We start from the raw sequence: 72089 nt of genomic DNA, 5'->3' as shown, positions 1-72089 counted from the left end.
AGTGGGGTGATTTGCAACCATGTAACGGGGCTTTTGTCTAGGTCTATTTCTCTATGCCTTGAGGGTTTCTGTGTTCCTTCTCTGCAGGATCTCAGTGTTTCGCCCCTCCATTACAAAGGCCCAGGGCTTGAGCCCCTCCTCCAGCTGTTCACCCCCAATCTTGCCCATGCTGAGGCTTACTTACAGCAGACTGAAGAGTTTCAGTGGGGTGCAGGGCACTGCAATTTAGGATTTCTGCAGTAAGGGGTGAATTTTCAAGAGTGCATCAGAGAGGGAAGCCAGACTTAAAAATAGCCTTTACTCATCCTATTAACCATGTCATTGCTGAACCAGTGTTAAAGGCAGGCCAGCAGATTTTTTTCTGTAGCAAACTCTAAAGTTGCTACAGTTACTTCTGACAGAATTTGTAAGGCAACACTTCATTTTGGCTTAGCTAGCTGAATACATGTTATGATTCCCTACTGGAAAGAACTTTTAAAAAATAACTGTGTTCTTTTGTAAATGGAGTAAAGGTAGGAAAGAAGGGAAGGAATGAGAGGCCGAGGAAGAGAAAGGAAAAGGGAAAAAAAAAAATCTTTGTGAATAAAGGAGTGAAGAAGCCTCTTGTTTTGGTTTGTATTGATCTTATCTAAGCATGGGGAGAACTGATGAGTTTGTGATTACTTTAATGACCATGAAACCTATGCATTCAAAGCCATAATTGAAGCTATGTAATCACCTTCTAAGTAATATCAAAGAACCCTAAAAAGAACTAGGAGGAAGGGCATTATTGCATAATAGTATTTACATGAAACAGGGCCCCACAGGCAAAAGTAAACCCGGAGTTGAAGTATTTCCAGAGAGACAAGTACCTAAAATTCAATATATGCACATGACCCATCTAAGGTAAGGAACTGTAAGACATTGGAGCAATAAATGTTCCTATTTTGGGAAGGGAAATGCGATGTTCAAGGTTTTTGAATAGTTTATAGAGCAACTAAAACTTTGGAAGTGCAACGCAGAGGTTACATATCACGAGAAAATAAAGGCAGAGCTTATATACCAAGTGAGGGTTATTGTAAGAATATGCTTTAATTTTTAACTAATAATGAAAACATACTTAATATAACCAAACTATTCTGATTATCTTAAAATAATGTGGCACTACTTTAACATAACATTATAAAATGATGTGATTGCTTGTTGAAAGGGATATACTAAGAATTATGTCACTACCACTGTCCTGGAGACTAGCAAGGAAGAGAGGACACACACAAAAAGATAACTAACAACATGATATTGTTTAATAGGATTTTTAATAATTTGGATGCAATTTTTTTTTCAGGAGGTATCAGGGATTGAACCCAGGACCTCGTACATGGAGAACATGGGAAGCAGTTGCTCAACCACTTAAGTTACATCTGCACCCCAGTGAATGCAAACATTTTGATTTTAATGAACTTTCACACTTCTCAGTCCAGTGCAGCTTAGAGGAAAGAGCCCCAACTCTGGATTCTGACAGATCTGGTTTTCAATCCTAGTTTTCCTACTTATTAGTTATATGACTCAGGAAAAATTGATTAATGCTCCAAACCTCAGTTTTCTCATCTGTAAAATGAGGATAATGTCATCTGTCTTCTTGAGTTGCTGTGAAAATCAAATAAGATAATAAATGGAAAGCACCTGGTTATATCTGGGCAGATGCTCAGTGATAATAGCTATCATCATTAATCCCATTACTCTAAAGTATGTGACAGCACTTCTTAATGAAATCCCCAGGAAAATAAAACCTAGTAAAAAGTGTAAGCCCTTCAAACCACAAGACTTCTATTCTTGATTTTGGTATTAATCAAATTCCACTACAGATAGGGTTGCTAGATAAAATTAAAAATGTCCAGTTAAATTTGAATTTCAGATGAATGAATACATTTTTAGTATAAGCATGTACCATGCTATATTATACTAAAAAATTATTCCTTGTTCATCTGAGATTCAAAATTAACCAAAGCTGTGTTTATTTGCTAAATCTCGCAACCTAACTACAAACAACAAAGGATATGAGTATATTCAATTCCTACTTCCTTTAGTTCAAGTCCCTACTGAAATAACAAGAAAATAATTCCTTTTTCCCCCAACAGTTTTTAAAAAAATGAAATTAATGTTACTAAAAATTTCTCAAATACTCAGAGCATAACTCATTAATATGAGAGAAAAACAACTGCCATTTTTCCTTTTACTGTTAAATGAGTGGCTTTTGGTTTTTAATCTCTCGCTCAAACCATGGCAATTTGCTCTTTTTAGGTTCATTTGGCTACGTCTAAACATGACTGTTACCATGCCTGATATGAGTTTTGTTCCGATTTGCCTTTCCGCTTTTTCTGTTGCAGGGTCGCACAGAAACCTGATTATGCAGATAGATCAGTGGCGCTGACAGTGTACTGAGGAGGAAGAGGCCCAAATTGAACTGCTTCCTCAAAAGCAATGATGCTTCCTAGTAAGGTGATATTATGTAGGTAACAGAAGATGCCCAGGAAATGTTTAGTACAATGGAATAAATATTAAGTGGCATCTTGAACATATTTACAACACTTTCGAATTTGCTTAACCTTTTTTCTTCCCTTTATTTTATCTCTACCAAATAGGATTATAGGGTGAAACCCTATCAGGAGTCTATTAGGAGTAGACAACATACATAAACTAACATCAACAACAATAGAGCTAATAGCTGAAGCATCAACTTTGTCTCTCAATTACAGAGACACAGACTACAGAGGAATAGGAATGAATAAGGATTTCTGATTTAACTTCAAGTCAACAGAAGGCACTATACTAAAGTTTGCTTTCCCACATATTTACTTGGCTTTGTGGTAACAAGGTTGATAATGTGCGTGCTTATATATAAACTCATGTACATTATTCTCTGATATGAAAGAGGGAAAAAGGTTTCAAAATTAACTGAAAACAGGAATTTTATTTTAGCGTATATAGATGTTTAAAAAAACTTAAAATCACAGCATTCACTTCTACTATCCCTTATTCATCACTGATACAAGTACACTTTATTTTTTAAAATTCTGATATACCAGTATCTATTTAAATTCCACAATCTCTTTAGCTAATTCTACGTAAGTTTTAAGGACTGGTTGGTTTTGAAACTCTTTTTAGATGTTAGTAACTGTCGGCATCGTTATTCTGTCTTAGAGTTTAAAACAATATAGCCAAAAATAATCGTGAAAGCAAACAAAAAGCCAGAAGAACATTAGAACGGCCCATTTTCTTTTGAAGGACAGAGGAAAAGCATGGGTAATTCAGGCCAGTTGATTTCTGGAGAACTCCAGCTATCAGAATGACTTTGTTGGGAACAGCCGCCCAACCGTCCTGACCATTACATGTCAACTTGTCAAGCCAACAAACAAAAACACCACAGGCTTTAGCACAAATGGCACATGACAAATGCAGATGTGCCTCTGAAAAGAATATTTGCTTTTTAAACACCTGCAAGAATTCCAAAACAACTGGCATGCGTTCCACTCTGCCATAGTCACTCTTCTGACCCTGAGTTCCAAGTGGCAAAGAAAAAAATGCCTAGAATGTACAGTATTCCATCCCCATTTGGAAGGACAGTGGGGGGCTGATGAAAAACAAGTACAGTGTTGACATCACAATGCCATGCACCTGCTTTGGATGTAAAAAGAAAGAGTTTATTACAAAAACTGCAGAACTGTTTCCACTTCTCATTAAGTAGTCATGAGCAAATTCAAGTGTGTCCTTTTTATTAGGTTAACCAATCCTGAATTAAAAGGGCCTATTTAAAAAAAACAAAAAACTATTTATTGTGCAATAACAGGATAGTTGCAAAAAAAATACAAAACCCATACAAAGAACTCTTAACATAACCCTCTGCCCCCAGATACCCAGACCTACCACCTTCTAACATTTTGCCACATTTACCTTATTATTCTATCCATCTATCTGTCTATTTATCTATTTTAGTATAGGCTGTATACCTCATGCTCCTTGAACACATAATACTTCCTTGTACATTTCATAAGAACAAGGATATTTACTTATATAACTACCTTAAGTAGAGTCATCAAGTTCAAGAAATTTAGCATTGATAGAAAGTTTACAGTCTATATTTCAATTTTTTCTGTGTCCTAATAATGTCCTTTTGGGCTTTTTCTCTCCATTATTAGATCTAGTCCAAGATGGTGTAATGCATTTAATTGTCACTGTCTCTTTTTTTTAAATCATAGAAACATATATTTTAATCATGTCCCATCTCAACCACTCCCAAGCAAACGATTCAGTAGTATTCATCACATTTATAATGTTGTACTACCCTCATCACCACCCGTTACCAGAACTTCCCCATCACTCCCAACAGAAGCCCTATATTCATTATGCATCAATTGGTCATTCCTCTTCCCCGACTCTGGTAGCCTGTACTCTATGTTCTTTTTTGTTTGTTTGTTTTCATTTCTTCTTTGTTGTTTTTTGTTCGTTTGTTTTTTGTAGTCTACATTCATCTCTATGTTGATCAATTGATTTTTGACAAAGTATCAATGCAATTCAATGGGCAAAGAAAAGCCTTTTTGGGGAAGTGGATGTGGCTCAAGCAATTGGGCTCCGGTCTACCATATAGGAGGTCCAGAGTTCGATACTCAAGGCCTCCTAGTGGAGGTGAGCTGGCCCATGTGGAGTGCTCACCTACGCAGAGTGCTGGCCTGCGAAGAGTGCTGCCCCGTGCAGGAGTGCTGGCCCACGTGGAGAGCTGGCGCAGCAGGATGACGCAACACAGAGAGACACAGAGGAGAGATAATAAGAGACACAGCAGACCAGGGAGCTTAGGTGGCACAAGAGAATGATCACCTCTCTCCAGCTCTGAAAAGTCCCAGGATCGGTTCCTGGAGCCACCTAATGAGAATACAACAGACACAGGAGAACACAGAGTGAATGGACACAGAGAGCAGACAATGGAGGGGAACAGGGGAATAAATAAATAAATAATCTTCAGAAAAGAAAAAGAAAAAGAAAAAAGCCTTTTCAATAAACGGTGCTATCCACACTGGGAAAAAATATGACTCTTGACTCATACTTCACACTAGACACAAAAATAAACTTAGGATGGATTGCCGACCTAAACATGAAAGTTACTATAAAGCTTCTAAGAGAAAAGATAGGAAAATCCCTCTGGTATCTTCAAAAAGTGCCATCCTTATGAAACCAGCACTATGAAACAATGGCTAACCAGTTTTTTAAGGTTGTCCATAAAGAAAACTGTTCCTTTAGCCTCACATTGTTGAATGCCAGTCAATTGTTTGATATTTTTCATCTCTTACTTAATAAAAATCTTATATATATGTATAGCTTTATAGATACACGTGTGTGTGTGTGTGTGTATATATATATATATATATATATATAGTGTGTGTGTATGTGTTTATAGATAAACACACAGTTACAAAATAGAATGTCTTGGGCTAGCAGTCAAACTATAAAAATAGATATGGCTCTACTATGTTATCAGAAAGAATGTCAGAGAGAGCAGGCTGCCCAGTAGCACATTATAAAGTTTTGGCTCCCAAGAATGAGTTGCGTTGTTTGTTCTTGCACACTGCAGCTGCCTCCCCTTCTCCCCGCCCCCTGCCTTTTTTGGTGGTTTATTACACACAAACTACTAATGAATGGAAGCCGCTGTTTTACAGTACACCACACTTACAGGGCTTATCTCTAGGCCTACCACAGATTTGACTGATCAACAGCAGGGCACCGCCATCATAATTCTTCCTAGAAACAGGAGTATAAAAAGGGGTTTGTTGGAGGTTGGCTGGATCTGCAGAGACTCCTGCCCGCAGGGCTAGCCGATGCCATCACTAGCTGTTATGGTCTTTGGCCTAATAAGGTACAGAAACAAAGATTGTTCACTTACTCAAGAAGACTAAAGCACCAGAATGATGGAAAGTAGAGGCAATAGGGCAAATATCCAAGTGGGATTAAGGCCACAAATGCAACTTTATAGAGCTGTCTGGGTGGCAAAATAAGTATCTGCAACTGAAAATCCAGTTCAAGCATAATTTATTATTTGTCATTCATAGTTAGAGGTAGCTGTCAATAGGAGTTACATTTTTGCACCCTGTCCAACTGATTTTGATAAGTATTTTTGTAAGCTTCTTATGTGTTATCATAACTCAGAAGCAGAAGGTAAACAATAGATTGATAAATAAACAGTGCTATTCTAAGAAATATCTCTTGAAAAAGAGCTATAGTGCTTCATTGCTTCTGCTGTCTTCTTTAAAGTTACAGGAGGTCCTTCGCATTTTAAAATTTTACCATATCTCTCATTGCAGCAAAATACCGCAATTTGCATCTCCTAGACTTTCCCAAACTTTCAGATAATCCTCAACAAAATAAATCCACCTATTTCCAGCAAAGCAAATACACTACCCTTGTTATATATGAGGAAATTTCATATTTGGAGAAGCCATTTGGCCTAGTCCCAAAGTCATTGAATGAGCTACCTGAGAATAACATTCTGAAGTTCAACCTTTTGATCTTTCCATCATATTTTCCCAATGTTGAGAATATTGTAAAACCAGCAATAAATATACAGTTCATATATATACATATAAATATACATATATGTATGATATAAAAATGGTTTCTACTCTTCTTGAGTTCCAAATACTGTTGGTATTAGAAATACGAGTTTTTAAAAGTATATTTTCACAATGAACCCTGCACATTTTGAAATCACTATATAGGTGTATCCTGTCTGAAAGAGACAGGACCATACTTGACTGAGGCTTTAATAAATTATAGATGGACTATACTAAAATCATAATTTAAAGTCAGTATAATTGGCCTTTATATGCATTTGCCATTAACGAAGATGTAGTTATCTCAATGTTATTTAATAGAGGGTATGATCAGGGTATAGAGTCTAGTCTGGTCTAGGTCTGGCTCTAACTATAGGTGTGAATCTTAAAGGAGTCTGATGAGAGTTCATCAAGGGTGTTCCACCCAGGAAGACTAGAAGCCAAATGTGGCAGTTTTTCAAATAATGTTCTAAAAATAGTCAAACTACACAGGCATCCTCTCTAGTCCTTGTCCCACCCTCCACTCCCCCCATGCTCTGTTTATCCTGATTTCAAAACATTCAAGACTAGTGAATTAATTTTATCTTTAGTACTCAGGACATTGCAAGGTTTAACCATTATATTCCATTGTTTAATATTTTTCTTTATCTGTCTCTGCTAATGCCCCTTTGGCAGCATATTACCTTTAGTTGCCTGCTGCTTTGTTCAGAAGGCAGAAGGACTATCTTATACTGACATAAGGATCACTGTATTTGTGAAGCCATTCTACATTAAATGGGACAATCTGATGTCAGACAGTGTGGAACTGTATTAAACTAGTTTGCATCTGAACTCTTTTAATTACCAGCCATGTGACTTTAGGCAATTTACTAAACTTCTCTGAACCTTATTTTGTTCATTTATAAAAGGGATTCTGTATCCCTTATTTTATATTCAAGGATAAGCCATGAGGAGTTGTTTTGAAGATGAAACATCGGGAAACAACCTAAATGATCATTAACATAGGGATGGTTAAGTAAATTCTGGTCTAACCCAACTGTGGAATATTATGCAGCAGTTAAAATGAGTGAGATAGCTCTATCTGTGTTATCTGTATGCTCTCTCTGACATATTGTTCAGTGAGAAAATACAGTAAAATCTCATATGGTTTAAAAATTTAATGTATATGTGTATATATAATAATAATAATGAGTAGCTAACCCTTATATAGTGTTTACTACACAGCAGGCACTAATCTAAGCAGTTCACATGTAAACCTTACAATAACCCATCAGCTAGTATTCTTGTCATCCCCTCTTTTACAGATCAGAAAACTAAAGTCATACGTATAAGTAAATAGTAGAGCTGGAGTCCAAATCTCAACTCTGGATTCAGAGACTATGCTTTTAACTATTTCTCTCTCTCTCATCTATCTTTATCCATCCATCAATCCTTCCACGCATCTGGCATCTGGAAAACATTTTTATTTCATGTTTCTCTTTTGATTCACTTTCCCTTTTTATTCTGTAACTTTTCTATTGTTTGAATTGCCATAGCCAAGTTTATACTTATGGTACTGGGGATATCTGATATGCAGCTGAAGCGATTATAAAAGGAAAAGCTTTATAAATAAGTGGTCCTTAAGCTGAAAACGAGGTCAATAATTTACTTCGGATGGGGCCATATTGTTTGTATCTTTGAAGGCAGGAGGTGTGACACTTTTTCTTTTTCATCATAACACCTTTTTCTTTCAACAGTGCCTGCATAGCACCTTGCCCACTGTGGGCACTCAGAAGTTGTGTTTACTGACTAAAAGGACTGAAAGAAGGCTATAAGTGAAAGACTGCTGTGGAGGCAGGCCTATAATTTGAGGCTATGTTTCAGGGCAAAGTTAAATTGAAATTAAGTCTATGGTTCTGAATCATTAGCCAATGCTTTAACCAACTTGGCTAATCAACCACAGATAAGAATGAATGTTTCTTTTACTCTCCTGAACACTTGCATCCATCGACCTCATTTGCCTCAAATGTCATTCTAATTTGATGTTCGATATATTTCAAACTATTTGTTCTATAAGGTATTATTTGGACCTGGATTTCGAAGCCTTAGGCCTGGGATTTAGTTTTCTCTTGAGATTTCATTTTTGGGAGGTTTACATTTCTAATGAACATTCTATTCCTGGATTCTTGTGCTTTACATCACCAAAGACAGTTGTGTTAGTTTACTATTTTGATCACTACAGGATGATTCTGACATTGTTAGACTGTAGATAGTATGCCTTTAGTCCCTGTTTCTTTGCCTCTTAGAATCTTTTACCAAGGATCCTGAGGCTGTTCATACAATTGGCTGGTACTTCCTGATTATAAGATAGCTCTGCAGGCTTTTAAAAATATTTAAATAAATTTCTAAACTTTTCATTCACTTGGATAATCATGAATATGTGGCTTCTGAATGAGAGAGTAAAAAATGATTCTTTTCTTCTCTTAGGCTGAAGATTTTCCATATCCTTGGCCTGTAAGGGAAAAAAAAAAGCATGTTTTTAAAATGCAGTTTATTCATAACTCTGTAATGGAACTCTGGGTGAATATGGTACATAAGAAGTAAACCACAACTTCCTGTTTCCAGGGTGCATGGTAATGTTTGGATATACTCATAGTGGCAACAATTAAAAACCACAGCAGGGGGGGTACTGGGTTCCTGGCCAGTGGTGCTCTGTTGTGGTCCCTAGGGGAGCAGCAACAGTCTCCCAGGTACAGTGGCGGGGACCGGGAGGGAGTGAGGGTTCAACAGTGAGCCCCTGACGCTAATGACTATGCTTGTGAGCTGATAAGCCTAAAATAAGAACAAGGCCTAGAGCAGCACTGTGCCTGGGAATTTCCTCCTGTCAGCCTTCATGTTACTCAAATGTGGCCAGTCTCGAAGCCAAACTCAGCATGTAAATGCAATGCCTTCCCCCCAGCGTGGGGCATGACACCCGGCGATGAGCCTCCCTGGCACCGAGGGATCACTATCAACTACCAACTGATGATGCAACCGGAAAAGGACCTTATACGGAAGGTTCAATGCGGATCAGCAGAATATCCCTGTCTACATAAAATAACATGACTTTAAAATGCTGTTTGACCTAATGTAAGGGGGAAATGGAAAGGAGAAATGAGTTTATATGGCTACGAGTCTCTAAAAAAGAGTCCGGAGGCTGGCAGAAGGATTGCCCTTATGCACAACTGAGCAGAGTCTGAGAGACAGATAAAGCAGATACAACCCCCAGATATCGGTTCCTTCGAGGGCTAAAGAGACCCATGGGAGTTATGGTCATGGCCGATGGGGTTAACTACCAGGTCAGATGGCCCCTCTTTGGAAATGGTGTTTATGTGTGATGAATCTTACTCAGATGGGATCTCTCTTCATAAGACTTTCATGCTAATGTGCTGGAGGTGCAGTTAGTGTTGGGGTTTAAGATATATTTAGGGGATTTGAATCTCTGGACTGACAATGTGATAGCCAGGTCCTGAGCCTCAACAGACTCCAGCACCTACAATCTGATTTATTGGACTCACCACACTCAGCTAAGATGGAGTTGAAGAAGGACAACCACCACACCATGGAGCCTAGAGTGATTACAACTGAAAGTGGGAGGATTGCATCCGGCATCCATGTGGAATCTGAGCCTCCTCTTGACATAGAGGTGCAATGGACACAACCAATCCAATGTCCACATAGAAAAGGTGGCATTGGATTGAGAAAAGTGGTCATGATGGCTGATGGGTATAGGGAAAGGCAGGAAGAGATGAGAGGTGGAGGCGTCTTTGGGACATGGAGCTGCCCTGGATGGTGCTTCAGGGGCAATCACCGGACATTGTAAATCCTCACAGGGCCCACTGGATGGAATGGAGGAGAGTATGGGCCATGATGTGGACCATTGACCATGAGGTGCAGAGGTGCCCAAAGATGTACTTACCAAATCCAATGGATGTGTCATGATGATGGGAATGAGTGTTGCTGGGGGGGGGGGGAGAGGTGGGGTGGGGGTGGTGGGGTTGAATGGGACCTCATATATATATTTTTTTAATGTAATATTATTACAAAGTCAATTAAAAAAAAAAAGGTAAACCACAAAATATCTTTGAAAAAGAATGATTTTTTACAAATATGAGAAATACACATCCAGATGAGGAAACTGAGGAACACAGGCACCAGATTCAGGAATAAAACATGAGATTCCTAACAATTAGTCTTTACTAAATTGTAATGCTCTTTAAAAAGAAGAGCTTTTATTTTTAATAAAATGTTTTCATGGCACTTACGATGGTATTCCTGAGTAAAACTATATAACAGCTTAATCAAATACACGATATTCAGCCTAATTTTGTATAATTTTAGAAACTTTATTTTAAATCCTATTAATTTTCTGTGGAACCTATAGAATCTCACCTCTCTACCTTACCCCTCCACTTGAAATGCAGTCCCATCCTGTCTATCACAGTCCTAACCATTCTTCAAGACCCACTTTCTCCAACAAGCCTCTCTTGGCTACTCCCTATTATCATATGTATTTGTCTATATCCTTATTATAGCTTATTCTGAAGAGAAACTTGCATAAATACCAATTTCTCTTTCTTGACACGCTGAGACCAAATCTTGAGTTTTATTTTATATTTCTTAATTCTAATCCTCCCTTTACCTAGGACCTAGCACAAAATTCCATGACGGCAGGACATGTTTTATTCATCTTTGAATAACTCAGAGGAATATCTCATACCTATTATAGAAGGCAGTTCAGTGAGTAGTAGGCACCCAACAATACTGAACACAAACAGGACAACTTTAGGTGTCTTTGGTAAATTAAAATTATTCCATAACCATAAATTGTAACTATTATATTGTAATAGATACATTGGATACATTCATAATATCAAGAGATACAGAAAAATCTGGTATAATAAAGACTAATGTCCAAAGAGTTGCCAGAATTTTTCACTTTGCTTTGTGATTTTTAAAATAGGAATGGATATGTACTTTCCTTTCAGGAGAATACATAACCTTTTGTTTTTTCCTAATGTCTGTTTGGCTTGCTTAACTTTTTAGTGCTTAGGAATCTTTCAAAGTGCCTTAGGAAAAATTCCTGCATCTTTATAAAGAAATTCTATTTTGCCAAAAATGTATTCATCTCTCCAAATTAATAATAGCTTTAAAAGAAGGGAGTGGTTTAAATAAAATAAAATAAAATATATATATAAAAAAAAGAAGGGAGTGGAGAGACAGAAGGGGAAAGGGAGAGAAAGGGAAAGAAATAACATCTTTTTTGTAACACAGAATATTGGTTGGAGTGACTTAAAAGTGAGGAACTTCTGATCGTTGTTCATTTTTCCAGTATTAATATGACACTTTACTTTTACACAAATGATACATAGCAATTTGACAAAATTTCTTTTCAGATTTCTAAAAAAATTCACTCTCTCTATTTATTTTCTACAAGAAAACCTTACATGAAAACTAACCAATAGCTTAGTTGATTCTGAAGGACTATAAAGATAAGCAAGAGGAAAATTGCCAGAGTCCATAACATCACAGAAGTCTTGATACACTTGAGAATTCTGCAAATTGTTAAAGTTTAACTGAAGGTGAATGTTTTGTTGTATAGCATATTACGTTAGGCATAATATAATGCATTAGCTAAGCCCCTTTTGCCAAGCCTCCTATATTTTAAAAGGCATATCTAATGTATGAAGGAAAGAATGCATGGGAAACAAAAGTTGTCCTATACAACTCTGTTTATCCAGACTTGCTAAGATGTTAAAAGACAGCAGACTATAAAAACAATTAAAGAGAACTCACCTATAGTACTCGAGTTTTTTTTAATGGCATGTGCTTAAATTAAGTACTTAATATGCAAAACCTGCTTATTCATTATGTTATATACTATTTTATATTGAGACATATAATCTATCGTTTTCATGTATGTGGTTCAAATCTGAGCGTTACTTAATTTACACAGAACTGCCCATGGTGATTTTTTGAAATTAAGATCTTCAGTTTTTAAAGACCATTTTAAAAAAAAGCATAAAAGCATATACAAAAGAAAACAATAATTGGCAAAATAAGAAAGTGAATAGAATTTATCAATATATGTGTTTTAACTTTTTTATCTGTGAGATATAAAAACTTTGCTTTTTAATGTAAAATCTTGATGTCCAGGGACATAGAACTCAAAAAGAATTTAAAGATCTATTGCTAGGGGTTGATCACTTGAAACAGACCTATAAACTCAGAGTTGATATCCCAGTTTTTCCATTTATTAGCTTGATCACAGTATGCAAATGACTCAACTTTCTCCTTGGTAACATGGGATTAATGATATTTGCTTATTTTATAAGATTATTCTAAGGGTCAAACAAAATTGTGAATTAAAAGATGCTTTGTAAACTGTAGAGAATTAAACAAATGTTAAGATTTTAGAAATAATTTTATGTAATTGAGAAACTATGCTTTATGCAAGATACCATTCCTGATATTGAGTTTGATATCTAAGCATAGGTGCCCACTTTGGAACCATAGATTTAACTAATAGGAAGAAGACTGTCTTTCTGGTCACCTCTGACAGATTAACAAATGGGAAGAAAGTGATCTACAGGTAGAGCCAGGTTATATTAGGTGGACAGTGTAATTGCTAGGACAATTCTTAACATAAAGAAAGTGGAAATGTGAGTCTGAAGAGGGGAAATATCAAAGGTGCTCTTTATCAGGAGTGAAATGTTGAAATCCATCTATTTAAGATTAATCACTATTCTTTTAGTTAAGCTGTTGTCATCTCTAACTTTTCTTGAGTAGAAAATAATCTACACTTCCAACTAAGTTATTCATGGTTCAATTTGTTCTCAGAATACTATAATAGGCTTTGCTAAGATAAGTTTTATAATAGGGATTTAGCATAGTGAGAGGCCAAGACACAGAGGCCTTCAAACACAAAGAGTATATATGTATATAAACTGCTCAGTCCCCTCCCCCCTCTTCTTCCACCCTCCCTCTGTCCATCTCCCCAAAGGGTGCTTTACCCCTACTTAAAATCTAATTTTTACAAAAGATTCAGATGAAATGGCATCAAAACAACTTCACAGTACAATTGGTTTTAGCCATTGCAATGTTGCTTTGGAGCCATTTTCAAGAGTGCTGGAGAAAGCGGAAAACTTTGAGTAAAGTACCACAGGAAGAAGTAACACTGTAAAGGGTTTTAAGAAAGAGAAACATTCATAATCTTTCTTCTTGGAATTTAGGGTTTGCTTGATGACCATATTTACACATTTACATACTGAGTTCACAGACAGAACTCTGTCTTCCTAGAGAAATAAAACACTTTCAAGGCAGCATCCTAAAAAACAAGCAAACAAAAAAACAGGAGGATGAGAATCACTGATGACTATACACATCATTTTTCCCCAAGCTTCTTTTCTTTTGATAGCTTTCTTGAAAATACATGGCTATTCTGAGATACTATTTCTTGTTCTTTTGTTTTGTTTTGTATTTTTTTGTTTGTTATTTTTGCTTTACCACTCTATAAGATGGAACTTTCCATATTTATAATTTTTATCTAACGTATGCAAATGAGTATATTAGCTATTTGTTTTACAAAGTACCAAGGGACTTAAGAGTGTGACACAGCTTATCTTCATTCCAGGCTGTTGATTTTTCTTTCTTTGTTTTTCCCTTTTTTTAATAAAAATTTTGTTTTTTTGCACTGCTTTTTTAAAGAAAAAGTCCTCTTTTTTTTAACAAACACTTGTGTTGAGGGCTGAGTTTCAGCGGATGACAGCGACAGGCTGTTGATTTTTAAGGTTCCTCATTTACCCATTTTAAACACTTTAAGACATTCAAATTTTAGTATTTAAAATACTAGAAACTTTACTTATTTATGCATTTTAATAACTAGCTTCCCTTCTCTGTACAATTGCATCCACGGTGTCCATATTTTGTTGCTAGCCAGTCAATCATATTTGCATATTTGTAACAAAGTTTACAAAAGGATAAAGATGTGTGGCTTATGGAGTTCTTATATCCAAAACTATTGTTTGATTAAAAACCCTTACAAATCACATAAAAATGCTATAAAGGATATACATTTGTAAACTTTTTAATACACATACACAGAAAGAAGTCTTAAATTGTTTTCTAATGAGTTTCTTTTGAAATTTTTTATCTTTTTTTTTTAAAGTTCTAATGTGCTTTTAATTATTTCTAGCACTCTTGCCTCCTTACTTACTTTTCAAACTGTTTATACTGTCCCCAATAACACTGGGTGGAAAGCTGTCATTCCTGACTAAATCCTTACTTAGGTTGGATGCGATGCCTCCGTGAGACAGGGTCAGGGGGTCAAAATCGATTTTGGAGGCCACCTGGAGAGTCCAGGCCATGAACTGACTCAAAAAATTTATATCAGAGCCAGACTGATCCACCTCCCAGGGTCAGATCAGGCCTGGCACTCCAGCCACAGGCTGGGGCATGCTAGACCAAGCTCAGAGAGAGGCCAGAGCTGCTGACCCTGCTAGCTGACCTCTTCAAACTTCAGGAGAATTTTTTTGGCAGTTACCAGGGTGACTGGGTACTCTAAAAGCTTATCCTTCTTACTGAAAGGGAAAAAATTAGGGAGAAGACTATGTTAAAAACCTACCTTGTAGAGAGACCTATCATGGTTAAAGTAAAAAAATAATAATAATTCAGGAGGGTTTAAATGATCTATGCCTTTCATTAATTTCCACTGATGTCCTAAAGATATTAGAATAGGCAAGGTCTTTCAAACTGCAAGATTTCACATTTGGAATAGATACTACTTTTCTACCAGTAGCTAACAGTAATAAAAGCAATGCATAAAAATACTTTTTAAACTATGCAATTTACATGGAATGTCTAATATCTCTTTGCTTTTATTTGACAATGATCATCATTGAAATAAATTCCTTTACAAAACCTAATCTATTAGGGGCAAAAACTGTAACTAAATAATCATTTTTGCATCAAAAAGATGTTCAGGACTTTTTTTCCGGAGAAAAAAGTGTCGTTTTTGTTTAACTTGAAAAGATAAAATTAGGAGAAAAGCAAGGGGGGGTTAGTACTATATATTTTGTCTTTTACTAAATGATAATAAAGAATGCATGCATGAAAAACAGCATCCTAAAAGTACTTTATGTATAACAAAAGAACACGAGGAGGGAAAAACAAATACAATGTGCACTTTATATTTAGAGAGAATATTTTTCCATGTTAATATCAAATGCTATCTTGTCCTAACATCCCACAATAATAGAAAAATTTCTGGATTAAAATTTAATTGCTGAAAGGGTTAACCATGCACACTATAAAACTCTACTAGTTGATTTTTTGGTGATGGATTGTAATACAATATGCCTTCCAAATGGCTCCTATGTGTGGCTTGAAATTAGACAATAATAACAACTTAGAAGTGTAATATTCTTTAATTATAATAATAATACTTGCTTTTAAAAATGCCTATATACTGCTCTGCCCCCACCCCCAAGACTTTTTAATAAAAAGAAATCACTGGCTTTTGCTGTTGCTGTTGCTTCGCTCTTACTTTAATTCTCTCATCTACTTTTTACCTGATCCAGGTCTTAAGAGCCTTGAAAGAGCATCCTCCAATATTTATCTGGGCTCATGGTTATGTGCATGTATGTGTATGTGTGGTATGCCTGTAAGGACACACATGAAATCAAGCACTGGCGAGGCAACGGTGGATTTGCATTTTTAAAAAGCAGTGGTTAAATAACAAAACAATGCCTTTGGTCCAAATACCGTTTTTCATCTTGACTCTAAGCCAAGAAAAAAAATGATGAATTACAGAAATATAATAACTGACACTTCAAAAAATGATTACTGAAATTTCAGAGAAATGTTTTACCTAATCTTAAATGTTCATTTTGCTGTGACCTATTTTCACTCTTGCATAATCCTCACTAAGTTCTTAGGGTAGAATGGCCATAAAACCAAGTATTTGTTAACTGATCTTAATTTAAAAGAAAAAAACAAAACGCAGTTCAGGAATCATTTCCTTCCTCCTCTTGTGCTCCAAACAGTGAAAGGGAAGGTCAGAGAATACTTTGAGATGATTCTGCCATGTGATCCAATTGCACTTTGCTAAAACACAGGTCTCTCCATTGGATAGTATGGTTCTTGGCATCAGGAAGTGGGCAGCCAGGTTGTGAGTCACTACAACTCTGGTGCCAGCTTGTTCTCTGGTGATGAGCACGGACTGTCCTTCCCAGACGCAGACCCTTGGCAAGGTTCCTTAAAGACCCGGTGGCTGGCAAAGCACGAGGAACTATCAAACAGGAAACGAGGTCCTTCTCAGGTTTTGAAAAGGGATGACAGGAGTCTGAAAATGAGGCAAGCCAGGCCAGAAACTCCTAAACCATGAGCCTTATCTTGGGTGAAACATTATTTCTAAGTTGGATCTGAAAAGGAAAAGAAGTTAAAATATAAGGTAACGGTTCATCTGTATACAGAAAATGATGCCACATCTCTCCGCTTGGTTTCCCTAGTCAAATTTATTTTCTCTCCCAGGAAAAGGCCAAAAAATCATTTCTCAGTCTTCTGCATAAATTTTTACTAAAAGGGCTATGTAACTCATAGACCTGGGCCCTCTCTTACTTGGATATTTTAGAAATATATTACAGAACCACTGAATTTGGGGGCTAAAAGGAACTAAGAGATCATCTAATTCTATCTTGTTACCTTATAGATGTGAAACCTGAAGCCCAGAAACACAAACTGTCTTATGTGCACACTGGGAGTCTGATACCTTGACTAGAACCTAGATCCTGCTTGGCATTTCCAGCCTGGTGGATTCTCCGCACTGTGCAATTTCTTTCCTGGAGTAAAGAATTTCAAAAGCCCACACCAGTAAACACATTCAAAGCCTTGGAGACAGCATCATTCTGGGATCGTGACATAAAATGATTGCAAAACACACTCAAATTATACTTCCAAGAAGCAACGTTAGACACCAAACATGCAGAAATTCTAGAAAATCAGGTAGTTGAAACAATAAAATAATGTGCTTTTGTAGGGTGCCTCAAAATTCTCAGAAATTTATGCCTTATGGGTAATAAAGGCATGCTATTAATATTATTTCTCCAGCTCATTGTTTTTATTGATGTTATGACTAATAAACACTGATTGATTTTCTTTTAATTGGTACAGTCTCCACTCTGCCAGTTTGTAATTAAATATGAGAAGCAGGGCTTTTGGTGTTAGTCTGTCTCAGCTTACAGTGGTACGAAAGAGAGTCTGCCCAAATAACTATAAGTTACATAAGATAGGAGCGCTGCCATTGGAGAAAGGGCTTATTCTGGTCTTTCTTTAAGATTGCTATAATTTACGTCAGTATTAACTTGCATCTATTAAGACTGACCGATCCTGAAATGAAGTAAAAAGAGTGAGGGGTAAGAATTTAAGGAGAATAGAAAAAGTTCCAGGTATGCTGAGGGGCCAAGGGCTTTCTATAAGGAAGTAGGCTGTTGTTGAGAATGAAAGTTATATGTGATTAACAGGTGAGGGCAATAGTAGTTAGGTAGTCGTTCACTCCCATCTAGAATGTCGAAGAAATGCCATGTCCTTTCAATAGGTCCCAATGGGTGTTAGTTAAGGGAGACACTTTTCATACTAACCACATGTTAAAATTTTAGAGCAGAGATGAAAAACTCTCTCTGCGGTCAGGTCTGAAGAACACGTGCTTGGCACCTCTCAGTCAAGTCTCCTGTACTCTTCCTAACAGGGTGCATCCTGAGGTGACCTGACCAATGACTGCCTGCTGCCAGTACATTGGAAAAGAAGCTCATTCTTTTGGCATCTTTCATAGGCCCCATAGGAAATTGTTAAAGACAGAAATTTAGAAATTGAATTTTAATGACTGTCAGAAAAGGGGAGGGAGGTACAGCAGCTGCTCCAGAGCAGCTGCCCCAGCTGCCCCATCCAAGGGCCGGGCCTGCCTTTGGCCCCCATGCCGACCAGTCCAACAAGAGGAAGTGAGGAGGGTCAAAAAAAAGTTGAAGGTTTCAAGTCTAGACTGGCGGCCCTGGTCCCCGGCATTTTAGAGTCATTCACGCGCGCGCACACACATATATATATACACACACACACACACACACAACCGTGTTTGACTTCAAGGTTTCAGCCCCAGGTTGCTCAACGGAACCGAGGCCCAAGAACACAAACTTGTGAGTGGATGAGGCCTGCGGAGGGGGTGGTGGGGAGAAGACGGAAGCCCCCTGGGTGGTGTCTGAGCAGTGGAATTGTGAAGGGTCCATCGGGAAGGAGAGAGTTTTGAAGAAGGACCCACTTCCCTCCTGCGGATCTGGATGGCCTGGGGTGACTGCGGAGCAATCAGCGCTCCGTTCCTTTCTTCTGCTTGCCAGGGCCATGTCGAAAGGAAAAGCAGGCCGAAGGATGAAGCTCACTTATCACAGGTCTCCTAATCCCAAATCTCAAGTGCGCGGCAGTGAAACTTCTTGTAAAGTTTTTGCCAGTGACAAATTCAGAACGGCAACCTGTCCACAGCCGCACCTTGACGTGCAGGAGGGCTTTCAGGCAATACCTAAGCAGAGGCAGGGAGGGCAGCGGGCGCGGCGCGCAGGGCGTGCAGGCGGCAGCCCGCGCCGCCGTTTTCCAAACGGGCCCCGCCCCTCCCTCCCCTCCCCGGTCTCTCCCCCCCTCCCTCCCCGGTCCCTCCCCCCCCCTCCCTCCCCGGTCTCTCCCCCCCTCCCTCTCCGGTCTCTCCCCCCCGCGAAACGCGCTGGGGCTGCGCTCTAGCGCTGCCTTTTTTTCCTGGCGCTCACTGAGGCTGCGCCACAGAAGCTACTCTTTTTCCTCTCCTCCAATTAACCCGTTTGGGTACGAGGGTCTGTGGTGTAAAGCTCATTGGATTTGCAATCACATCATCGGGGTTTTCTTTTGTTTGAAATCCTCGACCGGCAAGACGTTGGGACATGTCCGAAGTGTAATTACTTCTACATGACTGTCTGAGGAAAATTGTTACAGATTGACTCTCCAGATAAATAATATTTTTACCTGTGGATGCATTTGAAGGACAGGTGCATCTTAAATCATTTCAGAATTTAAGATAAATCTGAAAAAGATTTTTGAAGGTGTTTGTGGGGTAGTGCTTCTTATAAGCACCGCCCCCCACAACCACACACAAGCACATACAAGAGTATTCTTTGAATTATTTTCTAAGTTTGAGATTCACTCTAGTTTTAAATTTAGGAGCAACAAATATTGATCAAATAAACATTTACTACATAAGATAAAATTTCTTGCATGGTTTACAAAAATATATACAAACATACATAAATTCATTCTCTTAAGGCTTCAAAGTATCAGCCACATCTCTCCTAGAAGGTTGATTTAGCTGCAAAAATAACCTGGGTTTAAAATTTAATTCACTCTCCCACTTTCTCCAACTTGAATTTTCATTTCTGCATTTAAAATATAACACAGCACTTGAACTAAGGGTCTTCTTTGTTAAACTGGAGACTCTTCTCATTTCTCTGAACTCTATAAATGAACTACATTGTCACATAATCGATAGGAAAAACTCAGCTGTCACAGATCCTAAGCAACCCCTCACCACAGAAATAATACGATCTGGCATTTCTGAGTTTGAAAATGTACTGTTTAGGTGATAAGAGATTACCCAACTGCCTTCTACATTGCGGTGTCTGTGAACTGCTGTTGAAGACTGACCTGCTGAAGACTGAGAAATTGGGAATAGATTGTTTTCCTGGTTAGAGGCCAGGCACTCCGTTTTTCCTTCCAGAAAAAAGTAGTATGAGCACCAGCATACTGGGATCTAGGATTCCAAGCTTTGTTTAAGTGCATCTAGGTTTGCTTCCTCTCACAGAGTTTATAACACAATTTCAAGTTAGGTGTTTTCCTCCCAAAAGCAGTGAATAATTCAGATTTGGATTTCACAATTGAAATCTGAAACTAAATGCCCAACAAATTCAAAACTTACCGTTTGCAGCCCTAGATCATTCTCATCAACATTTCTGCAGTATATAAATCCTTCAAATAAGAAGTCACTGAACAACATCTGATTATACGTAACACGAACCCATAAAACTCCAGCAAGCTGTTTCTCTGCCTAAATATCACTGTCTTGTTGCACTCTTGGCTTTCTCTCTACAATCTGCCACACACAAATGCTGCCATATCATACAGACTCATGAAGAATCTATAAGACATATCAGTATCTTCTCCATCTTTACGTAGATACACTAGTCTGCTATTCCCACCTCAATGACTTGTTTCGTGTTGGGCATTTTTTTAAAAAGTGGTACTAGGTGGACCTACCATGGAATCTACCCCACTGGGTAGATTAGATTATGTGATAAACATGCTCATTTATCTAGAAGAACTCTGCTAAAAGCATCATGACCATAGCAGACCATGAATCATTTACACACCAAAAGGGAAAGGTAATCTCTGATTCATGGATTTGCTGTCAGAGAGTTCTGTGTATTAAATACTACAGTTATCCTTTGCCTGCATGTGCCCATCCATAGAAAAAAAGGTACAAAGGGAAATCAAACACCAGCAAAGTAGCAAGCTAGGTGAGACAAATTAGGTGTAGAACTTCAAAGTATGGATGTATAAAACTTGTCTTTTCTAAAACTAAGGTTGTTGGAACCTGTGTTGCCTACATCTAACAGCACTAAGAAACACCACCTCTCAGTTCATCTGTCATCAGGGAACCCCTGCATTAAGCCAGGTGTTTTGCTCTTGCCTGACTTTTGGAAGAAAATGGGACCACTTGGTCAGTAGCAAAAAGCTCAGTATCCAAGTGTCAACATTTCAAATCAGCCTCATTTAAAAAGATCTCAGAAGCCCCCAAATCATTCAAGCCCTTTCTTGGCAAACTTGCCCTAGCCCCAGCTGTTAACACAGTAGACTTTAGCCATTACCATACTTCACAGACTTCTCCATAGCTGCAAGTTGACATTTGGAACCTGTGTCATGCAGAACAGGTGAAAACCTATCCAAGAACCATGTCTCTTATTTCTGAAGCAACTATCATTTGTGGTAAGAACTAGGCACATAATAACCAGGCTGGGAGTGATTGAGCTCTGCTACCTATCAAGGAAAAATAATGATGAAAAGAGTTATCTTGTTCTTGGATACTTGTTCAGTGTGTGAATTAATCTTAGCTACAATTATGGGGAATGACTGAATCCTATCACTGATAGGATATCTTTTTTTAAAATATGGTACATTGAACTATTTTGTTCTTGAATCCGAAGGCATAAATCACACAAGATCAATACTGCAAATTTGATGATTTGTTTGAATTCTTAATCACATAACACAGAGACATATGGTACACTGGACTTGGGAGATGTACTGGACAGCTCTGTGGTATATGGCTCTAATATTATAAATTGTTCACCCTCTCTGAACTTGCATATTACCCCCCCACCCCCACCTCCACCCTCCCACACAGGAAATATTTCTTTCCCTTAACCTATTTAATCTAAACAAATATAAGGGTGCAAGAAACACTGAGCTGGAACTGCTTGTTCAGTATACTATTTATGAAACACTTCTCTTTTTCCCTTTCCCTAGAAATTCATCCCAGGGCACTAAGCAATGTGCTACGTTGCTACTCAACTAGGTCTGAGAGAAAAGGTGGAGATCGCAAGAGTATCTTAACCATGGCAATGGACTGCTTGCCAGCACCTGTGTTCTTACCCAGTTCCCTGAGCTCACTCACAGCTTAATTTTACAAAACATATCTGGGTCTCCATTTATGTTAAAATGGCCCAGGGTGTGTGCCAGGGTATTGTGTCACCATTGCTGGCACATTTGTCCCTTCTGTCTAATGTCTGTCATTACACAATGCACTCTAAAAAGCTAATTTCCAACCCTGAAAATATACCCTTACTACAGAAGTCATTACATTAGCATAACAAGCACTAAGTTGCAAGGTGGTAATTTGGTTATAGATCTGAAATCCTTCCTGTTCCATGAGATCGGTGTCGAGGTATGACGTTGCCCTGCCACATTTAAGGTCAGTGGCTCCCCTGCAGGTGGAACGGTCTGCTGGCGTGAACTGTTTGTTCTTGGGATGTCACGTGAAGTGAATTTTCAAATTTCACCTGCCTGATTTGGGACATTTCTTAAAGAATCAAGATACCACTATCTTTTCTTCCTCTTTCTGTATACCTATCTACCAGTCCACCCTTTTCACTCTCCTTGACCACCATGAAAATGTTTTAAAAAGGGGTTCCTTCCACAGGTATGTCATTACACATGGACAAACATCAGGGCTTCTCTCAGGCAATACACGCACTTTTGGTCTTTCTCTTGTGGAGCGGGGTTGGGGAAATTCGACCTCTGTCTGCCCTGCCAGTTGTGGAGGCGCAGATTAGCTGCGGCTCTGCAGCGGCAGAGACGGTGGTGGTAGGGGTCAGTTAGGTTGGGATGCATTCGGATGTTAATTTACACCTGAAAAGACAGAATGCAGTCACTCACTTGGGGGCCATGAGCGCTTCCTAATGAAAGATGAAAGTTGAAATGGAAGGGAAAAGTAGTCTAAAAGTTATGGGACAGGAAGGAGGGATGCAAAATGAACAGCCTTGATGAGTTAAAGGAAACGTACTTAGCCACCAGTTGAAGATATTTTCTTTTTTCAGTGCAGTTTTGAGAAACTATGGAGAGGTGGTAATTTTCTCTTTAATAAATATTTGGAGATTACTTATCGAACCCAGAAGTATTGGTGTGGAAACTAAAGAAGAGGAATTATCATTACCCTCATTTTTCTGCCACTGGAATGGATTTCCTTGTTTCATGTAGTCTTTTTGTTTAACAACTGCTACCTACCTTGCTCAGTGGAATCCCAAAGTGACCCAGTGAGTAACTAAGAATGAAAAACCTTCTAACATTCCAACACTGCCTTTAACCTCAAATGATAGTAAAAGGTTCATTCAGACCCCAGAACCACACTGAAGCATTAATTAGACTGATGAAATCCATCGAAATGTATGGATTCAGCATAATCAAGTTTCTACTGCAGACTATCGTTAAGGAATACGTGAGCAGCTGGGAGAATAGAAAGTACTGTTAGAGTTAAGTCATGCATGTAATTGAGTATATTTAACATAACCATTTTAATGATCAGTGATTAAAAGTGCATCTTACTTAAATGGTATATCCTCTGCAATTTGCTCGTATCAACTAGATAATGTTCTCAAAAGAGAAAAGTAGGGATACAAATTTCTAAACAAGATCTTTTTTGAGTTTTGGTGGGAAAAAAAGCAGGAAAGTGAACTGGGGGGAAAACTGGCTTTTGCATGCAAACAGCTACACCAGTGTAATATAAATTAATCACTGTTTTGGGTACCTTCTGTGCTTGGTTCATACAAATGATTAGGAATATATAGCAAGTGATTTTTTTTCATCCCTCCAAAAGGATGCATTTCCTTAAAGATGCTTACTCTGTCTGACAAGATTTTTCTTAAGACAGAGAGACAGCACACATCTGCCCAGATCCTGATGATTTTAAAAGCTTCTCCTTGGAATCTAGGAAGTTCACATTTCCAACTCTTCTTCTAACCTCTTGGTGTCTTATTTTAGTGGAATTTGTCTCTGTGAAGATAACATTGGGAAGAAGGCAGAGCATGATAAGGAGAGAGATGCACCCAGATATGACAGTCTAGAGCCACAAACAGGAGATGCCCACAAAGGAGAAATTAGCTGTTCACATCAGCTTGGGGGCTCAATCCAAAAGCCCACGTGTTTAGAGGCAGAGTCTGCTCTGCTCTATTCACGTGCATCTAGCTGGATAAATGGGAGTCATTGTGGAGCCATATACAAGCCAGCCCGATTCTTTTTATTGTGGTTTCTCAGCTTTTGGGTTCAAAACAAGCAAATTACCGATTACTTTGCCCAGGAAAGAATTGAAAAAGATCGGTGGATCTAGATCTACAACTAGAAGTGGGCAAATCCCACAACTTCTACACATCTATGCAGGCACTAATGATAGTGAGAGTTTAAAAGAAGGGGCACGGTTTGCCTGGCTCCCAAAAGTTGCTTCTTGGGACTCTTTTTCTTTCCCATCACCCCTACCCCCCACTCAAGTGGAAAGACCTAATCTTTTCATCCACTCAAAACAGGGTTTGAAGAGTAGCACATCTTAATGTCTGGGAGTTGCACAGAAACGTCTACAAACCTAAGAGAGTGAAAGGAAGGCATGTAAAAAGTATGCTGGGGCAAACTTCTGCCCGCTGCAAACAAAACAAAAAATGGTTGAAAGGGAAATTCTTTTGAAGGCACCCAGGAGCACATCTTCCTTGGCTTGGAGGCACAGCTCTTGGGAAACCAGGTTTCTCAAGGAGCGCTCCTGCCCTCAACATATAGTCTATAAATATGTTGGAAGAACCAGTCAGTTCAGGAGAGTGCAGGAGAATCTGGAGTCTTGAAAGCATCTTTTTCTTCTGGCTATGGTGGCACTTAAATGATAATGCAGGCAATGGAGCTGGGAGATTTATATCTTTTGGAAAGTAGGGCGAGCCAGATGGTAATAGCGTCATTAACACACAAACTTGGGATGTGCAAGTGAAGCTTGAAATTGGGAAAGAGATTGGGAGAACAAAAGGGGCTGCTGTTGAAAGGCTACCTCTCTTCTGCCGTCCAAAGCTAAGAGCCCCTGGTATTGGGGTCTGCTCCTGCCCAAAGATGGATAATAAACGACAGCTTTCCCCCTCCCCTGTTGTGACTTAGAAAGCACCGAGAAAACTTTTGCAATAGGCAAATGCAGCACTTATTTATGTGTAACCCTTTGTAGTCTGAAGTGGTAGGAATGGGCCTTTAATTCAACTGCACTCCCACCCTCCACCCCCTGCCCTAGTTTGATAAGCTTTCACAATTGTTGACATTTATTTTATGAAATCAAAGTGCCGCTTGTTGCAAGTTTCAGACAAAAGTTCATTTTCCTCCCCGTATGTAAACACTCTTAAGTAAATATTAAAGGTTGAACAGCACTACCTTTTTCATTTTGGTGTTGAGGGTTGATGCCAAGGTTTTGAGAGGTGCTAAACTCCGGAGTTTAACTTTAGAAAGCTTTACGTCGTAAATTAAACTTCCACTTACCCAAATAAATATTCAGAGAGAACGGAGAAGGTACTAAGACAAGATTAACGATGGCATTAATAATAATAAACAGTGTTTTAATAAACATCCATACAAATATCTATAAACAGGCAGAGTGATTTGGAACTGAAGAAAACGAAATTAAAACCTTCATTTTTAATTAACGCGATGTATATATATACATACGTATGAATATATGTATATATATATTTCGCTTCTGGGTATACAGCAGAGGTAGCGGTCGTTAAGTATCGAATGGCTTGAGTGATGCCAGTTAGCGACTAGAAGTTGACAAGGTCTAAAGTAAAATCGAACATTTTTCTTTTTCTTAAAAAAAAAAAAAATACTGGCTCTCTATAAAAGCCCCGAGGACTTTCCCTCAAGGCATTATTCAGAGAAAAACTGAGACTGGCCGTTCGTCACAGGCAATTGTAAGGGGTTTCAAAGGGCCGATCAAAAGATCGCCAGAGTAATCTACATTCAAGTCCGGATGGTGGTGTTACGGCACACACCTGCGGGGTGTTTGCTATCCGTGCCCCTCGCAGAGCTACAAATCATCATTAAAGCGAGCTGCTTAAGCTTCTTCCCAGTTTCTAGACAAGAGTTGCTCGGGACAGTTCACTTTGAAATTGCTACAGCTCGCAATTGACAAGCAAGCTATTCTGGAGCTCAAACTCTATCCCACACCCTGGTGCGCCCCCCGAAGTAAGGAGGGGGATGGGGGAGGGGGACCCTGAGCAATTTTAAGGTCTGTTTCTCAAATTTCCTGAGCAAAATCAAAATGTATGGGAAGCAAGATTACAAACAGCCCTGAGTTTTCCACTGAGGGCTCTTACAAAACTTCTCTACTGTCTTTGCCACAACTTTTAGCCGACCCGGACTATCACAACCTCAGTATTTCTCTTGCTCTCTCTTTTTCATACCCACACACTCGGGCCAATACCCTCCTCCCTCCGGTGCGGATTTCCATTTTTTTTCACCCGGACCGTGATCTAATTGGAAACTTTCACTTTTGATTCATTCGTCTGGAATTATTTTGTCCACTCCGAGGTGCCTTCACCTTGAGGAAGAAAAAAAAAATCCGGAGTTGGGTTAAAAAGAAGAGGGCGTGAGGGTCGGATAGCTGAAGGCGGGGAAAGGGGAATGAGGGCGGCTTCTGTCTGCTATCTGCCTAAGCGTCTGCAAGCCTTCGGCAATCCATTTCTTAAAAAAAAAAAAAAGTTAACTGGCTGTCGGTGATGCCAAGATCAACACACGGAGCGAATGTATCAATAGACCAATTTTCTGCTCCTACCGCGAGCTTTTTCATGTTAATCCAGAGTGGAGGCGCCCGCGCAGCGCAAGACGCAACAGCACGCAGGCGTCGGGAAAAAGAGGGCGCTAGATGCGGGAGGCGCAAATATGGAAATTAACTCATTAAGAAGGGGTGTGGTTACCACGGAGCCCCCTCCTCCATCCCTCCTTTCGCGCTTGCTGCCACGGTCCTGGCTTGCTAAATATGAGCTTACAAACAAATAAAACAGAAGCTGACTACGCTGCCCCAGATCAAATGCGCCCCAGATAATTCGCTTCACTCAGCGGTGCGGCCAGACGTGCGGCGCAGCGTCGCTCCCTGGAGCCAGCCGGCGGCTTCAGTGCCCCCTCCACGCCAGCTTCGGCTTCCGCAGCTCTGAAAGGCCCGGCCCACGGCGGCGTTTCGAAGACACAGCACGTGGCTCTGACGCCCCGTTTGGTATACGTTTTAAAACATCAGACAAACGCTTCCACTAATATGGTAACCATGTGAGGTCTCTGCTGAGCTCGGAGGTCCTCTCCTAGGAGGCTGCCGGGGTTGGGAGTGGTTGGGTGTTCTTTTGGGGAAGAAAAAACGGCAAAAAAAGAAAACCCTAACTAGAAGGTAGCACCCCAAGCGCGGGTGGGGTGGGGTGGCTAGAAAGAACCAGGAGTGAGCGCGGGGGTCTATTTGAACGTTAAGGACCCGGGTTGAGATATTAAATAGAGAGCGAGTTCCCAAGATGAAGCGTGAGGGCGGTGGAAAACGTCGGATGCTTGATTCTGTGCCGAAACCAAATTTTCGATGGGGAAGGTGGGGGATAAGAAACAAAACGCGAAATCTCTCACACACACCCCAGCAGCCCCGCAGATGTTCTCAAAGCCTGCTTGTGTGGAGGGCTGGGGGGAAAATGGTACTTTTATGGTTTTCCTTCCTGCGTGGCCCGCCTCTCCGCCCCTGCTCCGTGCCCCGCGTTCCGCCAGCTGCGGGCCCCTTGGAGGAAGGCCGCCGAGTCCCCTCGCCTCCCGCTGCCTGCAGGCCACCGAGCCTCAAAGCGCGCATTGTCCAGCGGGGGCGGGGCGGCCACCGGGCCCCTGGAGAATAACCCTGCGCTCAACTCCTGTTAGGGAAAGTTTCCCAAATGCGCTCCTTGTGGTAAAACACTACTTTTAGCTGAGGGGGAGTGTGTGAGTTTTGAAAATCCACTTCCTTCCCGCAATTGCTCAGCTCTTCCATTTGTCACTTTTTAAGTTCTCAGAAGAGGGGAGACCATACCCGGAAGAAATTGGAGGGTCGAATGGAGGGTCGAAAATGTGAACCTGATTTCAGAACGATCAATAGGATGGTTTTAAAATGCGCTTTAGGAAGAAGGAAGGGGATGTCTCCACCCAAGTCGGGCCGGGGACAGCTGCGCTGTTGGTGCACTGCGGGTGAGGGGAGAGGGGGCCTGCCCCGAGGGCGCGTGTGCAGGCGAAGCATTTCGCACCTCCTGTTTATCTTAGAAGCGGGAGGGGGTGGGGTGGGGAGCGAATTGTTCTGCCTCCCGACTGGCAGGAGAAGTTGAATAAAATGGAGAGGCGGGCACACGCAAAAACAAAAACTGCTGTAGACTCGGAGTCTCTCTCCTTGACCCGAATTCTCCAAATGGTGGGGGCTTTCCATTTGCAAAGGACTCTGAAGTCTTGAAGACCCCATAGACAGCAGTCCTCCAGCGCTGGCAAGCACCGTGACAGAGAACCGTTAGAACTGGGGCTTTGAGGCGTGGGGGTGGGGGGTGATTAATCTTTCATTCAATCAGCCGGGGCCCATTCCTTTCGAGCGTTGTCGTCGGTGTTTTAGAGGTCTCGCTTTCGTCTGCTTTTCCAGGCTTGTAAAATAATAGTTCATGCCCCTTGCAGAACTCTGCCTGAAACAAGAATATTCCAAGACGTTGCAATGGTGAAGCCGAGTGAAAAATCAAAACAATATAAAATAAGACCCAAAAAGCACCAAAAAGCACCAGGGCGGTGCTTTCGGTGTCCCAAAACCAAAGTGACCGACGGGGCGCATTTGTCTATGGCCATTTGGGAGCCCGCTAATTTGGTGTGTGGACTCAATACCTTAATGCTAAATCGGCACTATAAAGGACTGAAGAGCAAGCCCGATAAAAGCTCTAATTGCTACTGGAAGATTTAGGTGGTTGCTAGGATCTGAGGACCACCGCCACTACAAAAAAAGAAAAAACAAAAAACAAAAAAACTCCAATAGAGTGTTTGGGCTGTGTGCAGAAGGGGGGTGGGAGATGAGCCTGCTACGCCGAATAGTGCCCACATCTGCTGGAACTTCCATATCTAAGCTGTTCATTTACGGGAGCCAACTTATGAAATCTCCACAATTAGATCTTCATTGTTCTTCCTCCACAACACTGTCTAGAAAGAAAAGGTCTTCTCGGTCGGGGCCAATCCAACGAAGCGTTTGACGTTATTAAATAATAAAGCGATTGTGATTTACATTGTTGTTCAGAAAAAAGGCCAATTATCCACTGTTATGTTGCCATAAAGATCATATTAACTCGAATTAGTAATCAAACAGTATGCGAGCATTTAAAAAAGTACAGCCGAACTGGGTGACAGCTACCGCGACGTCTTCACTTTCACCAGCTAACCCACCCGCGCCTGCAGCCGGAGCCACCGAGTCAGACGCTGCAGACCCGATAGGAGGAAGAGAGCAGCAAAGCCGTGATTAACGGTCTCCAGTGTTAATTATTCTCAATTAATCCCAAACAGGGCAAAGCTTTCCTGGTTCACTGGAAGTTCCCCGGTCCGGGACGCTGGGAGAATTCCGCCTTTCTGGGAGGGGTTTATAGGAAATCCGGAAGAGGCAATCCTGATGCAAGTGTACCTGTGAGCGAAGGGGCTAGTGGTGGAAGTGTGTGTACGGATTTTGTGCGTGGTGTGTGCGCGTGAGTTTGCTGCCTTCCCAGAGCCTGACGTGCACCCCGGGGCCGGTTCCCAGAGCCGGCAGGGACCGCAGCAGCACCCCTAGTGAAGCTTGAGTCTTCTCTACTCAAATCACTCTCTCTCGCTCTCTCCCTCTGTTCTTATTAGGTTTATAACTCTTTGCCCACTTAAATTTGTGCAGCCATCCACGGAAATCTAAATAGGTTTGAGTCGCCCCTTGGGTACAGAATGGGGGCTTTAATAAGAAAGATTAATTGTGGGTGTGTACCAGCCGGAAGACAAGTAGCTGTGCTGTGGGGTGGAGGAGTGTGAGGCCTTTCTTCCTAGGCCCAGACTTTAGTAGACACCATAGGCATACCTAACGTGGGCTAGCCGGCGACTCTTTGCAGTCACAAGCAAAGGGCCCCACATCCCTCTTACATACCTATTCTGTATTTTGTGAAGTTTCAAAGAATTTGGCCCTGCTTGGCCTGCACACCAAATCCCCTTGCCTGGCATTCTGTCCTGTTGAGCAGAACTCGGCTGGACCCGGGATTCCTCGCCCCCACGCCGGGGCTGGGGGTCGGGGAGTGGTGCGGCCGCTGCCCCAGGTGGCAAGCGGAGGTCTGCGTGTTTCCGCCCCCAACCCTACCCCGCCGTACAATGTTTAGGCGAACGGTTAAAATCGTTTGGCTCCGAAGTCTAGGAACTGATGTTTATGTTGTCCCGATGGAAAACATACATGTTTACATGTTTTCTTATAAGCAAACAGGAAGCAATTTTCCTCAGCGAGGCGCTTCAGCAAGTCCCGGTACAGGGAGAAATCTGCGAGTGAAAGGGCCAAGGGGACCTCGCCTCGCCCTGCGGCGGCGCTGGGGGAACTGTCCTTGGCGGGTGAAATCTGCTTGCTCTCAGCCTTCTTCCTCGCCCCTCCCTCTTTCTGCTAAAATGTTCAGATCCCAGACTAAGGAGCGGCGAAAGTGCTGGGGGCGGAGAAGAGCAGAGACGGGGTGGGGGTGGCGGGAAGAAGGAATTGACTAGAATAGTTTCTCTAGTAGCATCTCTTCCTAGAATAATTCCGTTTAAAACTTGAAGCATCAAGAGGATCTCCTAGGCCTTGGTTTAAACAAATGTATGTAAAAACGAAATCTTCCGTAAGTCCGGTCCTTGTGGCGGAGGGGCAGCCAAAGGGTGGTCGCATCTTTGGCGAGAGTTTTAAAACAGTTGATGCCTTCCCTTCCGACCCCCCCCCTCGTCTTTCTCCCTACCCTCTCCCCAGTAAAACCAATTCAAAAGAGGACAGAACTCCACTTCACAAGATTAATGTGCGTTCATTTGCAGGATTAACCCTCTCACACAGCATAATAAAATACTAGAGTTCCTTTTAAATTTAAATAAATACACGAAATTCGTGCCGTCTCTCCTTTCCTGTTTGGTCTCTCTCCGCTCTTCAGAAAACAGTGCTTTGCAACCTAAGTAGTCTTGGCGGAACTTTCAACTCGGAGTTTTCTGATCATCTGGTATTAGGAGACAGTGGTGAGACCAACTTACTTTTAAAATCTTTAGCTATACATTTTGGTTTAGAGCTCACGATTTAAAATGTGTTTGTTCTCCCCAAGGCTCAGCAAATTTCAATGTTGGTCACAGGAGCCACAAAATGTTCATTAAAGGAACCTAACCAAGGCTACTGTATGGCCACTTTGTGAACTCAGAACTATGGATGGGGGGAAAAAGTATGAAAGTGTGAGTTGATGTCACGCTGGCTGTCAGTGTGTGGTCTATTGTGGAGAATGGTGCTTTTTGACTGAACAGAGGGAGCCCCCCTCCCCCTTTCCCCAGCTCTACTGCACCTGCACTGGATGAGGGAGTCCCTGCCATTCAGCCCATCGCAGATTGTTCAAACAGAAGACATCTCTGACAGCACTCAATTCATTACATTTCTTCCTGCTTTTCAAACCAACACACACACACAAAATGAGTATTGCCAGCCAGTGACAGCCAAAAAAAAAAAAATTCTTAAAATACTTTATATGTGCCTAATTTGGAAGCCCATACAACTAACTATGAAATATTTTGTGACTTTAACTTGGGAGTTCCTTAAAAAAATACCTGATGTTTGCTATTGAAACTATACCTCCATCGTTTGCACAGGGCTAGCAAGTTCGTAGAAAGACATTGCAACATGGGGCAGAGAGAAGTTTGGATTGGCATGAAAGCAGAAATGTGCAAAAGAGAAAAGCAAAGCCCCCAATTCATCTTATCAGAAGGACCAGTTTGAAGTGCATTCATAATTTATGCCTATGAATCAGCTTGCTAATAGACGTGAGGTACCCAAAAACCAGGATCCTTGAGGGAAGCAGGAGTGGGTGGTAAAGGAAGCATCGGGGCTGAAGTGTGAGCTAAACATTTAAATCAATTTCCTAACAACGAAGTCTTCTCCCATATGCTCAGGTTTATTTTGCCATCTTGGATTCCAAGATGTCTTTTCACCATTTCACAAAGCTGATGAGAGAGTGTTTAGAAAACTGATGAGAGAGTGTTAGTCTAGTTTAACAGAAGTTGGGGTAAATAAACTCTCACAAGGGAAACTTTATTTTAAGATATTATCCTTGTAGGTGGGAAAAAAGAAGAAAAGGAAAAAAAGAGGACCTTGAGCAGAGGGAGGAGACACGTTTGTCACTTAATATTTCATACCGATTAACCTGTAATGTTATGCAATATCCCAGATTTGATCCATTAAATGTGATAGACAAATCGACCTGGATGTGAGCTAATACCAAACTGACTGCATGCAAAATATTGGCTAATTCTCATCAAATCATTACTCTATTAGATCCGGAACCAATCCAGAGCATAAGGACCACTTTCCAGGGTCTTTCCCATTGAAGGGTACATTCAGTGAATTACATTGATTTGAGATTTGTGAAGAAAACTTGGAGAGTGACATCTTCCATAAATGTTTAGGTGTTTTCTATCAACAAATAATTACATTCATCATATACAGATTCCACCTACCAAAGGTCTTTCCTCTTATCTACAATTTAAGTCTTGGTTCAAAGCAGTTCTCTCAGCAGCACTTTCTTGGATTCTAAAAAGATTGGTTTTTAAAACTATGCAAATTATTAGGAGTGGACAGGGAAGCAGAAAGTGGAATAGGTAGCCCAGAAACAACTGTCCTAACTGTGACACAATATCAGAACCAGACAACTCTTCAATGACCAATTCCTAAACCATCCCTGAAACTTGCGTGACCAAATAAACAACAATAAAAACTACAGTATAATATCCAAAGGTTTTGATATGATTTGTTGAAGAGTCTGAAAGCAAAACATATTTAAACTGAACAAAAGCAATCCATTCAATCCCTGCAACAAACTCTAGCTAGGAAATAAAATAACTTTAAATATATATATGGAAGTAGGGTGCCCCTACGACTGGGAAAGCTTGAGTCAGCGTAATGCAACTATATACTTCCCAAGATTCTAGCTATTTGTGTGTTTGGTTATGCTCATGGGTGAGGGGATGGTTATAAAGAGGCTCGAGAGCCTCCAAAGCTGGAGTTGGGTAGTGGCGATGGAGGAAGGCCCACTCCACTGGCCTCACCCTGCAAGTGTTCGGATGGCCCTTTCTGGAACACTCAAAGGAATCATTTCATCTCTGAGGCCCTGCAGGCCCTGACGTCATGAGGTGGGGGTGGGGTGCAGTCCCACTCTGGCCTGGCCGCGGGTGATAAGAATACTTACTTGGTAAGAATTCACAGCTCCTTTTAATACAGTAATTATTTTTTCTGCTTTCTGTGGGTAGGAGGCAGCTCCTGCCCGGAATGCCTGCATCCCTCTCTTCAAGAAGATGCCCAGGCAGGACAAGTTTGCAAGATAAATTCTTAGGCAAACCCTAAGCAGTTAAAGCACTGGAAAAGGAGAATAGATGGTCTGAACAAGGCTGATTTCACCACCCAGGGCCAGGAAAGTGAGAAAAGACTCGAATTTCTTCTGATTTGACCTCTGGAATCTAAAATGAGAATCATTTTCCTTCTTTATCACCTAATTCTGCTAGAAAGCAAGAAAAGGAATAGCTATTAATTATGCCAATTTTATTTCAGGCGTTTTGCATTCATCCTCTGTGAGGTAAACGTATAGTATCCCCATTTTACAGATAGGAAAGTGAAGGGGCTGCAAACTCCCTGTCTTACCCGCTCTAACCTCAGCGGCGCCCAGTATTTCTGACTGCCCAGATTGCTCCTGTCGCTTCCCACAGCCATGACAAATAGCGGCCTGGCCTCTGGAACTGGAAAAGACTAAGAGCGACAATATTACTGCTGAGATTCGGTACCAAACGGGGACAAACAACCCTTTAGAAGTAATGGCCTGGGGTAAAGAAGGCAGGAGTTCCCTTTGATTTGGGAAATATGGGGCCTAGGACGTCTCCCGAGTCATGAGGTCAACGTGAGGGAGAGCTGAGGTTGGGGCACTGGAGGCCGAGGACTCTGGAGACGCGAGGGTCCCCACAGCTTCTCCGTAGACTTTCTAGACTTGCCCGAGGCCTGGCAGTCCAGGCCGGAGGTGGGGGTGGGAATCGAGCCATTCTAACAGAGCCCGGCCGAAAAGAACGCGAGCCCCACGCCGCGCCGGGGAGCCGGGGAGCCGGGTCGCGGCCGCGGGCCAGGCCACGGTGACGTCAGGCCTCCGGCCCCCGCCGGGCCGCCTCGGCTCCCGGTGCCTGCGCGCTGGCCCCGGCGCTGGGCGCTCCTCGGGCCGCGGCTCCGCCGGCCCCCAGCGCGCTGACAGCCCCGCGCGGCGTACCTCACCGAGGCCGGCTGAGGGAGGCGCATTGCAGTTCAAAGCGCCGGCAGCTTTAGAAAACACGCCGCACACTTCATTCTGCACACGCCGGCAGACGAAGGAAATGAAAGGAATCACTCCCCCGAGCTTTTAAAATCACCTGACATTTCTTTGCAATGTAGGACTAGCATCTCAAGTCCAAACGCCTAGAAGCCACAAATACCTCTGCGCCCCTCCAGGAAAGGACGTTCTATTTGTTTCTGGGTTTTTTTTTTTTGTTGTTGTTGTTGCTGTTTGTTTGTTTTGTTTCGTTTAAGAGAAACTGAGCACAGCGCTCAAGGAACCAGAAATACCACGATGACGCCAAAATATAAATCCCATCTGAACGCGCTCTCTACCAAGGAAATCTTGGCCTTATCTCAATCCCCCTCCCCTTCTAACGGGAAGCCTTTTGGTCAAAATAAGAAAGTCAAGTCCATTATTACCCAAAGGTCACCGAAGTAAAACATACATCTGAAAACAAGAATTATAGAACAGCGTAGCATCATGAGAAGAGGAGGTTAGATTGTTTGCCTCGGCGGTGTTAGACATTAGACTTCCAGGAAATTTTTAAATAGAAAATAACCATGAAGGACACCAAACCAATACTGTGGCTTGGGCAATTACCCTATCTTTGGAAGGCTCTTTCCGTCGCTTCTTACTCTAGAACTCCCTTTGGACCTTATCCTTATTTTTACGGTAAGGTCAAGATTCCTTTCCCCTTTCCCTTCTCCATTCTTTAAGAGCTCTACCTCCTAGGAAATGTCCTTAGGGAAATCCACACAACTTGGGGTGAAAAAAGGAAGCAGAGAAATGAATGTCAACCCACCACCATCACCCCCGTTCTGGCTAGCCTTATAAAGCAGCCTTGGCTCTGAAAGCAGGGAAATGCAGCACAAATAAGACAGTGAACACAAATTATTTTAAGGCAATAATGCTGTGTGTGTGGGGGGGGGGCAGGGAGTGCTGGGGAATGTGAACTCGTCTCTGCTAAAGCTCAAGGCAAAGGAAATTCCTGCTACAAAGCAAAATATGAGGGCCTGTTTTGCAAAATTCTCTAGGAGCAAGAAAAAAGGAAAAGGGGTGTGTGTGATAAAAAGCTTTTAAAATTACAACAGATAAATAAGTTGTGCCAACTAGCAGGCGATCAAACCGAAGTCAAACTTCAATCTCAGATCAGTTAGTTATACACTGTTAGCAATTGAAAAGTAAATCTTGTGCACACAAAGGCACTGTTTAATTTTCTTCTTGTAATGGTTCTAAATGAAGACCCCATCACTATGCAGTTACACGGTATTTTTTGTCCCCCTGAGGCGCTGATCAGTTCTTTTTAATGTGAGAATACTGGCAGCTCAAAACCGTCAATGGAGCTCCCACAACAAAAGTTCTGAAAAGCTGAATGAATTGGGTTTGTAATTACTGCTTCCCGTTCCCCCCCAGCAGCTTATCTCTTATTCATTCAACTTATATTATCGTCAACGAATCTTACTCTCAAAATCATTCCCTTACCATGGTTTACCTAGGGCCATGGAGGAACTTATGACAAGTATGACAAGGCGGAAATAGAACACTCACTCCCAACTGCACCTCAGCGTTCAACCCAGTGTTGGGGGGGGGGCGGGGAGAGGAGGACTACCTTGCACCCCGATCTACTGAGACTACTGAAACTCTCAGAGTACTCAACCTACAAAGTCTTGCATTTTAAAACTGAATACAACTGAATTTCATCGGCAACAGGAATGTGTATCCTGTCTAAATTCATAGCCCACCTGAATCGCTGAAATCCGGTGATATCCAAACGTAGAAAAGGGGAAGGTTATGAATAAGCACTCTCCCCTCTCTCCTCAAATAGCAAGACCCCAAAAGACCTTGCCAGATATTATATGCAAATTAAGAGAAATTATTAAATGTTCTTTCTTTTTTTTCCCCTTTTAAATAAAAAGCAGTCAATAAAATAGAAAAAGAGACTATAATTTTACCCACACCAGGAAAAGGTTTTATGAAAAAGTCAGCTTTAGAATGCCAGGGCTCTGTGTGTATTTCAATCCAAGGCGTTACTGATGGAGAAGAATCTCCTGAGATTTCCTACTGTAAGAATGTGTCGGTTCTAGAAATAAGTACAGCTATTACAACCAAATCTACTAGCAGTCTAAATAATTAATTGAAGCATTGCTCTTTGACCCTTGAAAAGTCCAGTAGGGACACGTTTATAGTAATAATGCCTCCGAATGAGCCCTTGTCAAATATTCATTTAGTGGTTAATGTGAGCCATTTTCCCCTGGGACCGTCTTGTAATACCAGCTTCCCAGCATTGGCAAGAAACCTTGCTAATCTACCCCTACAGCTCAGCAAAAAATATTTTAACGCTCTTTATTTAAAGTATGGGGGGGGGGGTGCGGGGAGAGAAAAAAATTGCAGAGGGAAAAAACTGTAATACACCCTTCTTCACATTTCTACTCTGTATAAGGTTAACGAAACATTTAAATTCACCCCTCCCCCTTTAACTGGAAATTGAATGATTTAGTGAGCAGAATAATGCCCCTGGGAAGGAGCTGAACACTCAACAACTAACTTCAACTATCTTCTTCCCCAGGAGATAACCATCTCTGGGGCAAGTGTATGGGTACCCCCTTCTTGAAAATCACATGATTAGAATTAAAATATTGTATGTTCAATTTTAATCTAGCCATGAAACTACACATATTGTAGAAGTTTTAACCCAATCAAATGGATGCCACAACGAGATATTTATCCTTTCCATCAGAGGCAGTTTATCAGATGAATTTAGATTTGGTAACAAAATATTTTGGTTTTCCTTCACCCCTGCCCTCCTCCCAAATTATTTGGTTTGCAGATGAGAAGGAGGGTAAAAGGCAGAATTTTCTTATTTTATGTAGACAGTGGCAATCATCCCAAACTAGTCCAACTTTCAAAAATATTTCCCTCTCCCCTCTTTCAAAATATTTGAACTTGAACATTTTGCTAAAAAGTCGTTGCTTTTGAGTTAGTTTAATCCTGTGGGCTCTTTGATATAAAGAGGGCAGTGCAAATACTCTAAGCCCTTATACATATTTCTAATATATATTTTTCAAAAACAAATACTTTCTATGTAGTTGACAGGCTCGAATTCTGGGACTAACCCCCCAACCCCCAGCAAGATCATTTGGATCTTTATTCAAAGTTTCTTTTATTCGTATGTGTGAGCAAGAACTGGCGAATGTGCTCATTACCACGTGAATAATCCGTATATGCATTACAATGGCAGGCCAGGCCGGGGAAATTCTTTTAGAGTCTCTGCATTAATTAGGGGGCAAAATGCCTCACTTAGAATTGGGAACTGGAATAATAATTGCCTTTCGCAGTACAATATTATCCTAAAAATGAGATGATTTTTAAAAATAAAATAAAAACCAATACACACCAAAAATAAAGCAATCCAGAAGAAATAAAGATCCTAAAACCATACCGTTTGCCCTGTCATTACACCGTTTCTCTGGAATCCAGAAAAACGAAGAGAGCCCCAGCGCAGCCCAGAACTAACATTAGCAGCATCACGGTGGCCAGAGAAAAAAAGCTTTTCTTGGAAACGAGAAGATGCAAACCAACGGGACGATTTAACTTAGTGGTTGCAGCGGCTACTTTACTCAAGGGTAGAAGACGCTGCCTAATCCCAACTTCTGCAAAGTTGTATAGCAGGTTGACACAACAAGCTCTTGGAACTCTGGAAACTAAACCTGCCCTCTTAAGAAAGCCCGAATATTGGTTCTTGTTTCCCTTAGATGGGGCAAGACGAGCGAGGCAAGCAGTAAATTGAAGTCCCTGACTTAAGGCTTAAAGACTCTCGCCAAAGCGCAGTGTCGGTGGTGATGCAGAAGCCCCGTTTACTAATTCAGAGACCATGGCGATTCCTCAACTTCTCCACTGCCGCTGAGGACAATTATCGCCTTTCCAAATTTCTTTACCTTTCCAAGGGCAAAAGAAAACGACAAATCTGATCGTTTCCCCACCCCCCACCCCCACCCCCACCCTTTACTTCTCTGCTAGTAGTATAACATTGCTAAAAGATCAAAAGCATAATCATCTCCAAATGTGATTAGACTGGACAAAGTAAAATATCTACCTCAGAGTTGGTTTGTTTTCTTCTTTAATATGGTTGTTGCCTGGCTTCTCTTTTGCTTGTTATCAGCTGTAGATTTTATCCGATTTGGGGTTACAGGCTTGCACCCGCGCTGCCAATTTAAGAAATGGAATTCGGGGAGGGAGCGAGGAGAGAAAGAAAACAAATAAAATAGCCGTGATAAGTCGGGGAGTTTTGCAAGACGGTCTTTCTCTTGTCCCTAAACCGGAAAACGTAGAGGAGAAAGTTTATGAAGTCAAGAAACAAAGAACTCAAACCACTTGTTTTCTCTCAGACAATAGCAGGGCCGGCATAATCCATACCCCACTCAGCAGATGAGCACGTTGCACGCCTAGTTTGCAATTATTCTGATACAAGAAGCATCATCCCCCCGCCCCCCCCCCCCCCCCAGCCAGGTTTCCAAAGGGCCTATTGTGCTGTGAAAACGAAACAAAATCAGCCGACCTGGTTCCGATTTGGCTCAGTACCCCATCTGTTAAACGACTTGACAATTTTCAGAACTGACTCTCTTCTTTCTGGCAACAAGTGGTATAAATCAGTTTAAGAACAAGTCCCCATCATGCTTATTCATGCTACTTCCAAAAGCAGGGGGTAGACTTACAATATATGTCTGTAGTTTCTATTTCAGAAACGACATAAGTATCTCAATGTTTAAAGAGTACTTATTCAGTATTAATCTTCCAGCCCCTTATTTGCTGCAGCTAACCATAAGCACATGCTGCTGGATGAGAAATACCAAAGTTTTGGTATTTTGCTTTCTTGGCTGAGCACAGTATTATAATTCCCCGAGGAGTTATCCAAATAAATAAAAGACTCAAAGCATAATTTCAGTGTCCATATTTCAAAAATTTATTTATCTCAAATAGTGCATAATGGAGTAAAAACTTAAGTTGAAAATGTACCTGTTATCAGGGTGGCATTAGTTCAAATATATACATGGATTATCGGCAGACTGATTCAAAATAATACAGAGCCGAATCTTTAAAATACAACTACGGAAAATAAAAGGGGAAAAGCCTTAAAATATCACAATAAATTTACAGAAATATTACAAACCATAAGAAAATATTTCCAACACAGTAATTTCATGTTTTTTTTATCTGAACAAAATGGAAAATTGGAAAACAAAAGCTATTATAAATTACCAGCGATGTCAACCTGCATGGCCATTTTTGCTTTTAACATTAAGTTAAAAAATTTAGTACATCTAAAACTTTTGCCCTTTTAAAAGACCATGGAGATGGTTTTGCCAGTACTCATTCTAACTTATTCCTTTTGTACAATTTTTAAACAAAATGTCCAAATCTGAATAATTTTTCTTTCCATGTTTGCAACTGTCCTAAATTTCGGCTGCAGAATAAAAATTCAGCAAGAAGACTCTCCTTGAAAAATATTGGCAAATTCTCAGCTTATAAACAATGGACATTTTGATTGCCATGTTTATATCGATAAATACTGTACAAAAGTTGCTTGCACATATTAAAACATTTTTTCGTCGCTTCGAGACTAGCTCTAAATATTATTGGTAAAGACTTTTGCAAACTTTCTGCAAAGCTCCTACCGTACCACTAGAACTTTTAAAAAGTTTTGCGTAGTTTTCTTTCCTCCAGATCTATACAAGGTCCATCCCCCTCCCCGCCCCACCCCCACCCCCCGGCTTTCTCTGTACAAAAATAGTCCCCCCAAAAGAAGTCCAGGATCTCTCATAAAAGTTTTCTTGTCGGCATCGCGGTTTTTGCGTGAGTGTGGATGGATTGGTGTTCTCTCTCGCAGCTGTTATCTGCCGTGGGTGATGGGTTGTTCTTTTTGAAAAAAATTTTAGCGTACCGGGTTTTTCTCCATGCCGTTTCTTACTTTCCTCTTTTGCACCCCTCCCATTTCCCTCGGTTTCCTTTGAAAACGTCTCCGCTCTCCAGTTCGCAGTCCGGCCCTCACATGTGCGAGAGGGGCAGTGTGCCGTTAATGGCCGTGCCGGGCACCGGTCCGCTCTGGTAGTGCTGGGACATGTGAAGTCTGCTGGGGGCGGCGGGCTCCGGCACCTCGGCGCCGGGGAGGTACATGCTGATCATGTCCCGGAGGTCCCCGGCCTGGCAGGGTGCCCTGGAGTGGGAGGAAGAGGTAACCACGGGAGGGCTGGAGCTGGCCTCGGACTTGACCACCGAGCCCATGGAGCCAAGCGCCATGCCGGGGGTGCCCTGCTGCGAGTAGGACATGCTGTAGGTGGGCGAGCCGTTCATGTAGGTCTGCGAGCTGGTCATGGAGTTGTACTGCAGGGCACTCACGTCGTAGCGGTGCATGGGCTGCATCTGCGCCGCGCCGTGCGCGTTGAGGCCGGGGTGCTGCGGGTAGCCCAGCTGGTCCTGCATCATGCTGTAGCTGCCGTTGCTCCAGCCGTTCATGTGCGCGTAGCTGTCCATGCGCTGGTTCACGCCCGCGCCCAGGCCGGCGCCCACCCCGACTCCGCTCGCCATGCTATTGCCTCCCGGCGCCAGCAGCCCGCCGGGCAGCGTGTACTTATCCTTCTTCATGAGCGTCTTGGTTTTCCGCCGCGGCCGGTATTTATAATCCGGGTGCTCCTTCATGTGCAGCGCTCGCAGCCGCTTGGCCTCGTCGATGAACGGCCGCTTCTCCGTCTCGGACAAAAGTTTCCACTCGGCACCCAGGCGCTTGCTGATCTCCGAGTTGTGCATCTTGGGGTTCTCCTGGGCCATCTTGCGCCGCTGCCCGCGGGACCACACCATGAAGGCGTTCATGGGCCGCTTGACGCGGTCCGGGCTGTTCTTCTGGTTGCCGCCCGCCGCCGCCGCGGTGGAGTTGCCGCCGCCGCCGCCCCCCGAAGTTTGCTGCGGGCCCGGCGGCTTCAGCTCCGTCTCCATCATGTTGTACATGCGGGCGCTGTGCGCGGGCCCGGCCCGCCGGCGGCCGCCGACCCTCGGCCCGGCCGGGACTTTGGGGGGCCCGCGGGAGGGGGGGGGGGGGTGGAGGAGGGGAGGCGGGCGGGGGTGTCGGGAGCGCGGGGCTCCGCGAGGAAAATCAGACGAAGAATAATTTGGGGGGGAAAAAAAAGAGGCAAACTGGAATCGGGATCAAAAAAAGCGCTTCCCTCCTCCTCCGGCCGATCCTGCCGCCGCCGATGATTGTTATTATTATTTTTTTGGAAAGGCTTAAGCCTGGGGCTCAAACTTCTCTCCCTTTCTTTCTCTCTCCTCTTCTTTCTCTCAGTCCTAGTCTTAAAGAGGCAGCAAACTACTTTCCCCCTTTTGCAAACACTCTCTTCTCTGCCTTGACAACTCCTGATACTTTTTTGAACAAGTTAATAGACAACCATCCATGTGACGGGGGCTGTCAGGGAATAAATGGGTTTCCAACGGCCAATCAGCGCGCAGCGGCTCCTCCACTTGAGCCCAGCCTCGCCGCCGGGTTTTGCATGAAAGGGGGCGTGGCCTGCGGCGCCGCGGGCCGCGCGGGGGAGGGCGAGGGAGGCAGGGCGGGGGAGGGGAGGGGAGGGGAGGGAGGGAGGGGGAGGCGGCTCCCACAGCCCGCCAGCCAACCACCGAGAAACCTTTGTATCCCCTCTCTCAGCAACAGGTCACACCACACGCCTTTTCGGAGGAAGTGGGTAAACAGCACCAAGACTGTGTTTTCTTTAAACTTTAATATTGATTTACTTTCTGGTGCGGGACGCTGAAATGAGGAAGGGGCATGGGAAGCCGCTAAGGGGTGGGGGTGGGACAGGGCGGAGTGGGTGGCTCAGGGCGACTGTCCAACTAGTATTTCAGGAAACCGGCGGGGCAGGAGTTGGTGTGTCATTGTTCTCCGGCTCATCCGCAGCACCCCCCACCCCAGCTCCAGAACCCCTGGTCCCTTTCGCTCGCCGCGCTCTTCCCTGCGCCTTTCTTTCTCCACAGGCGCGGGCATTCGCTCACCCTCTTCTCACACTGTCCCGACAAGAAGTTAGGAGACTGGAAGCCTCTGTCCTCAAAAGCCCTTCTTGCTTCTACGTCGCCTGCTCCGTTCTTAAAAATAAATCCTGCCACGGCCATGTGGCCGACTCTAGAGCCGCGGACCGGCGGGACCTTGGCAAGCTGCCATAACCACCCCTTTCCCTGCCCGGCGTAGCGCTTTGGCCCACGAACCCGCAGCTTGCCCCCTTCCCACCGGCCCCATCTCCTGCCTCCCCCCGCTAGGCTTTCTCCATTCAGTTGGTGCAAAGCGGTCGCACGCACTCTTGTTCCCTCTCCCCATTTTCTTTCTGAGCCGCCCCCAAAGAAGGATTTCAGTTGTGCCAGTTTCAAGTGGGGCTGGGGGAAGAGAGGGAGACACACAAGGACGCTCAGAAGTGCGGGCGGCGGGGGAGGGCACGTTCGACTTCCTGGCATCCCACAGCACAGTACGGAGGTGGCATTTGGGCCACACTCAAAAAGTCCCTCCCACGCAGAGTTAGTTCCCAGGACTCGAGCAGAACCAGCCCTGGCATCTCCCCCGCTGACTTCTACTGCGGTGGCCGCCTGTGCCCGGCCGCCCGGGTCTGGGGCTGCGCTCCCGGGGCGCTCTGGGCCTGGCCGGGGACGGGGCAGCGGGGTGGGCCCGCCTGGCACAGGCACAGGTGCAGGCGGTGCAGGCGGGGGAGGGCGGCCTGGGCCGGCGGAGGGGGGAGCCCGGCAAGGCGGGGGCTGGAGGAGGACGGCGTGGGGGCGGGGTAGGGGCTCAGGAATCTTGCTCGTCCAGGACCCAAGTGGGTAATTTTAGCCGCTCTCCCATTGTCCTGACCTAAAGATTTCAATAGGTAGGCGCTCAATGCGGAGAGCAATGGCAGCACGTCCGTTACAAATAGGTAGTTTTGTTTCTCTTGTTGTCGCTACACGGAGTCAAACAAAGCCCCGTCTAAGTTTCCTTCCACTCTCTTGTTGGGATCTTTGTGGCTAAAATGCACTTGACTACAAAGGGCGAGGGGGAAGAGAAGAGGGTAAAAAAGAAAGAAAGAAAAACCTGATGCCATTTCTTTTCTTTCTTTTTTTTTTAATAAAGGGCTTAAACCATCAGGGTTACTTATTTTCTTTCTTCTGTAACACTCTCTCCGCCCCCTCCTCCTCTGACCTACCCTTACTAACGCTAAGAAAATGTAGTGACTATTACCTACCGACCAAGTTCCAGTTACTATCTTTACGAAACCGTGCGTTTTGCTCCTTGCTAACCTTCCTCCCACAGCCGCTCCCCCCAAGTTTCCTACAGTCCCTGCCCTCCTTGACTTTTCTGATCTTGTCAAGCTCAAATTGTGTGTGCCTACGGGAAATCCAGAAAAGTCCCAAAAAAGAATCTTGCAGACTCTTCTTAATAATTATTATTTCCAACTAACTCCCCACCCCCTCCCGCACACACTCATTTTTCTAAGTTGTGGTTTATTTTAGGTTTTGGGAACCCAGGAAGGGCGAGACCATTCTTCTCGAAATGCATACATATATGGTGCGCTTCAAAAATATGTCTTCTGTTTAGTCGAGGTGTAATACTGACCTCGATTATTAGGAAAGATTAGGAAAGAGAAAAAAGCTTGAAAGAATCTGGATAAGAGAAGGCGGTCCCCGGCTTTCCAGCGCGGCTGGTTTCAGGGATGTGGCTGGTGCGCCCCCTACTGGTGGAATTGGTTTCCCAGGACTATTGCTTTTACCTTAAAAAGAAAGTGTTTGGAAATAATTAAAGGAAAAAAATGAGGGGGGTGGGAGGAAGATTAAACTAATTACATGTAATCTAAACAAAAGAAACGTTAACAAATCATATAAGCTGTGGAACCAAATCATAAGAATCAGATTTAATTTGCTTAACAGAAATGAACATATAACCTCGAGATAAATGGGAGGTTAAACCATGGGAAAAAATAGGTACAAATTATGAGATTCAACATATGAATGAATTGTGATTGTCCAGACGCAACGAAGGGCAGACCAAGCATTCACTTTATGATTGTGTATGCATTGGTCTGAGTGTAATAGCATTATTCCAAAAACGAAAAAAACCTTATGGATAATTAAGTTTGAAGAAAAAGATAAGGGTTGGTGTGGATAATGGTGTTGTATACGTTTTTTAAAGAATTATTAATAACAGACAGTTATAGAAGCAAATCTTTTTAATAATCCCTGCCTTACCCTCCCACCCGTAGTTAGAAACACACATTATTTCCTTAGGATGATATATAAAAAAGCTTTTATACATTCTCAGATGCATGGGTTGGTGCCTGGACTCTATAATAATGCATTTAAGAGGTGAAAGGGGCTGGCTAGGTCTTTTGTTAATTGCTTTTATCATATAGCTAAGCTAAGGAAATACATTACAATTGTGTTATCATTGGTTGCATTTATTTACAGCTTTATTTTAATTAAACCTGCTGTACTTATCAAGGAAATAAACTAACTGTGACTGGTGTTTATGCATAATAATGTGCCATGAAAATAAGATTAAAGAAGGTGGTGATAGTAGAAACAATTTTCTCATTAAATTTTTAAAAAAAATCAGATCACTGGCCACTCTATTTCAACCCAGCACCACCACACTGGTCACTAAATATAATAATAACTTTAACAATCACAACAGACAACAGAAGCAACACTGTTTTAGGTTTATAACAGACGGCTACAGTACTAATAACAATACACCATTGACTACTAGAGGGTCAAAATAAGACTTGGAACAGGGTGCATCATCCTCCGAGAATTTAAAATGTTGCCGTTGGCACAATTTTTGAAAATTGAAAGTACTTAGTCTAAAGAGAGGGTAACATTTCTCTTCCATGGGCAGCAGAGATCTACACACTTTTAGTGCAAGATTAGAAGTTAAGAACAAAAATGAATAAAGCCTGGGATATCGTGATTTGATGTTGTTCTACTATAGGCCCTAGCCGAAAAGTCTTAACTGCTAAGTGTAACTCGACTTTATTAACCATTTTTTTATTGCTTTCTCTCTCCAAAACTCTCCCCATCCATCCTCAAGTATTATATCTAAAGCCAACTAACAATTTGGTGGGGATAGGGGACTGTAGACTTATTTTTTCTTCTTAGTGGCAAATAGAGGTTTAACTTGCAGTAATTAGGTGAGAACTAGCCAAGCATCTTACTATTATGATGCTTGTTAAAAAACTCTTCTTTTCTGCATCTGCATTTGAGTGTGTTCTCCTTCTCTCTTAATCTTCTTATGGAAATGAAGGCAAACTGCAGGGAACCTGCAGAGTCTTGGAGAATGTCCTTGTTAACTGGAATTTCTCAGCATTGCTAATTAGCAGAGTTTGACGACCACCAGTATTGGGGAAAGCTCTGTTTAACCACTCACAAACCATTCTGAGGAAGAGCAGACTAATTTTATTTTGTAATTAAAATCTGAAAAGGGCCCTATTTGACAGTTAGGGCTATGAGAGTTTTATCTCCCTGTGAAATAATTACTGCCTTGATAACTCAATTTTCTGAAAAATGTCAACTCTGGGATCCAAAAGTTTTAATTTCATTACATAAGAAAAAAAGAGAGAAAGAAAAATAGAAGGAAATGTACAGAAAGCATTTCTAATTCTGGAACTGGTAAAATATATTAGGAGCCAGATTTGGTAAAATAAAGAGTTTTTTTTTTCCTCTCTTTTTGGTCATGCTTCCTCCAGTCTACCCTTCCAGCAATCTCCACAGAAACCATAGCACTGATCATGCTGCAGTGAAAGTGATCATAACCAGTAGTCTGGTAAGTTATAGGCAAATAAAACAAAAAATAAAGTATGGCAAACTAAATAAAGTTCTTGACTTTAAAAGCAAAAAAGAAGACAGAAAGAAGGAAAAATTCAAATGTTTAGGACAATGCTGGCACAATCTGGTAAGATGATTTTATTCATATTTACTCTCTAACACAAGAATACTGAGAATTATAGAGTAAGGAGATTAGCAGAGCCAAATTTTAAAAAGTTTTCCTCTTCCCTCTAGGTCACAAAAAATTTCAACCACTTCAAATTGATGCAAACCACAAGACTTCCAGAATGATCAAGACTTGGTTCTCCAAGATTTATGAAACACATACAGATAAACGAAGGTAACAAAATGTCAGAGGTTTTTTCTGACATTAAAATATATACTTTCCAAAAAACAGTCAACAAGAATAAGCTGGGAAAAAAGTTAGGATATGGAAAGTGTTAGCAAAAATTAGAAATAGAATTATCAAACTTTCCTTTAGACTGTGAAGGTTCCATCACAGGTAATCCTAGAAGGGTCACTTTAATTTTTATAAAACAATTTAAAAAATGATAGCAACTCTTTCATCGGCATTTTTCATGTTTTCTTACTATGACAAGCTTGTCAGGTTTTGGAAGTATGGAGGATTATTGGCAGAAACTATAACAAATGTCTTAAAACGATACAAAGAGCAAGCCTCTACTCCTTTCCATTTACCAAGACAGAGATATGCATATGGAAGCATGTTAGATTGGCACTTTAAAATTACTTAATCATATTTTTCTTCCTGTCTTTAATTTCCAGAAGTGGTATTACAAATGAACAAGGGGATAACAAATGCTGTTTCAGTCCGGACCCAATTTCACCAAATAAGTTCACTTAAGAGCTGTAAGGACTCTTGAAAGCTAAGGAATGCAGAGCTGCTCTGCATTCAGCTCCTTTTCTTACTCATTTTCTTTCATCTAATTCTCTCTGATGAAATAAATACATTTTTGAAGAATTCAATGATTGGAAAATTAAGTATATTTCTCCCTTACTTTAAGTTATAGCAATAAAGGAAATATATAATCACTTGCGTGTGTGTGTGTATTCAGGACTGGATATAACAATCATCACATTACTTATAGTATCATATATACATCTACATCCTTCATTTATTCCAGCTCAAAATTTTTTTGGAAAGGGAACACACACACACACCATAGTTGTAGGTATGTGTATTATATACACGCACAAGTATAAAGAGGACATACACTTTATCAAGCTCAAAAGCACAATTCCATTTCCATTTCTGAATTGTCAAGCAATTTTAGCATATGATTCTGTCCTTGCACTGCAGCTGTTATCCAGGGAAAATGCAAGTGTGCTTATTAAAAACACTAATTATTTAAAATAGCAATTCCCTTATAAGGACAAATTAAAAATTTTAAGAGCTGCTACCAATGGTTTTCAGGTGCATTGAAAAAAAGTGAACCTATGATTTTGATTTTAAAAATCAGGAGAAGGGAATGAAAAATAAAACTTCAAACCGGCAAACACATCTCCTGGAACTCCGGTGGCCCAACAAACTGATGGGCCCTTTTACAACTGTAAGTCATTGCTTGGGGGCCTAAATATATATCTCTTGATTGATTATGGTATCTTGTCCAGTTAATTATGCAAAAGGAATGAGACTTCCTTAGAATCCTAATTTCCTAGTGGCTAGGGAAAAGACAATTGCTTAAAATTCTCCAACTGTGATTATTTCATTGACCATGACTTTTCTGGGGAAAAAAACAAACTTCTGCTCTTCCTCAAGCCTTCTCTAGATCAGATTAAATGACATGTAAATAACACCCCTGGGCAGACCAGAGCGTTCACTGCAATGGCAACCTACCAAGCAGGGAGAGCCTCTTTTCCCTGAGTGTGGCCCATTCCAAGCTGCACATATGGAATTCACTCTTCTTTCTTCTAGAGATTTGATGGTGTGTACTGCTCCTGTGTAACCCACAAGCCGCCCCCTTTCCAGGTATACAATCGGACTTAATACAAACTCACAAAGTGACAAAACCCATCCTATCTCAGAAAGCACAAGTGTTTAGTACCCTATAAAGTGAGTTGGGGAAGACATGGGATCTGCTCAACATGGATGCGCTTTAGGGGCAGGAATATTATCAAAGGAATAAAGTCTTTCACCTGTGACATGAAAAGACAAATCATTGGGGGGGAAAAAAAAGACCCTACCATCATCATCAGCCCTAAAAAAACCCCAAAACGATTATTGTTTTTTTCTCAAAGATTTTGAAGCTGTGGTTCACCCAGCAAAATGCTCTAAATCCAAGTGTATAGCCGTCCTAGGCGGGTTGACATCCTCTGTGTGTCCCATTGACATCTGGAGTCCTCTCCTGAAAGCTCTTCTGGCCTCAAAAAGAAACGTCTAAGAAGCCTGCCTTCCCAGGGGCCCACTACTGCTTCCCAGGGGCCCACTACTGCTCCCCCTCCAGCGCCCGCTTCCAGTCCTGAGCTCAGATGGAGTGGAGCTTCCAAACCCATCCCAATGGAATTCTCAGATCGCTGGCCTGATAATCTTTAAAAGCTCCTTCCGAGCTAGGGCTCTGACTTTTATCTCCCCTCCCACCCCTCTTCCCTTTTTGTCAGCTCTCCCCACTCCTTCTCCTTTCAGCCCCACCCCCCTTAATTTGAAGATCATTGACACGATAGGCTGTAATGAGTCCTTCAGAAACTGTTATGATCTACAGTGACAATCTCTGCACCTAATTCACAGATTATTGACAAGCACCGTGAGCTCAGTGGTGTCAAGTTGTACTTGTGGCTTCAACATCCTTCAGGCAACCCGTGTCGCTGCTGGGCCCTGGATGAGGACTCAGTGTCTGACAGCGTTGATCCGCCTGGGCTAGGTGGAGGGGATCAGTAGCTGTCTGTACCTCAGCTCCTTCAAGCCAGGGTGCGCTTTCTCCCTGGCGCCTTCGTCTCCCTCAGGGTTGGATCAACAGAACGAAAGGATCTCCAGAGTTTAAAAACAAGTAAAAGAGCATACTTAATAAATGAGAGCCCCTCCTTACTAACCCCTGGGATCTTGGTCAGGATCCGCCGTTTTCTCAATCTCCAAATAGCTACCAAGCTTCCAAGCTCAGAATGAGGTTCGGGTTCGCCCGGAGAGGTGAGGGGATTGGAAGGAGAGAAAGGGCTGACGATTTGGCACGGACTCAGTGGGCTTAAGCTAGGTTAGCCCATTCGCCTGGATCGCCGTCGGAATCGGGCGCGATTGGCTACTTACAAAGCAGGGCGCTTAGCCAACAGGCGCGGGCTCAGGCCTGGACGCCGGGACCAGAGGCTGAAAATGCCTGCCCCGCCCCGCAAGGGCGCTGCGCCGCGGTGGGGAAACGCGGCTGGATGCCAGCCGCCGCGGCTCTGCCTGCGGCGTAGGAGTCAGCGCTCACGCCTCACCCCCCACCCACCCCCAGTCCCCTCTGCAACCCCCAAGGTGCACGGGCTGCCCTCTTGCTGGCCGTGGAGCGTGGGATTCCTGCAGAGGCTGAGGCCGCCAGGGACCACGGAAATCACGCTGAGCTGGGAGAGCTGGGTGGCGTTCCCAGGTCTGGGCCACCCACTAGCTCAGTTCTCCTTCCTCAGCGAGGCGTTGCGCTTTCTCCTGGGCCCGCCCGGCCGTCGCCAGGTGCGGATCCCGTCCCTGCCTTCCCCCGACAGCTTTCTCCCCACGGGTTGGGACCTCGGGGGTTGAGGGTTACGGGCACAGGGTCGGATGTCCGGGACTCTATCGCAAAATCTGCACCCCTCCCGAGCAGCGGGCATCTACGTCCGTCCGCCGGTCGCCTCCACGACTGCGCTGGCCTCGGTCCCCCCACGCCGCGGGCCGCGGAGCCACCGCGCAGCTGGCCGACGTCGGCGGCCCGCGCCCCGTTAGTTACCTGGCGGTGCTGGCGCCGTTCGCTACGCGCGCCGCGACCTGGCATTTCTGTAACAGGGACTAGTCTTTTGGTTGAGCAAAGGGTGCGGATGTCTGGGTCGGGGAATCCCGTTTGCCCGTCATTTGGATAGATTTCCGGGTAAAGATATCTCAAACGCCTGTTTCCTGCCACTGCATCCGAACCCACTTACTGAGAAACATAAGGCTGAGGTCCGATTCTGGAACCAGATGAAGAAGGCAGCTCTCTCTTCACACAGAACAGCAAATTAAAAAAACACAATTTCGGGTCCGCTAATTTGGGAAGGTGGGAGGAATAAACGTAAGGTCAACATAAACTGCCTGCATAGCCGCAGCACTAAATATTTGCAAGACACACTGTTCTGAGAATTAAGCTGTTGTCCTTCAATGGGCACCCTTAAAAAAATACAAGCCCTACACTTTTTAAGATTTTAATCTACAAGTTAAGTTGTAAACACACCCCTGAAGATGGAAATCATAAAACACAGTTCACGTAAATGTTCATTTAGTAGCGAATTCTGGTTTTATACAACAAACCTCCAACATTCTCACACTGTTTTAAATTCAGAGGATGTGTCACTTTTTATAGTTTCTCTCTCTGAAAGAATTCAAAGTGTCCTTTTGCCTCGCGCGCTGACCAATGAAAAAGTCTCAGTTCTTTCCTATGTGGACAGGTAGTTTTGTGTAAAAATACCCCCCTCCCTTTCCCTAGGGCAATTTGGATTTCTGGTTAATGAAAATATTGAATTTCAAAGAAAATACTTTAAATCATTGGTACACCTTCCCTGAACTATTATTGCTGGGATAAAATACGAAAGGTGTCAGGCACCCTTTTCTGAAACAATATCTGAAACGTAACTCTGGGCGGGAAAGAAGTTAGATCAAGATTGTTTTGGGGGATGGGAAACACTGAAAGACGACACTGGCCTTTTAGTTATATTCTGGAAATAAACAAAAAGGAGCAAGTTATTTAGTTTACTCAGCGATTCAGTTCCAATACATTGCAAGACCTCCGAGGGCATTCAAGACGCTGCTGACGACGTTAAAGCAGCAAGCAGCAGCATCTTCTGTTTAATTTTTTGAAACGTAGACCAAGCGGAGGAAGTAGCTTTTGCTTGGTTCTCCAGGGCTGCAGAGAAAATTCTGTTTTCTGTCATGTTTCTCTACCTGCTTTGCCATCGTTGAAGTTTTAAGAATCCCAAACCCAGATGGGGGCGGGGGATGGCTAGGTTGCCGGGAGGAGGAAATCTATTTTTTAAAAATTGAATTAACATTGTACTATCTCCTCTTTATTTTTTTATTGAATTAAAGTTACAGTACAGTTCAAGGATATAAAAACGTCTATTTCCTCGCTCCATTCGCTTTTTGGAGGGCTATAAAGAGTTTTCTTTAACCCCAGAGCAAGGTTCTAGCGATTTCCAGGACTGGCGCTGCGCAGCTCCTACTGTGTCCAACAGGGGGCGCTGGGCACGAACCTGCGCAGCCGCTCAGCGCCGCTTCACATCTGAGCCGGGTTCCAGCCCCGGAAGGCGAGAGCCGCTGGCGGGGTCGAGTACAGAGCTTTAGTCTTCGTGGATAAAAAGAGATTAAAGGCTAAATTCTTTTTTGGGTGTGTGTGGGTGGGTGGGTGGGTGAGGGGTGGGTTATCAATTTTAACCAACTACGAAAATGTAGAGCTTTTTATCCTTTGATGTTCTCATAAAGAAAGTCCTATCGGTTGAGAAATTACACGGTTTCCGAGCCAACACTGCGGTTACAGTGTAGGGGAAATTATTTAATTAAAAATATTTTCCCCCCATCTGTTCACATGATCTTTTTAGAAGTGCTTAAAAAGCTGACACGGATTCCCTTGGCCTGTTAACCCTGTCCCAAGTTTCAAATACTTGTAGCTATTTCATAGCCCTTCTATTAATTTGAAGGGGTAAAAAAAGGAGACCCAAATATTTAAATACCCCCTAAACAGTTACTCCTCCCTCCCTCCCTCCCTCCCTTCCTTCCCTTTTTCTCTTTCCTTTTTTCTTTCTTTCAACGGGGGCTTTTTTTGTGACTGATGCATTTCATACTGCCTATTCTGCAATGCAGGTGTAAATGACAAGAAGGACTGGAAACAACAACAACAATCTGATGTTGGACTGTATAACACCCATACATAAGATAAAATCTAAACTGTAATCCACCCACCCCCACCCCAACTTTAAAAACACACACACACACAACCTTCACCTGTATTTAAATAGCATGTCTTTAATTACAGCAGTTGGGATGCATGAGGCTGAAATGAAATTAGCAGTCATTACCAGTCCTTTAACTCTGTGGTGCTTTTGATCAGCACTAAATTAGCTTTCCAGTCCTAACAAAGACTCTACAGCAAGCAGTGGGCTGTAAATAAGACAGCGCGACCTGCCCTCAACACCTTTTCTCTTGTCAATCACAGCTCTATCATTCAGTCCAAGATTAACCTTTATCTACCAAATTAAAAAAAAAAAAGAACGAAAGAAAGAAGAAAAAGAAAAAAGTAAAGGAGGTGGGAAGGAAAGCCCCCTGACCACACCACATGTCGCAATACCAGAGGTTCCTAAGAGCTCCCTTTAAATTGTATTTTAATGAAGCCGTGTCAGAATCTGCAATTTCCAAATCATCCTCGCCTCCCCCAACACCTCTTGAGTCTATTAGAAGAATCAGAAGCCTGTTCAGGTAGGAAACGAATCCCTTTCCGCGAATTACTAATTGGGCATGGGACATCCTCCATAAGTCAATTTGCCGTTAACCTCTCCTCCTCTATTAGTTTAACAAGATTTCTGGAGGGGAGGGGTGTTTAAGGAGAAAACATTCATAATTTTAAAGCGTTTACATTAGTTTCCTGGCTGAAAACAATTAATTTACTCCACTAATAGTCCTTCGTCTCTAAGCCTGCAGAGAAAAAACCAACAGCAACAACAAAAACCCAGCTGCTTTTCCCAGTACTGATTAGAAAAGTGAAGCATTGGCTCCAGTTGCCGGTAGAGGGCGCCAGAGAGCAAGCTCCTCCCATCACCCTTCGCACAACTTCTCACAGAAGCCCTCCCAGCTTCCAGCTTCGCCATGCTCTGTAATTCCTTCTCAGGTAATATTTCCTCCTTCTCCTGCCCTCTTGCATCTCTACCCCCTCAATGTCAATCTCTCATAAAGAACGAGGTATCGCCATCCTCCCTCCTCTTTTTTTTTTTTTTTTTTGCATCCCCTCCCCTTCACTAAAATAGCAAGACGCGGGATAAAGTAGAAGCAACCCCTTAATGATATGTACCTTTTGAATCAAATCACACTTTTCACTCCAAGTAACCTTGATCTGGAGATGGTTCTTTGTAGGGGCGAAATTTTAGAACTTAACATTTTAAGAGGGAAGGCTGATTTTTTTTTTTTTTAATTCTTGGGTTTCTCCCTGTGGGGTTCACGAATCTATTTTTTCATTTTCATAGAAAAAGAAACACGTATACCCTTGCAAGACAAACAATTATGTTGAGCACTAAAACTGTTCAGAAGAGAATAAAATAATGTCACTTAGTTTCTGCATTTGTTAAAGAAATCCAAATGAGCATTTAATTCCAAAAGTTAACGCTTTCAGACTTAGAACTGCCTGTGTTAAATGACTGCCACACAGGGTGTATTTCCAGACCTCTGAAAGGTCAAAAGGAAGGAGACAGAGAGAGGAAAAAAAAAAACAGAATGAGAGGGGAAGAAAGTGAGTTTGGGGGTGGGGAGGAGTGAGCTAGCAGTGAATGTCAAAGTTGGGTTGCAAGCTACTTACATGTCCACGCCAGATCAGGGTGTTGTCTTGTAGCAGTTTGATTGGCAGGTAAAAAAGGGAAAGAACGTGGGCTCCCTGAGCCTCTTGTCAGCCCAAGCTTGATCACTTCTCACCGGACAGAACGAGTTGAAGGAGCCTGCAATTCCCCTCTCGTCCTCCATCCAAGGCACCGTGAATCCATTTCGGTTTTTCTTCTCCCCAGTCTCTCCAACAGCCTCTGCCTTCACCCGCATCGCCTTACACCAGCCTCCAAGACCTAGCCTAGCTTTGCCACTGCAATCCCCTGCAACAAGAAAAATCGTTTATGGCTTAAAACCCCAAATGGCTGATTTTTTAAAAGAGAGAGAGAGGGAGAGGGAGAGAGAGAGAGGGGAGAGAGGGTGAGGGGGAGAGAGAGGGGGAGCGAGAAGAATGCACCCAGAGAACAACAAAAAAGTCAGTTATCCTAACACTGCTCTATCCCCCCACCGTACAGAAGAATAAAAAAAAAAGCTTTATGTTTTTTCAGTGGGTATTCAAAGATAATTTGATGCCATTGTTTCTGCTACAGATGGTTCTTTTAAATACAATAACATGGCTCTTTGTGCAGGCTACCCACAATAAAAATCGAAAGCGTTCCCCTGAATAACCATTTTGTTCTCTCTTGTATGGGGCCAACAAAAGATGCCGTGAGGTAATGGGTTCTGTTTATTGAAGCCATAGAATAGGGGTTTGATAAAGATTTTTTTAAAGCAGAAGACCTTGCAAGGTCGAGCTGATCTCTTCATATTTTTTTTTATTAAAATATTTCTCCAATAGATTATTCCTTGGTGCAGCTGCAGGTTTCCTCCTCAATTCTTAATCAGCCCAAACATCTGTCTCTTTGAGGAGGCTTTAAAGAAAATCTGCAATTGTATCAATAGTGCAGTAACCTTATCAAAATCTGAATTTTTAGGCTCAATACAGGCAACAGCAATAGAGTTTCAATTCTATTTGTTCCCCACGGGGAGAGGAGGCACAGCAATCCCAGACAGAGTGACTGAAGACATTGAGGCTTCCCTCCCCCTTCCCCCTCCGCCCCCAATATCCTCGTTCCCTTCTTGGCCATGCACAAGGGAACCCACTGCATGTGCCAGACACACAGATCACTGAGGACTCCTTTCATCCCGAGGTGTGTCTCCTCATCTCTGCGTGCTCCCACCTGTACGTGCATGCTGGGCAGGGGCTAGGCACAGTTCATTACCATGCTTGCCCTTGCCTCGGCTTAGGGCTCCAGTCCTAGAAAAAGTAGGATGGAGACCAGGCAGAGAAGTGGGAGAAGCCAAAGTTTAGCCTCTAGGACCCGAAGGGCCTTCCTTTTGGCTCACTCTCTTTGACTCACTGATTGTAACCCTACCAGGAGAGTAGTGACTCCAGCCCTCCGTTACATCATCCCGTCCCCCTAAGCTTGCTCTTACAGCCACCTGGCTTCCTCCCTCTCATTTCCATGGAGAGCATCTGCTTTCCCTCACTGAGGAAGCCTTGCTACCCAGACCGGTTGAGGTCTGTATCAGCTCGGAAGGAGCCCAGCGCTCTGAAACAATGAGGGCACGGCAGGGGGGAGTCGTTAGTCACTGACTAGGTTTGTCTACCTTTCTATAGGAATTAATGCCAGGGCTCTCCAGGCCCCTGATAGCCCAGAGTGACAGTAATCCACCTTCATGACTTCTGCTCTGTGTGTTGTCACTTGTGGCAAGACAATAGTCTGGGATAATGGCTTTAACCTTAAAATCCAGTTTTCACTGGGTTCTCTATCCCACTCCCAACCCCACTCCTGTTTATATCTCCTTTGATTCTTCCCACAAACCACTCAAAATAAAAGAAAGATAAATACTTAAATGAGTTCCTTGAGAAAACCGATCTCAGTTTCTACTTTGCCTTTTTGAAAGAATAATGTTTTTGGTTTACAATCCCTCTGAAGTCATCTAATAAGGAACTCTTGAGGACCTATTACTAAGACACCAATTAAAACCCTCCTTTTGAAACTTGAAAAACAAAGACAAATAACAAACAGAAGATTAAACAAATGTTCACATGGATGTTGCTTAATAATTCATTTTGTATCTCAGGGTGAACGCCTGAATATCAGCTCAAGGAAAAAAAAAGTCAGGACAATACCAAAGAATATATGTACATCCCAACACTCGATCAAGAAAAATATGCCTGTATCATTGATTGTACACTTTGGTTGCACTGTATGCTTTATTAATATGTATTGATAAAATTGATTTGTTTAAAAAAAATAATAAAGTGCCTGAATAACTGTGTGTGTGTTGGGGGTGGCGAGGAAATGAAGAGTGAAAACCAAGAGTGATCTTTAACAGAACAGGTGGAGTGTATGTTACTTGACAAATATAGGGACGTGTATGGCATTGTAGGAAAGAGGGGGGGCATTCTGCAATGTTAAGAGTCAATGTTACAAACCCTTCTCCCAATTAAAGGTGGAGTGGAGGAGGGCAAATGTAAAATGTTTTATCCAGTGTTCCATAACTGCACTAAAAAAGCAATCCATTGAAATAACTGAATGATCTCTTCCTACCTCCCTTGTCATATCTTTCTTGAATATTAAAACTTATAAAGGATGCCCCAACCTGATAAAAGGCTATTTTAAATTTTATACTGAACTGAAAGGAGAATCTGAAGGGCTGGCTTTCAAACTGTCCTCTCTCCAATGGGGGTGGGGGGTGGGGTTGGGCTAAAGACAGGAAGTCATTCAGTGAGTAGTTTAAGTGACTAAAGGTAAGTAAACTGTATATATTTGCATCTCTTCAGTCATAGGAAAGTGCAAAATCTTTGTTCGCTTTTCTCTACTGTGAGGGATCAGGAAGATAGTATTTTAGGCAATTCATCAAAGTTGTCTCAACCACTGTAATGCAGCGACATTCCATTTGACATGGGGGGGAGACTGCAGCCTTTAACTTAAAATCTGGAATGTGTCAGGGTGAGAGCCAAAGTGACACAAAGCCTTGGTAGATGAGGAAATCAGGAACCAGTTGTCTGCAACTGGGACAACTGCTTTAAACACACACACACACACACACTCTCTCTCTCTCTCTTTCTGTATCCAGGGAGCAGAAACTGAGGTGAGTGCCGGTGAGTGCCTCTCTCTCAGAGCAAACACACTGCCAAAACAGCTTGTTGATAAAAACTGCTTTCTATCGGGGTAGGGGAATCCGTGTGAATGGATTTATGGCCATTTACAGGTGGCTCTGACTTGGAAACTTCCCTTTAAAAGCATTTGGGAGGCGAAGCTGAGTTCCTTACATTTTCAAGGGCAGGCCGTCTAGGAGAGAGGTGGGGCACCAAGAACAGGCTTCCCACCCCCAGAAGGGCCACCGGTGAGTGAAGGGCGTTCAGCGCGAAGGGCTCGGATTGTGGAAGAAAGGAAGAAAGGAAAGGAAGAAGGAAGGGTGGTGGTGACGGGGAGGCGAGAGGTTAGCCAGAAGATACGGTACCCGAGACCTGGTTTTAAGTTGACAAGTGCTGCTTGTAAGGAAACACGAAACGCACAATCAGGGTCGGCTGTTGCAATGAACCACCGATCATAACCCCAAGTTTCACAGAGATAGTCTAGTGTCATGCTTTAGACACCAGCTACCACGAAAGCTCTATCTTCTCTTTCCTTAAGCAATCGATCATGCACTAACTGGCCGCCTTCCACCCACTCCACGTGCAAATAAGTCGGACTTGGACAGTCTCCGCCTGGCTCCCGTCTCTCCCGCGCCGAACTCCGGGCCCCGGACCTCGAGCTCCGCTGGACCTCTCCCGGCACCGCACGGGCCGCGCGGCCGCTGAGCGCGTTCCTCGCCCTCCCCTGGCCGCGCGCCCCGCCCGCCTGCCGCAAAGCCCGGCTCCCGCAGGAGCAGCCCGCGCCGGGCCCGCAGGGCCGACGGCTTCCCACGGGCTGCAGAAGGGTTATGGACGCCAGGGTTTTTAAAATGTAACACGAGATTTCGACCAACACTATTCAATCGTTCATTTACAACAAAAACAAAACAACACAACACAACCCCGCCACTTGATGCGCCCTGCAAAATGAGGGGGGGGGGGGGGGCGGGGAACGCAGCAGGGCAAACGCCTCTACCGGACCCGTCCTCGGGGGAAGAACGTGGTATAAATCCAAGTTCTCTAAGTTCTCCAGCGAGAGCGCGCGGTGTCAACAGACCCGGAAAGCTCATTTTACAAAGCCTCCATAAACTTTTGGTCAGACCCTCAGCTTTCCACCCCCCTGGCCCGGCCCCCCGCGCCATCCCTTTCTGGGTCTGTGGAAACCCGAGGGGCAACTGGAGCTGAGGTCGAACGAGTTGGAAAGGGGCTCCCTCAGACCAGGCTTGGCCTGCTAGGTTTTTGTGGGTTCTGCGGGATACATCGGCCTTCCCCAGTTTCGCTTGCATCTCCCCAGCCTCGGAAAGCAGAGGCTCGAGCCGCGGGGCTCGGTTCCTCCGAGCCTCCCGGAGCTGCGCCCCCACCCGCTCGCGCCCGCCGGCCTGGCGCACAGCACGGTTTCCCGCGCTCCAGCGTCCACGCGGCCCCTAGTCCGAGTGCAGCTTCCTTCCCGGTCCCCCGGGTGGCCTTCATGACCCTGCGTGGACCTGGGTTCGAGAAGAAAGGCGAAGGCCCCGCCACCGACGTACGGGCGGCAGCGGCCGGGTGAATCGAAGCCTGGGTTTCCGGGCAGCCTTCAAAGTGACCTTTCCCCAGGCGTCTTCGCAGGGCCCTGGACTGTTCCAGGGCGCGGGGGGAGCGGAGGGGGAAAAGACCTCCCAGACCTAAGCTCTTCAGTATGGAAGGGAGCTTGAGAACGGCTTCTGCCGAAGAGAGCACATGGAGCCAGTTGGGAGCGTTCTGCAGAGCTCCGGGTCTGGAAACTCGAGCCCGGAGAGTCCTGGGAGCGGTTGCAAGCCGGGAAGTCCTCGGTAGCAATGCCTGGCAGGCAGGCCTCGGAAGGCCCGGCGGGCTGGTCCCTAGTCACCTCGAGGGTTTAGGGGTGGAAAACTGAGAAACCCGAGCTCCGGTCAACAAGGCCCGCACACAAGGGCGCTCCCGGAACGGGCGGTTCTCAGGTCAGCGAGCAACAGGCTGGCAGAGGCCAGGTGGCGAGGTGGGAGCGCAGGCTTCAGGTCACCTGCTTTCTATGTAGACATACCCGGCCAGGATGGTCTTTCCCACCCACGCGCAAACTCTTGGAACAATTCTAGATTCCTTGAGTCTTTGCTTTCTGCTGAAACTGACACGGGGAATAGAAAGAGGTGTGCTTTTAGAGCTAGGAGGGAAGTTGGCGGTAGTAGCAAGGCCTGTGGGGGGAGCATTCATCAATGGCCTCCTTTAAGTTTTCTTGTTACAACAATAAAATGAAGTTACACAGACAATCACATCTTTTGTATATATGTATAAAAAGTGTAAAATTTTAGACTGCATATTTTGTGGGCCTCTTTTCAAATTTCTTAATTTGTTAGTATATTCAGAGTTTCAATAAATGGCAGTGTCTCCACTCTCAGTCTCTGAGTGACAGGATCTGGTGTGGGGGGAAGGGAACATGGGATATTTATCTTGTCCCTCTGGTATATAGTTACGGGCACCAGGCCCCCAAAATTGCTTCCAATTTCAATCTAAGATAAATTACCTTATACTTTGGGTAAAATATTAAAATTATCTACAGGACTTTAAGAATAACCTAAACTGGGGACGTTATCCAAATGTATACCTTATTGTAACTATTGTAATCACTGATACATAGCTGGGTTTGCCAGGCCTGTATTCTCTGAACCAAGATCCACATATGTGTGCCGCCATGAACACATTTGCAGACTCAATTTTGAGAAGGCATCCTGAAGTGTGGTCATTATTTTTTGTTTCTCTATTTCTTAGTCCCTAGGATAAGCAGCTGATTTGAGTGGCTTACTGGCACATTCTTAAAGAGAGTAAGTACTGTGGCGAATTTTGGGAGAAAAGGAGCATGCCATTTTAGGTTTTGCCCCTGGAAATGAGTTAATGTTCCAAGGAAGCTGATGGAGGAGGAGATTTCTACTTACATCTTCCCCTTCAGTCCCTCCTCTTTACACTCTCCCTTCATTTTTTTATTTTTATTTTACAAAAATTTTAAAAATTTGAGTTGAAATGGACTCAAGCAAGCATCATTGGTTGCTGACTATTGTGGGTACAGGAAGAAAATGGTTGTAAACCATATATGATCTTGTCTTTTTTCTTCTCTCCTTTCTCTGGAAGACAGTCTCTTAATTCTGGGTCTCCTGTAGGATCTTTCGGCCAGGGAGAGAGATGGCCTTGAGGCAGGAATATGAAAGCCTGTGTCTTTTCCTGTGCCATACCAAAGTTGAGCATAGAGTTTAAACTCAATTTCTTCAGTTGGCATCAGGTCAAAGTCTACCCATAAGTTGGCTTGATCCAGGTAATGATTTCATAAGGACAAGACTTAAGTAGGTTAAACTATGTATCACTCCTAAAACCCCAGTCACAGAAACCAAAAGGGTGGGAGGGAAATATAGTAGTAACAGAATACATCACTGCTAATTAACCTTATTAACAACTGCAAACCAGTGAACATTTATATTTTTATTTTCTCATAAAGGCAATTAAATTTTTTGCCTTCTCCTAACTACTCCCCCCACCCCAGATAATCACCTATATCAAAACTGCCCTGTAAAAGGCCAGCAGAAATTATTTTAAGACATTCAAATATAACAAAGTATTGTTATTTTAATAGACACTGTGGATAGTTTAATTTGTATCTTGTATTAAATTAAACATATGGTGAACAGGGTATAATAGATTTTCTATAATTTAGCTGCCAGTGTGGTAACAGCAGCCAGTTACTCTCACCAGCAGACTTGTCAGTGGTTTGTTTACTAGCTTATTTGAATTAAAATAAAGCTTCGCTTCTGCTGACTGCACATCATTATCTATGAGACCGTAATCCTGCTAGCAAATCCTATATCTTCCAGAACTGGCTCTTTTGTTTGGGATTACTGAGAGCTTAGCCTATAACAAAGAGGAATAAGGCATCCCTCTCATCCTCATAATTAAGTGTGGGGACTAATTTAGAAACAAACCCAGAAAGATGTACTATTTGGAGTTATATTTCTATACAGAATGGAGGAGAAACAGGATAGGCCAAACACCTGATTGTTAACAGAATGTTTAAACTATTAAGCAAGTGTTCTACAGGAATCCAGCTTGTTAAAATTAAGAGCAACAGCAAATAAAGCATTAATGGCCTTTGCACAGGGATCTGAAGGTATGTTTGAGAAGAAGGGGTATTAGGGTCCAAGCTGGAGAAGATGTGCTATCTACTTTCTGAATTCCATTTATTTTGTTCTTCCATTATTCTAACAGGCCACACCATTAATAGTTACTGCTATGAGTAAAATTGCTAAAATGCTGAACAAAAACAACAAAAACCCTTTTTTAACCACTGGAGAAAATATAACCATCATTGGAAATTGTTAACATTTTACTTCCAATGTGCATGTGACTATAAAATTTAGTGAAGAGAAAAGAACGGGTGATTTCCTGGCCCTTTCTATACAGCCAGCTCAAAACAACCCTTGATGTGTTTTGGTAGTCCAGTTCTATCTGTGTTTAAGGAAAGAATTTCATAACTAGGATGTATGTAAATAAGGTTTTCACAGCCCATATATAAAAGCAGCCTTCAATCAACAATCCATATATAAACTGATGTCTGTTCGTTAAAGAGGGAAGATACAAGAGTTGATTTATCAATGTCTTCATCATTAATTGTCACAGATGGGGATTCTGAGGACCTCTGTGAAACCAAACCAAACCCTAGTGAATTATAAAGCAGGTCCTTAGACTTTAAAAACATTTAGGCAAAGTGACAGTTCAGAACATCTGTTAGCCTTCTGTCTGAGTATAAACTAGATGTCATGGAGTGCACAGCTGTAGGCATTTTAGGCTTTTTTGCCAACATCTGTCACAGCGGTACAATAATATAGGTAATTATCAGCACCTTATATAAATGTTTGCTCTTTTAATTTTTAGAAAGTGTGAAATTAGGGTTAAAGTCCTTGGCAGAAATAATCGAAAAGAATATAATCATTTTTCTTTAAAAGATGAATCAATGGTCTGATCATTCTTTGAAAAGCACACATTTTAAATATTTTCTGAGGCCAATATGGGTATTACACCATTTTTAAAAACAAAAATTGTAAGGGATATTTTTTTAAAACTGAAAGACATAAACCACAAGGAGACGTAAATTAAGGGAGAAGGAAGAAAGAGGCCAATAATTTGTTATTCTGAGCAACCAAAGGTGACATGTTTTATGATAAAAAGATAGTTTGTTAATACACCCAATTGTGTCAGTGATTACAACTTTAGAAAGATTAAAAATTCATTTTATAATGGCAATATAGCAAAATCTATAATGATGAATTATAAAAAATTGCCTGTCTCCCCTTTCCTCATTCCTCTCAGCCCTAGTATTTTGCAGAGAAATGGCAAATAAAACTATAATTTATGCTCTGCTGTCTGAGTAACCAAAGTTATTTTGAAAAGGGCTGGCGCCTCACACAAGTCCAAGGACCCTTCATTCTTTTAGTGCCACCTGGATATGGATTATCTACAGTGCTCATCCTAAGATCCTAGGCATTATTGTCCCACAACTGATTCCCTTGACCTGTACAATAGTTTGTTTCTCAGTCTAAAGAACTCAGTGCAACAAGACTATATTCCAAAGCACCTGTTCTGGGGAAGATACTAGTCAATAATGTCTTATTGAAAGACCAGACTCTGCGAGAGAAAATAAAGGAATTGAACTGCAGTTGGATTTCATCATCTAAACATGCAATGTAATCTTAACCAATTCATTACACACTCCTTTTGTTTCCACTACAAAAGGGATGTTACCTTTGTCAGAGGTTGTAATTCCAGTATGTTCAAGCAAAGACAAGGGAGAAATAGAAAAAGTACTATCAATTCTACCCATGGCCAAAAAGAACTGTAGGGTCAGAAGGTCATTACTACTGTTCCCTGTAAAGTTCAGACTTGACCACAGATAGCTAAAGTTTTGCATTGCAATAGAGAAGTATAATAAAGGAGAAATGCAGAAAATACTGAATAAGAACAGGAGTAGAAAATTATTTTCTTGAACACATTTGATTTTATACATGTAAAGTTGAGTCAAATGGCACTCTATTTGGGCAATACTATGTAGATGCCAAAATGAAGCAGTTTTGGAACAATATTATGAAGGAGGGACATTTTATTAATTAGGAGGCCACCATGGCAATAAACAATGAGCTACAAGTCTCAGTGTTCATTATCTAAGAGTCCAGAAAGGGTCAAGCGAGAAAGAGAAGGAAGAAGGAAATACAGAGATAAAAGCAGACAGCTTGGCTGGAGAGCAAGGGCTAAGAATGAAAGAAGGTGACTAAAGGAAACAGGAAAATGTGATAGATACCGACAGAAAACAAGGCTGTCTGGGGTGGGGGTGAGGGTGGGGGTGGGGAGGCAAAAGAGGATACTGATTATCAAATGAGGTATTAGGAACCAAATTAAAATTAAGGCCTGTAGTTATTAATGTTTCCTAAAGAGAGTGATCAACTATAGGAAAAGAGGCTTGGAAAATGAAACGTTTTAAAATAATAGGTTGGTAGTATGGTTTGAAGTCTGTTAAAATGGGTTAATTTGATACTTCTCGATGTTATATTTCTTTACCAGTGAGAAAAAAAGCAAAGTATTTTTAAATAAAATTTTATTGAAGTATATCATTCATACATGAACGTACATAAACAATGAGTGTATAGTAAAAGTTGTGAACTTACAAAACAAACACGCATATCATCATACGGGGCTTCCATATATCAGCCCACCACTAACACCTTGCATTGTTGTGAAACATTTGTTATGAACTATGAAAGAGCGTTGTTAAAATATTACTAATAACTAAACCCATATCTGACATTTGATGTATTTGTCCCCCAACCCACCTGATCATCAAACACCCTGTATCAGTATTATACGCTTGCTATGGTTCACTAGAAAACATTCTCACATTTGTTCTATTAACCACAGTCCATCTTCCACCACTGCATTCATTGTGTTATATCTTCCCCAAAAAGCAAAGTATTTTGAGGCTTAGAAAAGGGGAAAAGAGAGAAAGCAAACCATTTTCTAAACAACTTACTTTAAAAAAAAAAAAGATTTATTTTTTATTTATTTCTCTCCACTTCCCCCCTTCCCCCCCAGTTGTCTGCTCTCTGTGTCCATTCGCTGTGTGTTCTTCTGTGACTGCTTCTATCCTTATCAGCAGCACCAGGAATCTGTGTTTCTTTTTTGTTGCATCATCTTGCTGCATCAGCTCTCCGTGTGTGTGGTGCCATTCCTGGGCAGGCTGCACTTTATTTGGCGCTGGGCGGCTCTCCTTATGGGGTGCACTCCTTGAGTGTGGGGCTCCTCTACGTGGGGGACACCCCTGTGTGGCAGGGCACTCCTTGTGCACATTGGCACTGCGCATGGGCCAGCTCCACATGGGTCAAGGAGGCCCGAGGTTTGGACCGTGGACCTCCCATGTGGTAGGCAGAGGCCCTATCCATTGGGCCAAGTCTGCTTCCCTAAACAACTTACTTTTGATGATGAATTTGATTTTTTAGGGTTATTACCTTTTTCCATTTGTTTTTTCCCCCCACAGTAATAATTTTGTGTTTATTTACTTGATGCATATTTTATTAAATAATTATTATATGTGAAATTTGGATAAGAAGAGTAGTTTGAAATGTTGAGCATTAATACAATCTAAAGCTAATGTTTTGGAATATTTATTATTCACATTAAACTTTAGAAAATAGTATTAGTTTCTTATCTTTACTTATAATTCAATCTCATGTATTCATTATCTAATTACATTATTTAGTACTTAAGAACATCGATCAGGTTTTAAATGTTTGGAACAGAATAATGGAATGAAGATACTGGCTACATCAGATACTAGGGTGTGTCTCAAAAATGATTGCTTTAAAACAGTTTTCACTAAAGTGGTGGCTTATAAGAAAATACATGCTTAAGAATTTACATTGTGAATATGAAGACACATTTTTCTATAAATAACCTTCCTTGATTACTTGGCATTCCTCGATTGATAGGAGTAATACTTTGATAGAGTTCACTTTATATGTTGAAAATTATTTGGTAGAAGTCAGAGCTAGCCTTGGCAACCCTGTGAAATAGATATGGTTTGTAGTCAGCATGCTGTCATCTACTTCCCTCTTTGTGTTATCCCCTCTCCCCTCTTGTGTCCACTGCCGTTATCTTCCTTCATTAAGTATTTTAATGCAGGTTGGTCTTCCCCAGGTAGCATTCCAGGCTTGCTCCATCCTTCCCCTTGCCAAAACCTATTCTCAGCTGTTTGCCACTGAAACAAATGACTAACAGATGGATTCCCCTTTATTATCAGTGTGACTGATAATAAACAATGTGTTCTTTTTTCAAAGTTACTAGCTCAATGCCATAAGGTTCTTGAAGGGCGGACCAGGTTTTGGTCATTTTTGTATCCTCTAATCACCCAACAAAATGCCTTCCCAATAATAAATACTCATTAACTTGTAAGTGAATATTTGTTAAATTTTACATTTTTCTCCTTCAATCTAGTTATGTCACATAAATCACTGAAAGAGTACTTTTTATTTCAGTATTTTATTTATTTATTATTTGGGATCCAATAGCTGGAAACATACAGTGGTCAAGTAGAATTACAGTTTTTAAAAATGATATAAATTTTCCCTTACTATATATTATAAGGGCATGAAAGGGAAATTATAAAAGAAAAATGTAATTCATAATAGTACCACCTCACACCATAAATAACTTAAATTTTAAAAATTCTCTTTTGATCTTTGGCTTACAAATACTTAAAATTATATTTATAGTGCCCATATATTTTCATGTTTTATGTTTATTTTTACTGTGTTTTTAAGTTGAATTTGTCAGCAAGGGGCAGAGAATTACACTGGATGCTGAAATTTTTAATGATCGAATTTTAGGCCACCACAAAAAGTCTGGGGAAGACATTTTTCGATTGGGGAGACTTTTTCAGGGTTCTTTAAATCAAACTACTTACTTCACTAAGGCCAGTGTTTCTGTAGTAGCTAATCTTTTTTTCTGGTCTAAAAAACATGATTTTCAGTTTTAGAAGGGGAATTTGGAGTCACAGAATTTTAGGGATTTAAGGTAGGCCTTAGAGAAAGGGAGGACTCAAGATGGGATTTAACAGTGGGCACCATCTCCCACTTGGGCCATTGCTAACTACAGGGATTTATCTGTCCTTCCTGGAGTCTACCTAGAAAAAAGTCCAGGTCCTCTGAGCTTTTCTATCCCTATTCCAAATCCATACCTCATAATAGTATTTGGTCAAAAGGATTTGGATGTGTAGACCATGTTCGCCAGCCTAAAGAAAAATCATATTAATTTCCTATTATCAATCCAATCAGCCAACCCTTTTACATTAGAAACACCAGAATGTTGTGTTAATCAAGGAATCATAATGAACACTTTCAAGTTCCATGTAATTAATGTTTTTACCACTATAGAGCCAAAAATATTTGGAAGAATTGCCATAATGTGTGGGGTTTAGCTTTGAATGCCCATTACCTGCAAAAGGTATGATTAGAAGAATGTGATAAACCAGTTTACTGGAAATATGCAATTTAATGCAGACCATTTCTCTCCTTTTCCCTTCTTCATTATGACCTTACTGTCTGCTGCAGTACTTATATATTCAATAACAAGCAGTCATCCCTTTCTCTGACATACACCCCCACATCTTGACACCCAATTGGAGGAGGCTGATTCACTATGCCGTGCAGTTTAATCCATCACTTTTTAAACTAGGATTGCATCTAGAGTATTTTTCTTTCCTAACATGAAACTAAAATTTTACAAGGTTATCACCAATTTGTAAGAGAATCTGTCCAAAAATAGAAGGAGATTACTTCATTTTTTAGAAGGTTAGAGTTCATAGGATGACAGGAATTCTCTCCTTTTTAGAATTCTCTACCTTATAGCTCAGCTTGTCCTGAAGGGGCTAGGAAATCAGGCCACAGCCCAGACAGAAAATTGTGCTACATAAAAAACGCAGAGCTGATTCCCATCTTGCACCTGCAAAATCTGCTGTCAGCTGTTCAATTCTAAGTTGTGTGGCTTTCCTCAATTCCTGCCTGTTGGCTGGCTAATTTATTAACTCCTTAATATCTGCAGCAAACACAGCACAGGCAAATATTTATGGGAACTAGAAAAACACAAGGATAAAAGGGTGATTGAGCAGGCTGACTGGATTTTGTGTTTACTTCACTAAATCACTGCTGAGAGTTGGCTCAACAGCTGCACACAGACCAGAGTGGCATCTCAAAATTCAGCCTTGACTTCCTAGCCCAGCTTCCATTCATTCCACCTTCAGCAGCCAGCTAGCCATTCAGTACAGCATCCTCATTTTATGTTGCAGGCAAAAAGCCAACAAAAATATGGTCACATTTAAAAGCCTTTTAAACAGTGAGTGTCTCCCTCCTTTCCCAATTGTTCCCTGCTTTTTCACATCCCTAGTTAATAGGTTTTTAAAGCAGTTTCCCCAACTCTTTTTCTGCCACATACTGTCTTGCTTGGCATCTATGCAGCAAAAGGCTGTTCTTCAAGAGGCTTTTAAATCCATTGTACCTCTTTGTGCCTTTCAACTGCTAACTCTTCAGGTATGGCTGTATTTCTTGCTTAGCATATTTTGCATGTTCCAAGTCATTCACAGCAACTATAGCAAAAGCGAGGATAGAAATAAAAATAATAAATACAATAATTTTCAATGACGTTTAGGGCCATGCCTGCATTTTTCTATTTGCTAAGGCATCACACAGTTATCCAAGAGGAGGAACAGTTCTGGGAAGTGTACAATTTTGAGTTTAAATATAAATATAAGATTTCTTTTCTCTTTTTTTGAGAATTAAAGTTCTCTGATAAGTATTGGAGCTTTAATTTGTTGATACACTGGTACACTATTTATTAGGCTGCTTGGAATCCTTTTCTCCTTGTTCTTATCAGTAAAATGAAGACAAGAAAAGGATGCAAATGATGGGCATTAGAAAACTCAGATATTAAGAGCTGTTAAGGATCTGAAGGTCTATATTTTCATTTTTCACATAACAAGTATTTATTGTCTGCTATGCTAGGAATTGTCCTTAGGCGTTAGATATGAAGATGAATAAGAAATGTCTGACCTAGAAGAAGTTCAGAGCTAGACAGCTAGAGAAGAGAAATCCAAAAACAAAACAAAATGAAACAAAACAAAAAAACACAATTAATTAAATCTGTATTTTAGAAAAATGCTTTGTGGCTTTGCTTGAAATTAATATGACATGTATAGCTCAGATATAAGTAATTTGATGCAGGTAAATTTGCTCTTAAAATTGGAAGTAAACAATCACTTTCCCTCTGACTCTTGGCAAAATAATGATTAACACCTCCTTTTAAATAATTACAGTTGAATGTTCTTTTCAGTCTTTGCAATGCTGTATGCTTTATCTTCCAATGATCTCATCAGGTTGCCAAAATGAGTGGAAGTTTTCCAAGCAATGAAGCCATTATAAATTATTCAAATACCTCAGTGTTACAGTATGTTCTTTTTTTCCTGGTTTTGTCCAACAAGTGGTATTTTATAGTAATTTACAAAAGGCTAGATTAACAAAGGCTCTAAAGGAGAGAGTCTGTTTGTAACTGTGGGGATTGAATGCACACCCCAGTTTGGATATGGTCTTGGTCTTGGTCCTCATTCTGGGGCATGAGGACCATCGTAAAGAGGATCTCTTACAGATGCTAGTTCAGTTAAAGGGTGGCCCAACTGAGTCAGCTTGGGCTTTAATCCACATTACTGAAGTCCTTTATAAGTAGAAGGAAACTCAGACACAGAAAGAGTGAGCCAGCCACGAGAAGAAGCAGGAAGTCAACGGCGCATGGGAGAGAAAGGAGAAGATGCTGCTATGTACCTTGCCTTGCGACAGAAAAGCCAAGGACAAAGGATCTCCAGCAGGCAGTCTTAGAGACCATAATCTTCAGGAAGAAAGCACTGGCTTGCTGACGCCTTGGTTTTGGACTTCTCTTCGCCTCAAACCAATGAGCCAATAATCTCCTCTTGTTTAAACTAATTATTTTACAGTATTTGTTTTAGCAGCCAGGAAACTAAAACAGCAGTGCTACTGCCCTGCCTGGTATAAACTTTACTTACTGCAAATTATTTTCACATCATTTGTTTATAGTTCTAGCTCCCCTTTAAAGAAGGGCTCATATCTTTATCCTTCTTAATATCCCCAGTGCCTAACATAGTGCTTGGCACATGGTTGTACTTAGTATAGACTTATGGATGACTGAATGAATAAACATGTTCTATCTTTTCATCAAATGTAAGTAGTAAACAGAGCTCTTCAGTCACCTATGGGACTTCATCCTTAAAACCACATGGTTGCTCTTTTGTTTTAGACATGATACTTCATAGTTTAGCTTTTTTTTTCATCTCTCCCTCCCCCCCCAACCCCAGTTGTCTGTTCTCTGTGTCTATTTGCTGCTTGTTCTTCTTTGTCCTCTTCTGTTGTTATAAAGCAGTAGGGGAATCTGTGTTTCTTTTTGTTGCATCATCTTGTTGTGTCAGCTCTCCTTGTGTGCGGCGCCATTCCTGGGCAGGCTGCACTTTCTTTTGTGCTGGGCGGCTTTCCTTATGGGGTGCACCCCTTGCGCATGGGGCTCCCCTACGCGGGGGACACGCCTGTGTGACACAGCAATCCTTGCAAGCATCAGCACTGCGCATGGGCCAGCTCCACACGGGCCAAGGAGGCCCAGGGTTTGAACTGTGGACCTCCCATGTGGTAGACGGACGCCATAACCACTGGGCCAAGTCCACTTCCCTAGTTTAGCTTTTAAGATAAGCTGGTCACTTGGTGCACTCCACTTCCGACAGCCAGATGTATCATATTTATTTTTTGTTTGCACTGATTGTCTATAAAAATACAAGATACTTACATTCAAATAGATCACTAAAGAGGAAGTAACTACCAGGAATTTTTCAGTAAAGGCACAATTCAATGAGAGTTTTCATTCTTCCACTTTCTCTAAACAAAGATTGGCTTGTGCTAAAGTTCACACTTTTTTTTAGGTACTGGGGCCGGGAACTGAACCCTGACCTCTTATGTGGGAAGCCAATGCCCAACTACTGAACAACATATGCTCCCCTGAGTTGGTCCTTTTTTTTTTTTTTTTGCCTGTTTCTAGGAGGCACAGGGAACTGAACCCAGGACCTCCCATGTGGGAAGCAGGCGCTCAACTGCTTGAACCACATCTGCTACTTCATACTTATTTTTTTTCCCCTCACACTTATTTTTGATTGGAAATCATTCAACAATTATGAGCTATGTTGTGATCTTTGACCTTGTGTTGGACTGACTAACACAAAATCTATGCATACATATAAAAAGAAAAAAAAAAGCTAAGAAAGCAGAAAGAGAATAGTCATTATAGAAAAGAAAACTCAGTTATTTTTTTCTGATGATTTATATTTTCAATGATTAATTTATTTAAAACTTATTTGTTGATTGATGATCATATGAAAGGGATCATATAGATGCTGTAAGGGAAACAAAAATGAGTAAGAAATAATTCCCGGCCCAAGGGAACTTTTAATCTGGTAGACAAGATGATAAATACATAAATAATATAATATGAAACAGAATATGATAACTGTGTCAGAAGAGGCACATTAGGGATGTAGGTTTGATCTGGACCTTGGAGAACTTAAGCCTGCAGAGATGTGTGAATGATTTTACAGGCAGAGAAAACAGCATATACTAAGGTTCTATGCCTGGAGCATAGTAGAAATATTTGTATGAAGATTTGATTGATTAAAGACCTGTAGTCAAGGCATTTGGATAGCAAATCATGAAGGTTAGATTTAAATCCAGAGAACAATGGGCAGTTTATCTATCTATCTATCTATCTATCTATCTATCTATCTATCTATCCATCCATCTATCAATCTATCTATCGATCTATCGATCTATTTTTTCCATCAGAGAATGAAAGTGTGCTTTAAAGGAAGATTAGGCTGCCAATTTAATGGCTGGGTGGGAAGGGAAGGAAAACTAGTAGTAGCAAGCTAAGGTGGGAGGCTGCTGTAAGATTCTAGGATAGGGGTATTGGATTCTAACTGTGGTGAATGAAAGAAGGAGATACACTCTTGAGTATTAATAGCTCTCAGAGTTGCCGACATTTTTCCTAAATAAGAGTGAGAACAAGCAACAAAAGGGTGTCAAGTATGGGACCAAAATTTTGAGCTGAAAGGAAGATAAGGAAATTGGTGGTATGAGGAACAGAAAAAAGAAAGTCTGTTAGAGGACCTGGTTTCATGGGAAAGATATGAATTAGGTTTTGATCCTGTTGTATTTGAATTTCTGATGATATGTTCAGGTAGAAAATAACATCAAGGAGTAATGAAAATGGAGGAACTTGGGAGAGAGATCAGGGCAGGAGACAGAGATTTTGGAATTATTTGTATAATATTGGTAACTGAAGCTATACTAAGACCCCAAAGAGAAAGAGAAGGTGGGGAGAAAGAGAGAAGTATGGTCAGAACCTAGACCCCTCGATTTAAGGAGAAAATCCCATAATGGGAGACAGAGGGAGAGTATTCAAAAAGATTAAAGGTGTAACAGAATTGAGAAAGGTTATAAGGGCCAAAGAGGAAACAGTTTAAAAATGAAGCATGATTTTTCTTTGATCTTTCCCATTAGGAA

At 42.0% G+C, this 72089-nt stretch overlaps 1 protein-coding gene and 1 long non-coding RNA gene across 2 annotated transcripts; one reads left to right on the top strand and one right to left on the bottom strand.

Moving 5' to 3' along the window:
* Positions 1-39683: 39683 nt before the first annotated feature.
* SOX2 (SRY-box transcription factor 2) lies at positions 39684-42102 on the bottom strand. The gene has a single exon (XM_004477633.5). The coding sequence runs from the start codon at positions 41744-41746 to the stop codon at positions 40790-40792; it is 957 nt and encodes a 318-aa protein (XP_004477690.1). The 5' UTR covers positions 41747-42102; the 3' UTR covers positions 39684-40789.
* A 319-nt stretch (positions 42103-42421) lies between these two features.
* Positions 42422-47456, top strand: LOC131278215 (uncharacterized). The gene is made up of 4 exons (XR_009185488.2): positions 42422-42473; positions 46495-46700; positions 46808-46913; positions 47357-47456. It is a non-coding gene; the product is annotated as an uncharacterized lncRNA (long non-coding RNA).
* Positions 47457-72089: the final 24633 nt, after the last annotated feature.

The sequence above is a fragment of the Dasypus novemcinctus genome, chromosome 4 (genome assembly GCF_030445035.2).
Source record: "Dasypus novemcinctus isolate mDasNov1 chromosome 4, mDasNov1.1.hap2, whole genome shotgun sequence".
NCBI classification, from domain to species: Eukaryota; Metazoa; Chordata; class Mammalia; order Cingulata; family Dasypodidae; genus Dasypus; species Dasypus novemcinctus.
This window is presented reverse-complemented; position numbering and strand designations above follow the sequence as displayed.

Excerpts from the sequence above, each read along its gene's own strand:
- SOX2 (XM_004477633.5), bottom strand. The coding sequence starts at position 41,746 with ATGTACAACATGATGGAGACGGAGCTGAAGCCGCCGGGCCCGCAGCAA.